Source organism: Chenopodium quinoa, unplaced genomic scaffold (genome assembly GCF_001683475.1).
Source record: "Chenopodium quinoa cultivar QQ74 unplaced genomic scaffold, ASM168347v1, whole genome shotgun sequence".
Lineage (NCBI taxonomy): Eukaryota > Viridiplantae > Streptophyta > Magnoliopsida > Caryophyllales > Amaranthaceae > Chenopodium > Chenopodium quinoa.
This window is the reverse complement of record NW_018744702.1, coordinates 1890204-1952410: the sequence shown is the minus strand read 5'-3', so window position 1 is coordinate 1952410 and position 62207 is coordinate 1890204. Positions and strand designations below refer to the sequence as shown.

Genomic DNA, 62207 nt, shown 5'->3' with positions numbered 1-62207 from the left:
TTATTTATGCTTTATTAGCATGTTGGTAATCCCACTATGCGGATTTGGTTTATTGATAAGGCCTTTGAATTTGTATGACCGGGTCTTTCCTCAAGAATAGTCTTGTAACATAAGGATACTAGCTTAGGGGTGTGAACACTTGGGAGAGGAATTGGTTTTATTATGAGGAATTAGTTTTAAAATAATTGGTATTGGTTTTATTGATTATTGATATTAGAATATTGAAAATCGGTTTTGAATCATGAGTTTGGAATTATCGGATTAATTATTGGAATTGATTTCAAAAGCATGTTTGCAAATAAATTGAGTTTAATTATCTTGCACTTATCGTACTTAGCATAGTTTGCTAACCCGTACTTCTTATTTGTGGATGCAATAATTGATGCATTGGAGTCTCGGGATTGGTTTCAACTAAATTAGGAATATTTGGTCTTGCATTTAATTTTGAGTACTCATGACATTGGTTACTATTTTTAGTCTATTATTAAATAAAAATATTTTTGAAGTTTTCGCTGCAAAGTATTGGTTTATTTGGTAAGTTTGAGTAGCCTTGCGTAATCACACGGCGGTAATACGCCTAAGTCTATCTCTATGGTATAATTATACGTATTATACTGGTATTTCGTTGAGGGAGATTTAGGGGTATTACATGCGTGCCACGCGTAACCTTGTGATTTTCCTATGGCGGCTTTGGTTTTTAACCTAGGCGCCCCTAAATCCGTCAAAATTAGGTTTTAACTCCGGATTTAGGCCTAATTATTTATTGGACTTAGTTACTTAGACTTTAGTTCATTTTCTCTCGGGTTAGGCTAGTCATTTTGTATTTTTGTGACTTAATCAACAGTCCATAAGTATTCCTCACGTTGATCAAACATGAAGATGGTTCTATTTATCGTCATAGCACATCCGATTGGGACCAAAGGCCAAAAGTAGATGTCTACAGTTAGCCCCTACTTTGTTCCAGTCTAGAATAAACGAGGATCAAAGTAGCCAAGGAAATAAATTTGAGAATCGTTCGGCAAAGTCCCTAAGAATAAGGAATCTTTCAACAGTGTTGAGGATGGCGAAACTATCCTCGATTCGCTAAGTGTACGAGACAAGTAGCTGTTAAGGCTAGAAAAAAATTCTTCTCTAGTCTAAAACGCGTGAAAGAATCTAGATTGATCCTTTGCAAGTGTAGAACGCTTTTACAAGTACAGGTTGTCCTGGATGATGTCATGTTGTAAGGAGGGTGTTCCCATTGTAGGGGATCCTTCTCCTTAGATGCCCATGATCCTTTAAAAGCCTAGGACTTTACACTTGTTAGGGTGTATTAGGATTTGAATTTCCTAACTGTTTGGGAGACCTTGAATTAGAAATGATACTCTCATCACGCTTTTTTGTGAGAAACAAGTAGGAGTCACCAATGAGTTTTAGGAAAACTCATAAACCTTGTTCATGCCTTTCTCCCAAGTAGAGTTCAAGGGATAATTAGTACGAATCGTAAGTTTATCCATGCCCAAATTGGTCTACATAAACCAGAAATGAGTTTGGGAGTGAGGGTAATAAAATAACGTTCCCTTTAGGGGCGAATCGCTATCCTAGCCCTAGTATGACCTCTACTAGTTCTTCCTTTTTTACAATTTCATCACCAAACAATATATGCAACGTGATACCTAAAACTAAGTTAGTTGATTTTATTTACACACATCAATTCACCTAGGAATTACATTACAAAGTCGTTATTCTTTATTTAATCAAATTCGTGAATAGGACAAGAAATAAACAATATTCGCCTTGGTTTAAGTGATCAACCAACAATTAGTTATTCAATTCTAATCTTATTTAACGCAAGATTCTATGTGGAATTGATTTATTAAACCTTTTAAAGTGATCAAGCAACACTAATTAATTGATTAAAGTTCTTTTAAACAAGAAAATAAAAGTGATGTATCTAAGTGCTTGGGAATTTACCACTTCTCTTTGCTAGATCTCCGTTTAGAACACCTATGGACTCCTTCTTGTTTGGGAACCTCCACCATAGTAACAAAATATCAGAGGGGTGAGTGTTTAGGACAAGAGGGGTTAGGTAGCACAAGTTCACAAGTTTTCTGCCGTTTCGGGTTAATTTCTGTGTGTTTAAGCCTCGGATTAAGCCTCTTTTTATAGGGAATGGGTAGGTTTAGGGTTTTGAACATTCTGCCGCAGCAGGTGTCACGCGCAACTGGATGAGTTGCGCGCGGCAACCCAGCGCAAGTGATTTAGTTGCACTGCTATAGGCAACGTAACTAATGTCTTGCGCGCGGCTTTATGCCAAGATTCGATTTTCCAATTTTTTTGAAATTCTAAATCTTTCACGCGCAACTGAATTAGTTGCGCACACCAGCCCAACGCAACTCCTCGAGTTGCGCGCGTTATTTTCTACGGCAGCGTTTATTTTAACCTAGGCACTTCTAAATCCGTCATTATTGGGTTTTAAGCACGGGCTTAAGCCTAATTATGATCGGATTTAGTTAATTGGACTTTTTTGGCTTTGTTTCTTAGTTTGGGTTAGTCTTTTGTGTTTTGTGGTTTAACCAGTTCCATAAGAATTCTTCACTTTGAACCAACACGAAGATGGTTTTATTTATCGTCATTGCACATCCGGTCAGGACAGGAGGCCAAAAGTAGTTGTCTACACATGTCATGAGAAGATATCAGTTTAAAAAAGAGTAAAGAGGATGATATCCTCTCAATATGGAATCGTTGATCCAAAGTCCCTCGATATGTCATTGAGACAATAGTCCATGATTTTAACAAAGTAAAAGATGATAAATTGAGAGGTATTTCGGTATTTGTAGCCTAACACGTGAATAGAGGTTTTGACACTCGCTTGCCAAAACAAAATATTTGGGGCCCATAAGATAGAAATACATGTCTCAAGACTAGAGGCATATATCCAAATCTAGTGAGAGAGGAGAAAATCGGCAACACTCTCAGCAGTTTTGTCCACAAGTAAGCACGCGTCTCAAGACTAGGGGCACATGTTTAAATAGGTGCGACTTAGTCACGTCGCTCTTTATACAAGGGGTGGACAGACACCCTAACTGACTGGTAGGCCAGTATGCTCACTGACTACCGTATTTGTTTCCAATAGAGAAGTGTCTATTCTTGATGGTTAGACGTGCCAGTCGACTCGTAAAACTAATGCCTAAAGTTTGCAAAGAATTTCTACCATTTTCGTTATGGGAAGTAGATCATGTTGTTGGGAAAAGGGTGCAATTTTACGCTGCACCTACGACATATAATTTTACGTTGTACGATAAGCCATTCTTTTTGTTGTGGACGCCAAAACAAACGAAAAACATGACATTTTGAAAGTCGGTACAGTAAAATAACAAACCAGTATATAGGAGCTTTTACGTAAAGCACCACTACGCAACGTTTTAAGCCACGCTCAGGAAAAACGTACAAAATGTATGCTTAGGGTCAGCACAAAGCACGGTGTGCATGCAAGATGATGCTAAAAGAAAACAAAGAAGAAAATAAACTACAAAATGAAAAGACATTTTAAAGGATTTTGATAATTCATGCGTCATTACGTCTTAAAACGCACAAAACCGTTAGAATTAAATCAAAATGGATCGAAATCAAAATACCGATTTTTAAAGTGACCAGTATCCGTGCGCAACTCACTGGGTTACGCTGGCTAGGCGTACACAAGGTTTTGAGATGCGCTTGGCTATCAATCGCAACAAACTCAGTTGCGCGCGAAATTTAAGTCAAAAAAAGAAGATTGAAGGGCGCGATTTTCAGTTCTCTCTCTCTCCTGTCTTTATCTTCACCATTTTCGACTTTTCTTCCTCCACAAAGCTCGGTTTTGTTGTTTTTCGAAGCCAAAGGAAGTAAATCTTGTTCTCTATATATTCGCATTTGCCAAGATCCAATGTAAGTATTTCATTGTTTTATTTCATTTTTTTGGTCAAATTTGGAGAAATTCAAACCGAAGAACCCTAGATTTCGAATTTGGGGTTTTTTTGATTCGATTTATTTTTTGTGAAATTGCTTACTCCATGTTGTTATGCTATGTTTAAGGAGTGTTTTGCAGCAAATTTCATGAAAAATGGTTAAGTATTGAACTTTGTATGAGCATGTCTTCGTTTGAGTGCGTTTTTCTTTGATTTTTAGTTCGAATTTGTTGTTTCTTGATTGCGCTATTAGTTACACTTGTTAGTTATGAAATAAATTATAGTGTTAGACCTACAAATAATTTCATTAATCATGTTTGGAGAATTTTAAATCGAAAAAATGGCGCGAAGCACATGTTTTATCTTATTTTTTCCATGTTTAAACCTCAAAATTGTATGGTAGATGATAATTATGTTTATATAATTATTATTCATCTTAAAATAGTTGATTATTTGAGATTTATAGAAATAATATCTAGAATGCCTTGGTTGAAACTAGTATAGGATGGCTTTGTGGATGTTACAAGCCCCTATTTACTGGATTAACTGCAGGTATTGTAGCCCCCAAGCGTGAGTGGGATTTGATTTTTGCGTTTTGTCCTTTCAATAGTCGTCATGCTGCCAAAATGGGTCTAGAACTCGTGTATTAGTTTTTAGGAAAGTAAACTAATCACCTAAGAAATTTATCGATTATAGTATGGACTCCCCTCCATTCGTCGATGCCGAGGAGGATCTAGGAGGATCGGTACCTAACGAGACGATTCACCCTCGAAAGAGGGTGACGCGTCCCCGTGAGGATGTCCGGGAGCGACACATCAGAGCTGATTAACGTCTCCACCAGGATGTGGTTTGGGAGGCTTCTCCCAACTGGGACCTTCAAGTCTTTAAGTGGGACCCAGACCATCATGTTTCGATACAGAGTTGGTGTGGCATAGTGAGTTCTTTGCGCCTCTATTTTCATTACTTCTCTCTTTTCCTCTTCTTCTCTTTTTTTGGGAAGGTCATAACCGTATTTTCTTTATATATATTTTAAAAACGAGCCTAGTATGCGTCTGCATGGGTCTATTGACTTAAGAGGTCATTTCAAGAGGCTTCTCTAGGTGGTAGAGGAGGTGCTGGAGCTTTCAGGGATCAGCCCTCAGCTGACGGCTCTTTGGGACTTATCAAGTCAGCTTGCGTCGTCAGCTTTCCTTCGCGGGTTGTTAGAGTTTTGGTGGGGTTCCACCAACACTTTCCACTTCCCGTGGGGGGTGATGACGGTTACCCTTTACGACTTCTCTATGATTACGGGTTTTCCTTTTGGAGGCGAGCTTGTTGTTATAGAGGCCGTTAAGGGGTCATACGAGAGACGTCATGACCTCACGGGAGACCATCTTACGGCGGCCCTTCACATGTACAGTATGCGTAGTCTTGTCCGTACTTGGTTCTTGCCGATGAGTTGTTGGCTGACGAGGTTGATCAGCCTTGTACTCTTGAGTAACTGGCTTGGATATAAATTGTCCATGTTCTTTTTGTCATTATCTGAGTGATCGGAGAGAGCGTTTTGCCATTGGATTACTTATTTGCCTCATAGATTTGGGGCAAGTAGGTAATTTGAGATGGGCGGAGGTGTCATATGCCCGTATGCTTTCGGCTATGGGCAAGGTGACCCGAGTGATGGATTCCGCGGTAGCTACTGAGCTGCCTCGGATCTCCATTTCATGGCACGATCGAATTCTCGAGGTACGTGTTTTTATTTTTCCCTTTGTTTATTTTCTTTTTATAGTTCTTTTGGCCACGTCATATTTTTTTTACGGCTTGGGGATAATAGTACTTGCCTTTCCTAGCCCCCAGGATGCTCGGGGAGGCTCGTTTTCCTATCAGTCATCGCTTGGAGACAATAAGGAAAAAGCGAGCTACTATATCCGACGACTTTTGCCAGAGGATTCTCTCGGCGACTCGTACGTCAGTGTGTATGATTTTGAGAACACATCTCTTTTTATATTATATATATTTTTTCTCAAGTGATTTTTATGTGGTTGTGTTCTCATAGATCGATCTCCTTCCTTGGAGTTTGATCATCGGGTCCTTGAGGCCGTCAGAGAAGGTGCAGTTTGCTGCCGTTTCCGGGCTCTTTATTAAGGACTCCCTATGCTTCAGTGGACGGACGCTTGATTTTTAGGCGAGTGTAAGCGTCGTTCGAAGTGCGTCTACGTTCAGCATGTGTGAATATGCTTGGTACTTATAGGAAGTGGGAACTGACATATACGATTAGGACAAGGAAAGTAGGGAGCCACCAACAATTTTTTAAGAAACTTGTAAACTGTTCACGGATCATAAAAGGCAACCACGATAAAGGGACAATGATAGGCAACAACGATTGACTCGTGAAGGTTACACCCCATTCATAATCCATGAGATTACTAACTCCATATGGTTCGGAAACACGAAATTAAAGGAGGATCGGGGATGATGGTACGAAGTGAGTCATGGAGTCACATTCGCCCGTATTGGCCTTTACTCGATTCTTATAGTGAAAAGTGATTCATGCGATCTCAAAGGCATGTAAACAAAGATTCAATTTGCTCCAAACGATTATTAGGCTAAATTAGTTGAATATTAATGTAACACATAATTATAAAATATCGTGATCACTTGATTAAACAACAAGATTAAAAAAGAACCTAAACCGGTCGTCCAAATTATCTTATTATACGCGATTTTCAATTACATATTCCGTTTAACATGCAATATGGTAATCAATAATATAACAGAATAAACATTAATACACTACTAGAAAAGGGTCATTTCCGACGGAAAATTTCTGTCGGAACCACCCCAAAATCCGTCGGAAAACCTGTTTCCGACGGAATTCCGTCGTAACCGGTTGTCGGAAAAGCTGTTGTAGGAAATTTGTCTTTTTCCGACGGAAATTCCGTCGGAAACACTTTTCCGACGGAATTTTCCGTCGAAAGAGGTTTCTCAGCACCAGGAAAATCCGTCGGAAATTTCCGACGGAATTTACAATTCGGTCGGAAATTTCCGACGGAAATTCCGTCGAAAATAGTTTTAAGAAATAAAAAAAACGCCGAGCCACCAGTACGGCACGGCGCATCAACCACCACCAACCACCAAATACCTCCCCACCACCAACCCCTAACCTGTCCCGTTACACGACCCACACCATCAAAACCCCTACCCACACAAACTAGCTAAGAAAACCACCTCACCACCCACCTAAAACCACCACTGCCGCCACCACCACCAAAACAAACTGTCACAACCCAAAAATTAAACAAAAAAAAAAATTAAAATCCCAACGCAACACCCAGAAACCCGAAAAAATCCCAACCCACCTCACCCTAAAACCGACCCACGTACCCTCCTAACCGACCCAGATCTAACAAAAAACCAAACCACCATGGCACCAAGCCACCACAACCACACCGAACACCCAACAACCGTAAAAAAATAAATAAAATAAAATAAAATAAACTACCGCCACCCCAATCAACCAAAAATAAATAGAAAAAAGAAGTACAAACCTTGAATTTCACCAACAAATCCACGAAAATGGCTCAAATTTGGGCTTTAAAGGTCAAATTCGACCATGAAAACTCTAGATCTAGAGTTTTCATGGTCGAATTTGACATGAAAAACCTTACTTTTGTTCAAAAAATTAATTAGGGCTTCACGAATTAGTGTAAATTTTGGGTTGTTGTTGCCAAAAATTAATTAGGGAGAAGAAAAGGGGGCGAAAAACCAAAAAATTAATTAGAACAAAGGAAAAAGAAAGGGGAAAAGGAGAAGAAAAAGGGGCAAAGAAGAGGAGGAAGGAGGAAGAACATGAAGGAAGAAGAAGGGGCGGAGGAAGAAGGAGGAAGAAAAAAGGGGCGGAGAAGGTGAGAGAAGGAGAACAGGGAATGAGGGAGGAGAGAGAAATTAAGGGTTAAGGGTAAAGGGGCGGTTTAAATTAGGGTTTCAGATTTTTTGATTTTGTTTTTTTTTTTATTTTAAAAAAAAACCCAAAATTCCGTCGGAAACATAAATTATTCCGTCGGAAACTTTAATTTCCGACCGAAAAATCTGTCGGAAGTTTCCTACGGAATAAAATCCGTCGGAAAACACTTAATTTCCGACGGATTTTAATTTCCGTCGTAAATTTCCGTCGGAAATTCCAAATCCGTCGGAAATTAAGTGTTTTCCGACGGATTTTCATGTCCGTCGGAACCATTCCGTCGGAATTGACCCTTTTTCTAGTAGTGATATTGGAAGCAATTCAACAATAATAAAATAATATAAAAATCGTTAGAAAAATATTAGAAATAAAAGGAACATGATTCCTTACTTTGATTTTGCTTGCTTGCAACTATAAAACAATAAATGAGTTAGTAACTTCAAAGAAATAAATAAAACAAAAATTAAAATTAAATTAAATAGAGTTGTTTTAGGGCCAAACCCTCAAACAGTCCTACCTTTCACACCTTGGTTTAAGGATGGAACCTCGGGTAAAGTACGGACTTCTTGAAGTGCTTAAAGGAAGTATGTTAGAAGAATAGGGTAGGCTAGTGTTTAGTCTAGAACAAAGAAGAGAGAAGAGAGAATTAATTGATGCCCCCAAACTACAGAATTGAAGGGGGTATATATAGGGAAAATGAGTGGAGTGAACACATGGAACCCTAAAAAGATAAAACTCTATATTTGGGTGTCGTGACACGTCAGATGGTTGCCGCGACACGACAAAATATGTTGTATTACGGGATATTGTACCGTGACGCGATAAAGTAGTTGTCCTAAAAAGATAAAACGTGTTCAGGTATTACGCGGAGAAAACACGGAACAATCCCATGTCGCAGCATGCGTGCCGTTACACGACAAAATACGCCGCGACGCGAAAAATTCCACCGTGGTGCGGCACTTGATGTCGTGACACGATGGACATTTTTCCCATTTTTACGTCCAAATTTATTTTAAACCTAATTACACTCAGCATTTTTAAGTGTCGTTTCATAATTTTGGGCTATTTATATTTATTATTAATAAAAAAAGGTTCGAGCCAAAATATAAATTGGACTATGCTTTGACAAAACATTAGGACTGATCCGTTGACTATTTTGTGAGGTGAGTTAAATTGAACATGGATTTTAAGCACTCTCGGGATTAAATACTCAACCCGACCAATAATGGAGGCGAAATATTGTTCATCATTGAGCTTTGTTTTGTGGAGACATTTTAGGTGTCTACAGCGAGCGAGTCGTCTAGCAGTTTTTGTCCAAGGAGCCTTTGGTTCTTGTGGACCCTCTGATCCGAATGCTGCGTTCGGACCTTCTGTCTACCGAGGATTGAGCTCAGGCAATCCTTGGTTATCCAGCGGAGCAGCTAGTGCTACTAGGTGCATCTTACCTGGCATTCGTTGCATCCAGGCTGACTTCTTTTCCAGCTTTCGTTCCGGTTAGTATTTTTCATTTCTTTTTATATTTTGATTGTTTTATTCGAAACTTTGACTCTTTTTTCTATTATGTACATACATATATGTATATATACACATATATATATGTATATATATTTATATTAGCGAGTCGAGTTGGGTTGTTAGGTTTCTCCTACGATAGAGGTTATGTATACCGATGCCTTTGGATGGATAAATCATGAGATTCTTCTGGCGACGGAGGATGAGGACAAACTATTTGTACCAGAGACAGTTGAGTCGATATGTTTATTCCATACATGTATATTTTTTCTTTTCATATATCTCACATTTTTATGACTATCCTTGTTTTTTTTTGAACAGGTTTCGCGGGGGACTGTGATCGGCATGGTGAGGACTATACGTGGCTTTGTCATGCCGTGATCATCGGATGGTTGCGGTAAGTGTTTTTTGTGTATTAATCTTTTTTATGGGTTTTGCAGGATGTACAGCAGCCTTTTGGGAGCCATCGAGCACCTTGAATCCCATTTCTTTATTTTTCTTATGGAAAGGTATATATATTTATACATTTTTTGTACATATGACACCTTTTTTTTGTATATATCGTACTCTATTTTTATTTCCATGAGTTTTTTATTTATATTTTTTTTGTTTATAAAATAAAGCGAGAAATAATTTCTGAGAAAAAAAATTTCAAGGGAGGGAAACGGTTCTCGACTCAACCCCCCTCCCCCCCCCCCCCCGGAAAAAAATAATAAATTAGGAGACAAAAAAAGGAAATAAAAAAGAGACAAAAAAACAAAGGGAAAGAAAAGAAAGGAAAGAAAACGCAAAAGGAAAGAAAAGGATTTTAGAAAAAAGAAAAAATTAAAACAAAGGAAAATAAAATAAAAAAGGAAAGAATAATAAAAAAAGGCAAGCGTATGGAATAGTCATAAGATCTCGTTGAAATTCTTGTTATTCTGTAGTCTTAAACACGGAAATAACCCAAAAAATCATGTCGTGACAGAATAGGTCGCACGCAACTGCAAGGGTTGCGCATGAATGTTGCGCGCAACTCATAAGATGCGCACTCCTCCTGCGTGTGAACTTTCCTTTGGGAAAAAATTGTCAAATTTTTTTCGTTTTGGTCTATTTAAGCGCGGTTTCGTATATGCTTTTGAACATCTCACATTCATTCGTCAATACAAAGAAAATTATTATTCTCTTGTTTTTCTACACTTTTTTTTAACAATGGTGAAAATTTTGGAGCAACATTTAAAATAATGGGTCACTTCCCTTTGTAATGAAGATAAACTAGCTTTTAAAATATGCCGCCTTGAACCCCTATTGAGATATATGCAAATCAATATAAATTTTGATTTTCTCTATACTAATATTGGTAAGTCCGTAGCTACGAATTTTTCCGGTAAAGTGAGTCATGTAGGAGGAGCAAACTTTTCTGCGTCAAAGTACTTATTCCCCATTGTAGAACGAAGAACAAGCTTCTCTAACAAGTTCTCTTTTATATGGATAATTCATCCATCTTTTGTTGCAAAGCCAAAGCTCCGGCATTTTTCCTCTTAGTTTTTTTCGAGTTTCTTGATTTTTCTCTCTGTGGCATCTTGAGTCTTTTCCTCTCTCAAGCAAACAATCTCTTCTTGGAGTTGTTCTATGGCGGACATCGTTGTTAGACTAGAGTGAGTGGTCGAAGGGAAATGATTTGAAAGAGGTGAATTGTTTGATGGTAAATGTAGAATGTGAGCGCCCGGGAATCTTCGTGCCTAAGCTTGGAAACCAACCCTAAAGAAGTACGAAGAGTTAAGAAACCAATAAGCTTGTTTATTTTTTAGAAAGAAGAAGAAAAGAAAAAAAAAACACAAAATACATTCGAAGGGATAACATCACCTTTAAACAACTCATTAATAATGATATTGTTTGCATGAACCAATTGTCTTTGAAAAATCAAAGTGGTCTCGTAGCAGAAGGCGTGCGTAAGAAACTAAGTTGCGCACGGATAGCATGCGCAGCCCTAGTTCTTGCGCTGGGTGTGATCGCGCAACTCAGTGAGTTGCACGTGCCACCTATTTGTGCAATTTTTTTCTTTTGTCGAACGGTTTTTTTTCTATATACATGTATATATACATATTATATATATATACATATATGTATATGTATAAATATACATATATATATATACATATGTATATGTATATATATACATATATATATATATACAAATATATATATATAGTCATGTAAGCATACCATAAAGCCATTAATCCACATGATGCCTTTCTAAGGTCGAAGATTGGGTGTCCAAAGGTACCATATCTTAAGAAACGATGCACAAATCCATCACTTAACATGTTGACTCGTGACATAGTCCTCCCAACATTTTGTTAGCGATATGGGTGGGATGATTGTTCTTAATTTTGTGATAGAAGCCCAGTGTTGGCAACCCCTAGTCAATGAGCCAATCCCCAAAGGTTATAATTTGCTATGATTATGCATAATGCAATGTTACTTGTTTGGTTTTTACTTTTGTAAAAAAGGAAGATATTATGCGTTCAAGTCTTGCTCTCTAACTAGAGATTATTCAAGTTGATTCTCGTTACAACCCATAGGCAAACTAGTGTTGGAAACCTTGGACCATAACTAAAAACTAATCTTGTAACCTCTAAGTCCCCAGTGGAGTCGCCAATGTAAGGAGGGAGTGCCCATCGTAGGGGATCCTTCTCCTTTATACCCATGACCCTTTAAAAGCCTAGGACTTTACATTTGTTAGGTTGTTTTAGGACTTTAATTCCTGACTGTTTGGGGGACCTTGAATTAGAGTTGATCCTATATATCATTACGCTTTTTTGTAAGAAATTAGTAAGGAGTCGCCAATGAGTTTTAGGAAAATTCATAAATCTCGTTCATATCTTTCTCCCAAGTAGAGTTCAAAGGATATTTAGCAAGACTCATAAGTTTACCCACGCCTAAATTGGTTTACTTGTACCAGACATGAGTTCGAGAGCGAGGGTACTAAAATAATGTTCCCTTTAGGGTGGAATCGCTATTCTAGCCCTAGTGCGGCCTCTACTAGCTCTTTCCATTTCACAATATCATCACCAAACAATATATGCAACATAATACCTAAAACTAAGTTAGTTGGTTTTATTTACAAGCATTAATCACTTAGGAATTACATACATTGCAAAGTCATTATTCTTTATTTAATTCAAATTCGTGAAAAGGAACAATAAATACACAAGATTCGCCTTGGCTTAGGTGATAAAACAACAATTAATTATTTCAATCTTAATCTTTGATTAACGCAAGAATGTTCTATGAAATAAATAAATTAAAAGTTTATTTAAAGTGATCAAACAATAGTAATTAATTGATTTAAATTATTTAAACAACAAAAAGAAAGGTGATTTATCTAAGTGCTCGGGAAACTAACCACATTTCTTTGCTAGATTTTTGTTTAGAACCCTTATGGACTCGTTCTTGTTCGGGAACCTCCACCACAAGGACAAGTAATAAGAGGGGTGAGTGCTTAGGACAACATGATTGATAGTACACAAGTTCACAAAGTTCCTGCTAGCTTTTTTGGATTAATTTCTTTGTGTTTAAGCTTCATATTAAGCCCCAATTTACAAGGAATGGATGCGTTTTGGGTTTTGAGCATTATGTCGCAACAGGTGGCGCGTGCATCACAGAGGGTCGCGCGCTTGCTGCGTGCAAGTAATTTGGATGCCCTGCCAGGGGCAACCTAACTAATGTTCATGAGCGCGGTATTATGGTAAGATTCGATTAAGTATTTTCTTGAAATTTTGAATCTCTCGTGAGCGCATCACTGGAGGTTGCGCTAGATGCCACGTGCAACCTTGTGAGTTTCGCGCGCCAGACTAGCCCAACTCGTTGAGTTGCACGCGGATTTTCCTGCGGCAGCTTTGGTTTTTAACCTAGGCGCCTCTAAATCCGTCAAAATTAGGTTTTTACTCCGGGTTTAGGCCTAATTATTGACCGAGCTTAATTAATTGGACTTTAGTTCATTTTGTCTCGTGTTAGGCTAGTCGTTTTATATTTTTATGACTTAATCAGCAGTCCATAAGTATTCCTCACGTTGATCCAACACGAAGATGGTTCTATTTATCGTCATAACACTTCTGGTCGGGAAAGGAGGCCAAAAGTAGATGTCTACACGTCTATACTTTTGAACATTTAGGAAAAAAAATTGAACACTTATATAAAAATTGAACATTTAGTATAAAAAAAAAAACATGTCACAAAAATGTACATAATCATCCAATTATATACGTTCATTTTCTATAAAGATATGTTCATTTAATATGCAGTAAATGTTCAGTTTATATTACAAAACTATTTTCACTATAAAACTATTGAATTTTTACGAGTTAGAATTGTTCATATTTTCTTATGAAATGTTTAAATTTTGCAATTGTTCATATTTTTTTACTAAATGCTCAAAAGTATTGACGTGTTTCATTGCAATTGTTCAGATTTTTTACTAAAAAAATATTCAAAAGTATAAGCGTGCACCTTATAATTTGATTACTCCATATTAATATATCGGTAATCTCAAGTTTAATGGAGTCACTAGTAGAAAAATGTAAAAGGGCACTGGTTCAAAACCCCCCTATAGCACTGGTGTTCATTTGAGGGATGGCAATAAGTGAAAATTTTTGCCACCGGTTCGGTGTAGTACCGGTGGCAATAACACAACTATTGGCACCGGTTTGGTTCAGAACCGGTGCCAAAAATGCCCCAAAAAAATAAATTTTTTTTTTTTGCATTTTTTTTGACTTAAATTGATATATAAACACTTACATATATGTAAACTTATAATTTCCATTAATATAAAGCTGTAACATGAGTACATGACAATTTTAATTCAAAAAAAAAAAATATATTACAGAATATAATAATATTACAACAGTAGCGTAGAGCAGATTAGCTGCAGCGAGAGTAGAACAGCAGTGGCGTGGAGCATAGAAGCAGCAACGTAGACCTGAACAGCTCCATTTTGAGGAGTGCACGTATGATCAGTGAACAACGTCTTGATATCAGGGTTTGGTCTGGGATTCTAACAAAGCGGATGCTACCAATTTAAGCTGAACAAATCAGAGAGTTAAAAAATCTGTAAACATTATATATACCCAATCTTATTTGATACAACAAATGCAATAATACATAACAATCAGATACGAAATAGATCAAGTCTTTTTAAGAATATACATGACAATTAGATGCGCCTATTGAATACTTCAAGCCTAGAGCAAAAAAACACGCTCTGCCCTAATTCCCTAGTGCCTAGACGCGCCTTAGGTGTGCTTTTCAAGACACTGATCCTTCTGATTTTTAATTTTCTTCTACAGTTATGTGGTTCAAGATGATTGACGTGTCATGTAAGGAAAACTAAATTAAAAATCAAAGTAACATTGTTTATTAGTATAATATGCTTTTCCAATTCACGGTTTAGGGGGGTGACTGGGTGAGTGAGAGCAACTTAGATAACACTATCACCATTTATAAGATATTGGACTTATCTGAAGTTTGAAGAGACTGAGACATAATAAGTCACTCTTGCCGTGTATAACAAAATTTATGAACATATCATGAACATAAAACCATTCAACCAACAAACAAACTAACAGCAGGGTCTTTTACCTTTGATAAAACATTTGAAATCAGGAGCAAACAAGATTTCCTGCTCCCAACTAACATGACAAGAACTAAATTATTTCCACATAAGCCAGAAACACTAATTTGCCAAATTATTACTACAGCTGTTGTGACCACTTCACTTTGGGAGTTGAGGTCTTGCACGATAGATCTCCCCGGGTGCATGCAATATTTTCTATTCCCAACTGGCATGGTACAACCGTACAAATTAAAAGGATACAAGGATCCATCCTTAAATTATTACCATCACCAGGGATCAATAGCTCGATAAACTACCGGAGAATACCCCAATATTCACTAACTAATTTTCCAAAAAGACAAAAGACACAAGTCAAGGGCACAAAAAAGTCTATCAGTTGTCCACATGTACTATATCCTATAAAGCATTAAAGACGAACGATTGTGGGGTTTGTAAAGTATACCTGAAGTTAGTTAGAGTTAAAAGCTGTGTAATTTCCTTGTAAAGCTCCCTCTTCGTTGAATGTTGAAAATACTTTCAAATCACCACACAAGTATCTCAACCGCCTTGGACTTGTCTTGCCTAACAAATTCAAACAAACACCACAATTTTAATACCAATTTCACTCCCCTCATATGCAAATATTCAACAAGTACACCAGCATACTATAACCCGATTCACATGTTCCTAAAGAGCTTTATTTCTCTGCAGCTTTCAAGCACAAGAACTAGTACAATCGCTATATATTCAGAACAAAAGAAGCATTCAACACCTGCAACTTCACTCAAGCAACACCACATTACAAGCTGCAAACATCATCATCTGTTTCATCACAAATGTACTCCCCATACACCTACCACAAATCACACAACGAGGTTCCCTCGGTTCTGCTTCTCTTTGATCTCAACATCTTACTTTCACTTCATCTATAATAATATCAATCAGATTGTGATCAAATAATCACAAAATTCATCTAAACTACTCCACAAATTACCAACAATTTAATCTTAACAGTGTTTTGGGGTCAAATTACAAGAAAATTCATTAAAATTACTCCTGGAATCACCAGAATTCATCTAATATACAGTACTCAGTTTTATGAACATTCATCTAAATTACTCTACACATTGCCAGAAATTTATCTAATTTACTCATTTTTTACGTCAAATTTCCATAATATTTGTCGAAATTACTCTACAAATTGTAATTATCAATAAACCACTGGTTTTATCAATGGAGATTAATTAAATTACAGGAAAAATTCACAAAACAGGAAAAAATGATTCTTATGAGAAACATGAATAATGCATAATAAATTGTTTACCTGAATCGTCATCATCATCATTTCTAATATTAGGGTTTGTACATTCCGATTGATGATTCGTCAAATTCATAGCTGAAAATTCGAATCAAGAGTTCTTTCACTTCCCATTCATTCGAATTCAATTCCCATAAATACAAATTACAATAATTATCAGGACAAGAGGGACAAAATCAAATTCAAAATCAAACATCACATACAAATTCAAACTCAAAAACAACGACCAAATCATAAAATCCAAAATCAAAACCCAAAAACTCAACAAAATCGAAACCCTAACCTAAATTATACAAAATTAACAAAACAAAGGAGGGTTAAACCTTGTGAGGAGCAGCGTCGCCATTAGAGATCTAGGCATCGTTCTCCCAGTTTTTTAAGGGCTTACGCCATTAGTGACGACTGCGGTGGTGGTGGCAGAAAGCTAGGAGGAAGAGAGAGGAGGGTTGCGTTAGTGGTGACTGCGGTGGGAAGCTAGGATGGAGAGAGAGGAGGGTTGCGCTGGTGGTGGCTGGGGTGGAGCAAGAAGAGAGAGGAGACGGAGAGTTCGAGAGGAGAGGAGAGAGAGCGTGTGAGTTAGAGATAGAGAGGGAAGAGTGAGGAGAGAGAAATAATTTTAGGGAATATTGGGAAAAGGCCACCGGTTAACCGGTGGCCTATTAAACCTGTTTTTTTTTTTTTTTGTGGTCTAGGCTTGCATTTTTGGCATCGATTTTTAATAATCAGTGCGCATTTGTCGGTGCCCTTTTACATTTTTCTACTAGTGAGTAGCCCAATAGCTCATGTACATGGTTTTAGAAAAAAGTAGCCCGTGTACAACATTATAACTACAAGCCCCATTCTCGTGTTAAAAGAAGCTTCAAGTAAAAGAACCCATGTTATCGGTATTGTCAAGTTTAATGAAGTAGCCTTGTGTTATGAAATATTGTATGGATATCCATTATCCTCATTTATCGTTTCGGAATGTTCTAGAACTAGGGTATATTTTTATCTAAGCAAACTCTAGTTATATTGTATGTATATATATATATCCCCACTCTATGGAATTATATAGACTGATCTATTCTCTCTATTTTCTCCTCGTTCTCTTTAATTTTATAACACGTTATCAGCACCAAAGCTCTAAACCATTGATTAAATTAGAATCCAATCTGAAGAATTTTTTTTTTCTTTAACCACATGATTGACGAAGCCTCGATGGGCTTGATCTCGTGCTAATAATGGGGGCTCGTTTACATAAATCAGCATATTATGCAATTAATACAATCTTTAGAAGCTTTTAGAATTTGCATCATCATTGATCAATTTTTGCTAGTGCCAAGTGTCGACCATAAACCCTAGTTTTGTCAGCTAATCATTAATTAAATAAAGAAGCCCACTTGCTTTGATATTGTTTTTGGTGGGATTCATATTTATTTATCCTAAGGTTTGAGAAAATTTTATTTATTTATTTGAATAAAGAACATGGTGACTGCATTTATCTCAATGAAGTAGTGTCACAATTGAATATTGAATCTGTCACCAATTATAAAGGAAAATATGTATTTCCTACTTGTATTGTACAACTAGCGTGTAATATTCTCGCGACCGATGCTTTTGTTAGCTAGCTGATTTTTGGTGGACATTGTGTCATCAAACTCGTTAAAATCTTTGTTATAGGCGCCCTACATCAATTGAGAACGAAGGCACAATGCTATGTTAAACGTGCTCAAAATTAGGGAAGTACTCCACTCAGAGTTATGTTTGGCTTTAATTCTAACTTGTCTAGTTAATTGTCTACCTAATATACTATATTTATTATTATGTGCCCCTCTACTTTGCATAATAATTTGTTATTACGAAATTTTGTCCTGCTATGTGGGCTTGGGTGAGTTAGATTTTGTGAACTAGTGAGTGTTTTGAGATGGAAAACTTTCACGACTCATTGTTTTCTAACCTAATGTGCTAGTTTAATGGTATAGTTGCATGTTTTATTACTTCGGCTAATTTGTTATCCCATCGATTCATTGTGTTTTATTATGGACTTTGTTATATGTATTATCCTTCATAGTACATATTAGGGATATTATTCTAATATTTGGAGTATGATCTAAGTTTTATCTTATTTATTTCCATATTAGTTTATAAGGGTGATTAGTTATTATTGGTGAACTTAGCCTTTTATTAAACTTGAAATGTATATACTTGTTAGAGGTGTAACATTTATTTTTCTTGATACAGATAACACCTATTATACCTCTAGTTTGATAATAGAAGTGAAAAGCTCGGTTCAATAAAATACCAGTAAGCAAGGTTATACAAAGGTAATTTTGTAATCCACATGTGATAAATAAAAAAAAAAAAAAAAAAAAAAAAAAAAAAAAGGAAGTTTGAACCTCTATTTTTTGAATACTTGTGATTATTTATATGGGGTAGTAAATCTGTTTTAGTGATTTATACATAATATATGTTATTTATCCAAGATGTTAGTTATGATTTTCTTATTCACATGTCATATACATATTATGAATATACATATTGTGATGCATAGTGTTTCTTTTAACTATGAAGAGCATAATGCATAGAAGTTATAAAACTATGATTGGTGTGTACATGCCATATATGCACTACATAAGTTTATATATGACCTTGATATAGTGAATTCTGTGAAATATCTAAGTATGTTTTTCTTTATTTTGCTGACATGGCATGTATGTTAACAACCTTATAAGTTGATATTATCATGAAATGTACTGACATGATTTCTATATTGAAAAAGTTATTGATGTGTGATTAAAATAGATTAGATTTGATATTATATGCCTATATGAATTTGGATTATGGGAATGATGTGTAAATTGAACATAGAATTCTCGGACATATGAATCTGAAGTTCCTTAAATTTATATGGGTCCTTCTAGAACAACTTAGAAATGTCTAATAGTTTTTGAAAGTATGTTGACTGGATTATTCTCCGTTCACAAAACTAATATGTTCTAATATATGTCATTTGAGATTTATTACCTCATTTTTGGAAATGAATGAGAAATTTCATGATTATTAAATAAATAACAAGTATATATGTATGTTGTTTTCTTGATCATATATAAGTAATATAACTTATGAAAAAGTTCATAAGTATTTCAGCAAAGAATAGTGTTATGAGTTCAAGAAATTAATTAAACATGCTATTTTGAGCAAATTACTTAAAGAATGTATTATGCCCATAGTTTACAAAATTTTCAACATAAAGATTAATATAATTAGGCAAGTGGAACAAGTAAGAGTTTTATAAGAATATTTTTCTTTGCTTGATACATGACATTACCAAAAGAATTTATGATTTAAGTGCAAGGGACTTCAAGGTTGTTGGATGACTTAGTTTATTTCATATCCCCACATGTAAGGATTAGGGGGAGATATTATTTATTTCGTTATTATATGTAATCCTTGCACATGAATTGTATGATATATTGATGGTCAGTAGTGCATACATTAGCATTAATATCAATGTCAATAATTTATTAAATAAAAGCGACCACATAATATTACATATTTACAAATGACACCATCCTGAAGATGGATGTAAATAAATGAATGTCATTGATCATTACTAGTTGTAAATGCTCCAATTAAAATTATAGTCCCAGAAGGACATCGGTTACTAATGAAACCTAAAGCACGGCTGAAAGCGTTGTAGTCCAATAGATTAAAAAAATAATAAATAATAATAATAATAATAATAATCATAATAATAATAAAAATAACAATAATAATAATAATAATAATAACGTTCGAAAAAAGGAATGGAGCAACTATTGACAATGACAAATTTGAGGAAATGATAAATCCCATTACATTTCTAGAATAAAATCATTTTTAGGAAAATCAATATGTCTCATGATTATATAAAAGTCTCCAAAAGAGTATGAAATATCCAACAAGATTAATTAACATGTATCAAGATTATAGTCAAATCTCTAGCAGAGTATATATAACTAATTATTGGATAAAATATTAGTTGATTTTCTTGCCAATTGTATAAAGAAACACATGTTGGTGTTCTAATATCACATCACATTCATGACCATGCATGAAATAAGTTTAATAAAGTGATCACTAGTGTGGAAAACTGAACAAAGTTCAAATCTAGAGAAGTGATTGGATATAATTAAATTAGGCCATCCGAGTTTAATAAATTCCCGTTATTTGATATGAAAGAAATAATGTGATGACGCTCTCTCATGTTAAATATACGAAATAAATTGAATGGCAAGACATAACATTGAGATTGAGCTATATTTAGACTATGATTTTTCATATATTGTGTAAAAAGAAAAGCTCAAGAGATAATATATTGGTTTTTCTGAATAATTGGTGACCAGAAGATCACTAGAATAATTATATGTTGACAAATATTAGGTAACTAGAAGCTCACCACGTACAAGTTATACATGAAAATTTTAAGTAACTAGTATTACTATCAATGTTTTCTAGTGATCCCGAAGATCACCACCTAGTGAAATTATAAGAAAGTTTATATTTGTATAACAATTCTCTTAATTGGGTCTATTGTATGTCAGCACATAAGGAATAGAATAAGAAATTAGCAAATGCTCAATTTATTACCCCTATTAATCTTGATCTCTAGAAGAGACAAAATTTCATTATTCTCCATAAGAGATAGAACTTTGTTGAATATATATGATTATCCTACGAGATGAAATTTGATGCACATGAAATTATATTCTAAGTTTGTGAAGAATTGTCCCAACATTTGAGATATTTTACCAACTTAGGGGGAAGAATTGAAGTAAGTTGACAAAATTATAATACTATAAATAGTTGATCCCTCTAATGATACTTTGTAAAGTTACATGCCAACTTTTGTATCAAAATATGTTGCACATCTATGATTTGATTTATATACCGTTATGAACCATCTAGAGGAATAGAGAGATATATTTTGATTATGGTGATAATGATATTATGTGCATACATTAAGATAGATCTTGCCAATTTACTTGAAATCACTGCACCTGAAGTGTAGTTTGTATGATCGGTTCCAATAGAAATATGTGATATACGCCAAGATAGTGCAGTTGATACTTTTAAAGTATAATAATAGTATGTTAATACCATAGTGTGAGAAATACCCTTAATATGTGGTATAGATATCTGGATTATTATAATAAATTGCCTATTATGTAAGAAAAGTTATGATGGTACCAATGAGAAATGCATTCTGATATCATAGTAAAATAGCATGCGAAATATACGTTATAGGAATTTTATGATACCGGTACACAATGGAACCGATAAATAATATGCATATGCATGATATAATGGACTAGTGAATAAGGGATCTGAAATATATTGAAATTATTGAAAACGTCAATTTAATAACATGTTATTAATCATGTAAGAAGAGTTCCTGAAGAACTTATATACGATGTATTTAAAAAACCAGCCCTACACATTTTTTAATATTACAATTATCAAACTCTTGAAAATTTTATGTGACTACATCACTGACATCTCAACCTGAAGTTTGAGTATATAAGAGTTAGTGAGATTTACTATTTGCATTCGTAGAAAAATTATCTTGTAGTTAATTATGAAACGTCTAAAGAATATCAATGGATCACTTATGCATGACAATGTTTTCTTATGGTCTAGAAGAACCATGATTAGCGTATATAATTACATGTGTTATATTATAATTCATATGAGAAGAATGATATTAATAATATCAAGTTTTTTCATCAAATTATTACTCGTATTAATGAATGTTTGATCAAATAATGATCATCAATATTAATTATAAACGACTTCCAGAAGAAGTCATAATCGCATAAGTTTAATGATTAAATCAACTATTAAACATAGATTTGAAATAATGATATTAGAGATAAACACATGTATGGTGAAATGAAGACACTTCACATGTTCACGTGAAAACTTGAATAATTGAAGATGCAACTTCAGCTTAGGAGAGTCAAAGATCAACGAATGATACTTTACTTACTACATATGAGAAGATATCCAAACATATTGGATTCATCGTTGCGGCACTAGAAGATCTCAAGTTATGTATTCATCAGGGGGAGAAAATATGTGTTGCACTCTTTTTCCCTTGACCATGGTTTTGTCCCTAATTGGGTTTTCCTGGTAAGGTTTTTGATGAGGCAGCATCTCGAGCGTATTACGAAGAATGATGTACTCTTTTTCCTTCACTATGTTTTTTCCCACATAATTTTTCGTAATAATGTTTTATTGAGGCACAGTCTTCGATAATGGACATCCAAGGGGGACTGTTATGAAATATTGTATGGATATCCATTATCCTCCTTTATCATTTTGGAATGTTCAAGAACTAGGGTATATTGTTATCTAAGCAAACCCTAGCTATATTGTTTGTAAATATATATATATATATATATATATATATATATATATATATCCCCACTCTATGGAATAATATAGACTGATCAATTCTCCTTAATTTCTCCTCTTTCTCTTTAATTTTATAACACCTTCATTATTATTTTAATTTATTTATTATTTTTTTGGCTTATATATGAAGTAGCCCTGGGTATTTTTTATTTTTATTTTTTAAGGGTAAGTTATATGCAGTCCTTTAATATACTTCTGTAGACACCCATTTGTGTCTCCCCAAAACCAAACCCAGTGATGAGTACCTTTCACGTCGAATCATAATCGAATGAAGTGAAAGTGTGGAAAGTCTAGTGTTGCGGCTAGTTTTTATTTCTTTTCTTTCTCTCTGTTTTTGAAAATCTATTTTAAGAAAACTCCCAATCCAGTTTGGTTTGGTCCATGGAAAGGGTCCAATAATAGTGTAGTTGGGTTGGGTTCGAAAAGAGCTTTCCAACGATATATTATAAGCCCAATTCCGATGAATAATGAGGAAGTTATGGCCAAATTACTAAACTGGGTCCGGCTTGATATTTATATGCGGCCCAATGATCTAGAGGAGGGCCTAATATTGATTTATCATTCCTAAATTAGAATTGATTATAGTCTTCTAGATTCTTTTAGAAGATTCTTTTGAATCCTAATTTAATTAGCATTGATAAATTGACTTTAGTTGACTTTTCAGAGTTTTAATTAGAATAAAAGAAGTGTTTTTAAGGAAAATACGATTTTGCCCTCTCGTACGGCTAAATTTTATCAAAGTAAGAAAACGCGTGGAAATTTATTTCCAGCGTCTGGCGACAGACTTGGCATTTTGGCACTGTACTCCAGTGTCTGGCGACACACGCGTGTTTGGCGCTGCGGTCGTGTTTTATTCTTTTCGAAACTATGATTCTTTTTTTATCATATCCGACTGATTTTCTCTATAAATAGCCTGCTAAAACCTTTGTTTTCAATCATAAAAAATTTCTATCATCAATTCTTTAATTCTCTCTTCTCACAAACTCTCATCAAGAAATTCTTGAGTACTCTCTCTCTCTCTCTCTCTCTCTTTTCTAAACTAGCCTTTTGCATACGAAATTCCGCATTCACAAGATCTAGACACACCTAGACAAGTTCGAAGTTGCCTTTGCCCTAGACGTGAAAGGTTTTAATTTATGAGGGTTTGGTCCCAAATATCTCTTTCAATTATTTAATTTAATTCTTTAATTTTATTATTGTCCTTGAAGTTACTAATGTGTGTATTTTGTTATTAGAAAGAGATACGAGACATCCAAGTAACTGCTTTAATTGATTTATTGATATTATGATTTAGAAATAATGTTTAGATTGTTATTATGATTCCTAATGTCATGTTAGGATGTTTTGATCTTCCTAGTATCATGTTTAGGGTAATAAATATAATTTCTAATATCAAATATGACAATTGTGATTTCTATGATGCCTTTTATTGTCTTTCCTAATATCATGTTAGTATCATGTTAGGGTTAAGCTTTGGTTTTTATTGCTTAGTGACAAGCTAGGGTTTTTATAAATCTTGTTAGTATCATGCCTAGGATCTTGCTATTATTATGCTTTAACATGATTATTATTATTATTATTATGATTATGATTATTTTAATTATGATTATTATTATGTTGCTTGATATATATTTATTGTTATTGCTTGATCACGCCTTTTATGTATGTTTAAAGGGAATTTGTACCTGTAATCACGCTTAATAAGATGATTAATAATCTTGTTTAGGGTAATATGATTATAATTAAAGTGATCGCCAATAATAGATTTATTTGTGCATTAATATTCAACCAACATAGATAAACAGGTTTAGGGTAAATCTATTGATTGCATGTTAGTAAGAAAGCGCACATGAATACGATCAGAATAAAGTAGAGGCCTATTATTAGGGCAGGTTCAATCTCTTTTAGGTTGGATTTGTACCTTCATCCCCGAACTACCAGTCATGGTTCCAGACCTATTGGAGTTGACGATGTCCTGGATCGTTAAGGGGTGTACCCTTCACCTCGTGAACGATTTACAAGTTCCTAAAACTTGTTGGCGACTCTTTTTCTCTATCTTCTTTCCTTTTGGACGCCACCGTACTTTAATGTATGATTACAATGGGGTTCAAGTTTGGAGTAATGCTTGAAATATTCCCTACAACTTCCTTTTTAGTGTTAAATTGAAAATTTACCAATAATTTACGAGTAAAGCTATGTAATAAATGTTTATTTATTGTCAAATCTTTCCATTTTAATTAAGCTTCTTATATGCAACATGTATCTTTTTCTTTTTATATAATCTTTTTGGCTTATCTATGATCACCTTATTAAATTATTATATTTGTTAATTAACTAAGACAAATGTATTACACTCATGTTTAATAAGAAAATTTCAACAACTAGTTGTGATCCCTCAATAATATTGTTGTATGTTAAATACGGGTCTGGCCCTACCCGTCACGGGAGAGTGCAAGTCCACCACTTCACAAGACCAAGGAGATTCCACCTCAAAACCATATGGAAATAAGGGGAGTAGCCCCTTAGCCTTATATTGTGGTGGTAACTCTTGAATTCTTTCAATGTGGGATTCCATTACCACTACACTCCCCCTTCTTAGTGAATTAATGTGGGACAAGAGAATGCTCACATGTGGGTTGTTCTTGTGCTCAACACTCCCCATCATATGTGAGCTGGGCATAATTTTTGGCCCAATATAGTTTAGCCATTAAGGCCCCAACCGTGAGATTGTGGGTCTGGCTCTGATACCATGTTAAACACAGGTCTGGGCTGCACCGGTCACGGGAGAGTGCAAGTCCACCACTTTACAAGACCAAGGAGTTTCCACCTCAAAACCATATGGCAATGAGGGGAGTATCCCCTTAGCCTTATATTGTGATGGTAACTCTTGAATTCTTTTAATGTGGGATTCCATTACTACTACACTCCCCCTTTTTAGTGAATTAGTGTGGGGCAAGAGAATGCTCACATGTGGGTTGTTATTGGGCTCAACATGGTATAATTAAAATAAACACTTAAATGTTAGTGGACCATCTCAACCTTAAGCTAATGATTGAGACCCAAGAATATGTTTTTATACTCTATCACGTCCCCTTACACGAGAGCATTTTAGGCTTTAAAGCGTGGATGCAGCATGGGTCTACCTCATACCATGCACTTAATATTTCACTTGAAAGTGAGGGGTGGACGGATAAGATTCGATCCTATGACCTTTGTGTCATGCTGGCTCCGATACCATGTTAGTACGTGGACAATCTCAACCAAAAAGTTAAGCTAATGGTTAAGACCCATGAATAAGTTTTTTATACTCTATCATTATATACTTCCTCCATTTTTATGGAATTTGTTATGTACATCTGGGTGTACGTACACCCAAGTGACCCAACTAACCTAAGTTTAGTTTATGTTCTTCATTTAATGATCAAATGAAAAACAATCATCAAAATAAGAACAAATACTTATGGGTATACGGTACACCCGAGTGTATAAAACAATCTCTCCATTTTTTGGATTCATCACTTTCAAAATTGCGGATTCTTAAACAAATTTTGGAGATGACAGAGATGGAAAGAAATAAATAAGTGGAGAGATAGAGATTTTATTAACTATAACTGAAGGTGATTCATTAAATTTGAGGTTTCTATTTTTAGAAAGTGATGGACTAAAAAAGGGGGGGGGGGAGGAAGTACAGTATTAGTTTTATGTGTTTTTAATGTTTATATATATATATATATATATATATATATATATATATGTTTTCATATTCTTACTAGATTAGCTCTCGTGTGATACACGGATATAATGAAAAAAAAGAGCTATAGAAAACAATATTAAAACACTAATGTTTCATTGGGTAGGTAAATGGTAGCCAAAAGGTTCGTGAAGGTTTCCACAGAAAGACCCCTCAGTTCTGGCAAACGGATCTTATTAAAAAAATTGTGAACAGTTTAATGTATAGTATTATATTTCATGGTCTCATGTTAAGCGGGAAGGGAATTTTGTAGCGCACAGCTCGTATTATTCCATATAGTGTAGAACAACTTTGGGCTAACTGTTGTCCAAGTGGCACAACTCCTTATGTACTTATGGACAATTTGTCATCTCATGAATTATATTTGCTTCCCCTGATTTTTCTCAAAAAAAAAAAAAAGGTATTTTGTAGTTGATATTTAGTTTTTCCATAAAAAAATGTGAAAGAGAATAAAAGTTTAGGCGGGAAAAAATTAAAGGATAAGCTGACATGTGTACAATGTGGATAAATTAATGATGCAGCGGTTTCTACTTTAGTATTAGTTATAGATAGATGTGTTCCTTGTATTGTTAATTTCAGAAATAACTGTTGTTATTGAATTGCAATATTGTGTCATGTTAAATCAAAGTAAAGTGATAAATGTGTAAATTGAATTGTGGACAAATTTGTAAAAAAAGGGGAAAAAAACCTTTTAAATGCTCCATTTTGTGAAAAAATAACCTTTTAAAAGTTTTATCGTAAAATAACCCGAAGTTAAAAAAATTTTTGTTTAACAAAACCTAGTATGACTAATTAACTTAATTAACCTCTAATATCTGCTAATTACTCTCTAACTCTCATTTAACTATTTAATAATTAATTTATAAATTAAAAAAAAACCACTACCACACTAACTACCAACGTAGCCACCTTCCTTTCTCTCCACTTCCCATGGGAGCTGTTCCCACCACCGATAACCCAACTCTACCGCCGCCAACCCCCTTTCCCTTTTCCCCTTACCACCTCAACAATGAAAACCACCTCCAAACAGCTTGACCCCACCTACGATCGATCCCCTCTCAAAACCCTAACCCTAGCAACCTTCCTATCCACCACCTCAGCCGCGAAAACCACCCCAGCCACACCTACTTGACCGGAATTCTTGAAATACCACCGCCCACAAACCTTGACGAGGGTTGTGTTTTCTTCCTCCCTCTTCTACTTCACTTTTCCCTCCTTCTTTAGATCAACCACCATCAACATTCAACCATTTATAGTCATTCAATTTTGAAAAAGATAAAATGAGCGAGGAAACTAAGTCATCAATAGACGCTGGAAAACATGTCGTTAAAGATCGGAAACCGACATTGACGAGGTTTATTTGCTTAATTTGTGGAATTCGTTGCTGATTTTCTCCTTTTTTGCTTTAGGTTTTGATAAGCTTAAGGTGGGCTATTAGGTTTAGGGTTTTGGAAGGGGGTTAGCCGGAGGTGGAATGCTTAAGGCGCGCGACTAAGTTGGGGGAAGGGGTTGTCGCCAGGGGAGGGGGGAAAGGAAGGAGGGTGGCTGGTGGTAAGAATGGTGTGTTTTTTATTTATTTATTTATTTATCTATTTATTTATTTATTATTATTATTATTTATAAATTAATTTAATTATTAAATAGTTAAGGGAGGGTTAGAGAGTAAATAGAAGAGATTAGAGGTTAGTTAAGTTAATTAGTGATAGATACTAGGTTTCTTTGAACAAAAAAATTTTAACTTCGATTTTTTTTTTTGTTTTTTAACGATAAAGCTTTTAAAATGTTTTTTTACACAAAATGGTGTATTTAAAGGGGTTTTTTTTTTGACAAATTTGCCTTGAATTGTGCATGCTCTTAGGACTTGTTCTCTTCAGCTTATGTTCAATTCAGTTCCAATAATTTTAGTTTAGTTCAGTTCAGTTCATAGTTTTCTTCTCTCATAAAATATTCAGTTTAGTTAAGTTAAGTTCAGTTCCAAAAGTCCAGTTCAGTTCAGGTCAGCTCAATTTAGTTCAGTCAATCAGAATAGGCCCTGTAATCTTTCTTTTAAAAAGGCTCTTATCATTTTTCATATCCGAGTCCAGATTTTTTCATTCAACCATTTCGAAGTACGTTCCATTCTTATAAATTGAGAGTAACTTTAAACCCGATACCCTTGATTTTAATGTAAATAATGATATGAATTTTGATGGATATAACCTTCAATCGCAGTTGAAAGGTTTGGAATCTTGAGTCTCGGTCAAAAAACGCTAAGCAACACGAGCTTAAAACCTAAACTAGGCCAAGAATACACAAGCACAAGCTTACGTAAAACTTTATAAATTTCAAATCAATCAATCATACTTTTCGTTAAACACCATCACGTATTTACTAGCTAAATAATTAGCCTAAAAATCGGTAAAACAAATTCTAATCTAACTAGGAAACTAACTCTAACTTGTAAAGATAATATTTTGCAAATATGATCTTTAAAGTTAAGCTTATCTTATACTAACTGAATTAAACTAACAAAAATATCCTAATAAATTCGGTCATCTAATAATAAACTAAAAATAACAATAAAAATAATTATAATAACAATATTGATGCCTTGGAACCGCATCAAATAACTAAAGTGATAAGTTTTGATAGCATTACTTATTGAATACTTATAACTAAAATGAACTTATTGGAGTTGAACTGAAATGAAATTAAGATGAAGAGAATAGACCCTTAGACTTACAATAACTTATACTAAAATAATAGTTAAATTAATCTTATACGATTAAACAACAAGACTAAACATATGTTGGCCACAATGTAAAAAGGCCACAGTCCACACCAACACAAACAGAACACAAACACTGTCACACACACTTACCTTATTCAATTTCTACAATAAAAAAATAAACACACAATTTAAAAACCAAACTTCCGAACCTAAGCACACTATATATGTAAAATACACCCACATCAAATTAAAGATAACAAACTCAAATATAATAGGAGCAAAAATAGAGAGAAAAAAAAAACACTCTTTCTCTCTCTAGTTGTTGAGAGAGAAAGAAATGGGATTATGGACGAAATGCATAATCTCTCTCCTCTTGATTGGTGGAATCATGATAGCAGAAGGAGGAAGTAGCAGCAGAAGAAATAGTAGTAAACACAATACTAGTAAAAGAAATACTATTATTAGTAACAATAATAATAATAATAGCAACAATATTAATAGAAATAGATGTGATTATTTCAAAGGAAGATGGGTGGCTGATTTCTCTTTTCCTCTTTACAATTTCTCTGCTTGCCCTTTTATTCAGAAGGAATTCAATTGCCTCAAAAATGGTAGAAGAGATCAACTTTATCTTCATTATGGTTGGAAGCCTCTTTCTTGCAATTTAGCCAGGTAATTTTTCTAATTTTTTTGGTTTTATTGATGCAATTTCTTGTTAATACTTGCTTTCGTATAGTAAAAAATGGTTTCAGCGAAAAATTCAGGTGAAAAGAACATACAGAGTGGTGTAGATTTGGATAGTATTCCAAAATTAATCTGAATATTGTTGGAAAGCCAAAGTTAGGTTGAACTTTGTTTCATTGTTGAAAGGTTCATTTTGCTAGTTTTTGAAATTCTTTCTTGATCTAGCTAATGTACAAGAAAGTAAATAGTGGGGAAAGTACTTTAATTTGTTGGAATATAAAGTTGGTGGGTGTAAGTGTAATTATCAACTTTATTAATCATGTGAACTTATATATATCAATATATCATACCAACATAAACCATTTTTTCCCAATTGGGTTACTAAAATGGGAATACATTTAACAATTAGTGGTAATGGTTTTTTGGTTTTTAGGAAAGATTAGTATACTATACTAAACTAAAACTATTAATGTGGAGTGTTATTAAGCGATAAATAATGTATGGAGTAGAATAAAGAATTAGTTAAGTGGTCAGATAATATAAACTCGAAAGACGATAATTGTGCAAAGTGACAAAGCAATTAACGTGCACTCTTAAGAACACGTATGCCAATAAGATTGGCATTGGAGATTGAAATTTTTTATTGGGGTTAATGAAGGCAAATCTATGTCGTGGTGTTTTTAGGATTCAACATCTTATGATGAAGGGAAAATTACGCATCAAAATTGAGGAATATTTGTTATTTTATTAATTTAATTTTAACAATTGATCACTTTTGGTAAATTAGAGTGCGGCGATTGGGTGAATATAGCACGGGCTTTTTGTCGGTTGCACCTATTAAAAAAGAAGTAAAACTTTACAGCTAAAATTATTTAATTTTTAATATTAGTATCAAGTGACATAGAATTTATTAAATGATGATTTATGGGCTAAGTTGACAATATGTTTTATTAAAATTGCTTAATTTTTAATATTAGTACCAAGTGACATAGAATTTATTAAATGATGATTGATTGGCTAAGTTGATAATATATAGTAGTATGTTTTAATAAAATTATTTAGTTTTTAATATTAGTACAAAGTGACATAGAATTTATTAAATGATGATTTATATGCTAAGTTGGTAAGATGTTTTAATCAAATTATTTAATTTTAATATTAGTACAAAGTGACATAGAATTTATTAAATGATGATTTATATGCTAAGTTGGTAATATGTTTTAATCAAATTATTTAATTTTAATATTAGTACAAAGTGACATAGAATTTATTGAATGATGATTTATGGGCTAAGATGATACTATAATATGGTTTAATGAAATGAAAAAAGTGATTTTAATTTGACGAGAATTAAATAAAATTGAAGTGGGCACACCAATAGACAGTTAATACCAGCATTGTTGTGCTGTGTTGTGTTGGTACCCCCCAATTGAGAAAAAGACTGGCAAATGACAATTTATTCATTCAGCCATTATGGCTTACAATTTACAACAAGCAAGACCCAACAAGAATAGACCCCAATGAATGATTTTAACCATCAATATCGTTTTCTACAAGTCTTTTTTTCGCCCCTAACTTTGGAACGAGTTCTAACCATAATGCGTTATAAGTAGAGGTGTTAAAAAATTGTTGTATTTGGATGGGCTTTGGATAGTATTGAGGTGATGAGTATGACTTGTTTGAGTCAATATAGATTCGAGTCAACCGATTTAATCATGTTTTGAAAGTGAAATTGTATGAGACAAATAAATCAATCGAATGTAATTCTGTTTGGCTTATCGTAAGTCATAACCTTAATAACAATATTGACCTAAATACATAAAAAAAATAATTTATGTAGTACTTATGATTAGCCACATTAATGAGCTCCTTAAGGCCCTGTTTGATTCACCTTAATTTTGCTGAACTGAAATTATTTTTACTAAACTGAACTGAACTTAATTTTACTGAACTGAAATTATTTTTATTGAACTGAAATTATTTTTACTGATTTTCTATTATGATTCTTCTTAAAGAAAACTGAATTTTACTTAACTGAACTTATTTTTACTGAACTGAAATTATTTTTACTAAACTGAAATTAATTTTACTGAACTGAACTTATTTTTACTGAACTGAAATTATTTTTACTTAATATTATTTTTTTAAGGTGAAGAGAACAGGGCCTAACAATGAACTAATAATTGTGATTTTTTTAATTTTTTTTGTTTACCCTTGAGAGCGAAGTGTTCCTGATAATATTCTTTTACGGTAAAAATGAAATAGAATATAGGAGCAGCTAGCATTATGACAAGTAGCAACAATTTATACGTGACAAATCAATTAGATCACACCTGTTTACTTGCCATTTTTAATTCCTACTATACTCTGCAGCTTACTCTTTATTACAGTGACTTTTTTTTAAAAAAAAGATTTTAATCATTATTTGAACATGCAACCCAATCTTGTCATTTTTACTCTTTTATTATTTGTTAGGTTATATTATAACAATAAAATTTCTGATTTTAATTTAAAGTGTTTTTTTTAGTACTAATATCACGAGTTTTCAAAAAAAAAAAAAAAAAAAAACCCTAAAATCTTAATATATTTATTGATTACGGAGTACAAAAAAAAGTCAATTGTCTTTATAATTTCAAGAGTATTATAAAGTGACATTAAGAACTTATTTACTTCACATAAATAAGCTATTCAAATTGAATTTTAAATAAGAATGAGAAGTAACTGGTAAGTTAGACGTGATTATGTGAAGGTTGAATATTTATATCCATAGCCCGCCTAACATCGGGTTGGGTTAGGCCAGGCCAAGCCAATGGTTGGGCCCATATTGATCATCTCTAAAATAAGAGGAGGATATAAATAGAAATGAAAAGCTCAAAGACAAGAAGACTGATATTGATGCCAATACTTACAAGCTACTCCAAATTGAGATAACTAAACACATAACACCCATCAAATTGTTGCACGAACATGTAGAGTGGTGTGTGCAAATGTGCAATGCGTGTTATATATATGTATCGACGTGTGTTATGCATGTACACTTAAAAAAATTCATAGATATAGTTACGTTAAGGACTCTCAATCAAGGTTATGTAGAATTTGGCGGATAACACATTCGAAGCAGGATGAAAGGTGTACAGTTAGTGATTACTCCTATACATTTTTAATATTTTTCCCTACCATTTAGCCATAGAATATGCCAATCAGTTTTCTCCATGCATTGTTTGCATTCAGAATTCCGTTCATCTAACATGTACTTTGTAGAATTAATTTTGTGTTCCTACAATTAAAGGTATACCTTTATTAATGTTAGTTGATAGTTACTCCCTCTATATATACTATTTACTCCGTATATGTTTAATAAAAAAAATTTGTTTGTAGTTCATACTTATAATCTATATATAAGAAAACCATTAATATATGAAATCTTGTTATTGTCGATAAAATATAAATTAAGGATAATATGGCCAATATATATTTAGCATATACTCCGTATTGTCAAGGTTAACTTACTCGGTAAAGTTATTATCATAAATCCTTAAATTATGAGGTTTAAATTTTGCCAAATAAAAGAGTGAGAATGAGGGTGCTTGGGGTGAAATTTCGTTATTTTTCTTCTTCATGTCAAGTTATTGAATTACTAATTTACTACATACAATTATTTATGATTAACCGTTTATATATGTCAATTCAGCCCGAGTTATTGGAAGTACACTTTAGAGTTGATTAAATTAGTAGAACATATGATATCCACCGACAGATAAAAAGTTTAACAAGGTTAGAAAATTACATGAACCACACGTTGTTGATGTTAACTGGCACATTGGGTAATGGACCATATCATACGATATAAGAGTGGATAGGACAGAGATTCTTTTATGTAATTTAGTCCACCGACGCCCCAACATAGATGTGAGCTACATTTTCACGGGCGACACACTGGGAACCGTGTTTCTATGTCTTATTTCGTGTCTCCCATTTCATTCGCCTCTTTTTTTTTTTTTTTTTTTTTTTTTTTTTTTTTTTTTTTTTTTTTGTACTTTTATGTAACACTATAATCTTCTCAATCTTTTATGTGTCATACATTAAATCCATACGACCATAGTGTTAGGTCGATTTAAAAAAAAAGGTTTTTGTTATCTTTATCTTAATTTGATTTATAATATATGGAGTAGTGTCTTTGTATTGCTTGGAGTTTTCAGAATCTTGTTTGTATAGTATGATGCACGGTGTAACCAAACTTACTTATCACGTGTAAGAATAAGTGAATATAAGATTTATGCATTACTCCGTTACTCGTATTATTAATTCTATTTCTATCTATGTCAATATGAAATTGCATCATAGAGTCCACTTCTTCCCCATACTACAAGCGAAAGAGAAAATGTAGGCATTTTTGAACCACGAAACGCTCGGTTTCCATTTTGGTGGGGACCATCCTTTTGTTGCGGCATGCTCTTAAAATTTACGGATTAGAAGGGGGCCTCAGGCCTTTGGAAAAAAATGTCAATGGTTAAAAAGTCACAAATAAGCATTTTATAAGCACAGCATTACCAAGCTTGCTTTAATCTAGTAGTTAAAGCTTCTTCTCTAACTATGACTTATTTTTAGGTTACGAAAACAGAATCAAGTTCTATTAGGGACACTTTGAGAAAGAGATATTGTGTTACGTGTCCTCTATCCTCAATGTATAGTTTAAATTTGGCCAAGACCGCATTGGCTTGTAAGGCTCACTCATCCTCGGCCTAGTTTCATTACCTGGCATGAAAAAGTGTGAAAGATATATAAGTAGTAAATCTTAATAAGATTCTTTGATGTGAAGCGTATCATTTTATTATCTAGCTTTAGCATTTAAATAGACATGAATTATTATAACGAGCTAATGTTTGCATTAAAATTAACCAATGGAACTTTAAGCTAATCAAGTTTGTGTTAAATTATTTTATGTTTCAGATTCAATGCTCGAGATTTCTTACAGAGATTTAGAGGGAAAAGCATAATGTTTGTGGGAGATTCACTAAGTCTAAATCAATGGCAATCTCTTTCATGCCTATTAGTCTCGGGTGTACCTACAGCTAGATATACTCTCACACGACAAGATATGATTTCTACATTCACTTTTACGGTAAGTCACTTATTTCCAATTCAATACGCATGCATTGAGAATTCAATTACTTTTATAACACATTTACAACAGATTTTGTTTATTTTTTGCTAAGCAAATAAAGGTGGTTTGATTTAATAAAATTATTCTTGTATCATAGGTGTTATTTCCTATACAAAGATGTTAATGTTTGTTTAGATTGTAGTTGTATAATTTTTAATATTGATACAGGATTATGGAGTTAGAGTGATGATAGACCGAAGTGTGTATTTGGTAGATGTTGTAAGGAGAAGATTTGGAAGAGTTCTAGACTTGGATTCTATTACTGGAGGTAGATTATGGAGAGGCATGGATATGCTCATCTTCAACACTTGGCATTGGTGGGGTCGTCGTGGACCCACACAACCGTTAGTCTCTCCCCTTGATCCTAACTTCTTACGTTATATTTTAAGTTCTAACGATTTTTCCAAGGCAACATTCACTGCTAATTAGATGAATCAAGGATACGAGTTTTATGGCATTTTTAAGTATGGACTCTTTTTCTTATGTGAGAAATGTTTGGGTTGTGTAGATGGGACTTTATCCGAATCGGAAATGTAACGCTTAAAGACATGAATCGCATGGTTGCCTTTGAAAGAGCACTTGGTACATGGGGTCATTGGTTAGACACCAACATCAACCCTTCAAAAACTAAAGTCTTCTTTCAAGGAATTTCTCCCTCTCATTACAAGTAAGCATTTCTATCAACCCTCTCTAAATCATTACTTTGATAAGTTTATGTGTATTTAATTATAACCTAGCACTAGATAAATCAACAAAAATCAATTCATAATATTTAGGTGAAGAAAACAATGCTCTGTATGTATTTTCCTAAATGTAAAAAGTGTAGAACACGTATATAAGCTTAAAAGATTGTCGGTTGATTTCGTATAGGTCGTACACAATTGAAATATACTACATACTTGGTATATTCATTTTATAGTTTTCCTGATTACATTCTTAACTGACCATGAATGTTGGAAAATGAACTTTATGAAAACCAGTGGGAGTGACTGGAATGAGCCAGGGGCTATAAACTGTTTAAGACAAACACAGCCAGTGATAGGGTACAACTACCCCGGACCGATGCCTGAAGCCGTGACAGTGGTGAAGCGAGCTCTAAGCAAGATCAAGACGCCGGTGACATTGCTTGATGTTACACAGCTATCATTGCTAAGAAAAGATGCACACCCTTCTATTTATGGGCTCTTTTCAATGGATTGCAGTCATTGGTGTTTGCCTGGAGTTCCTGATGTCTGGAACCAAATTCTTTACAATTACATTCTTTAACAAAAATCCCATTTATACCCAACACATTATTCTTGTTATTAGGTGAGGTGATTATCGGCCATTTGATCTATACCACTATCTTAGACTATATTTACACTCAGTTATTACATTTGTAATTTGCATTTTTTGGTTTTGATATCCAGAATATATTTACTTTTTACTTTTGTAGACATTGTAGTAGTTAAAATCATTTTGATTGAGATATATTCTAGACAATTCTATTGTCTGGATATCCAAGCAATAAATTGTAGCTCATTTTCTCTTTGCTTCTCATTTGTTATTTTAATGTTACACTATTTTTGTATTGCACATTTGTTTGACTAATTAACTAGTATTTGGTATTGAGAGTGGAGTATAGTTCAAGTGGTTAGAGCTTCACTTTCGGTTTCAAAAGATCTTGGAATCCACTCTCATTGCCCGTCCTTGTGGCTCACTAAACACCAAAAAAACAAAAACAAACTATTATTTGATATTGGGTAATAATAATTTGGGTCGAAATCAACTTCAATCAACAATTAAAAGTTTAATTTATTATCCATCTTCTCTTACTTAATTATTACTTTATTAGTTCTATAGCATTGAATACTTGTGTGTAAAATTTTATACAAAGTATTAGACTATTAGTTACCATCACAAGATAGTTTGACATTCTATGAAGCAATTCAAAAAAGTGAATAACATAATTAAAAAAAAAAAAAAAGAATAAAAATTCTAGTATGGTCACTCTCACTATGACCACGTGATAAATGAGAGAGGAAAATAGAATCGAATAGCTCATCCTTCTAATTAATGTCAATATGAATATATAATGTTTATAATCATCTCCTCTAGAATCAAAAGATATCCTAGAATAATAAGATATTAACTAAATAGCTCAAGATAATATTTAATTTGCTAAATATATCCTCACATAAATAGAAGATACGATAATATCAATCATGATATATAATATTTCATTACCATGACTATACATAATTATTATTGGCTGATTTATGTTTTTTCTTAAAATCTTGGTCAAACCTTATTTTTAGAATTTTTCATTTTTAATTCTTTTTCATTTTTCCAAAAATAATTTTTGATTTTCCAAAAATTCTTTTTTAAGTTTCAAAATTATTTAATTAAAATCAATTATTAATTAAATCAAAAATGTAAAATTAATTAAATCAAATAATTGTTCTTCAGTGTTCTTCACCGTTCTTCAAAGATCCTCAAGGTTCTTCATCCATGGATGAAATAAACCACCATTATGGTAATCTTTGTCCTGTAAATACACTTGCACATCAATGAAAATTGAAAATATGCATCGATCTACATATTATATGTGAAGTTTGAGTTCATTCGAAATTTGGATTAATGTGTGAATCTGGGATTGTTTTTAATCCTAAAATAATATATTTTAATTGGATAATTGCAAACAAAGAATGCAAAATCAGTCATTATATGTATGCAAAAATAAAATAAAATAAAATTAACAATTTTTCGAAATCTGGGTTGTGAGGCAAATTAGAGAAGACAATGATTTTTGTTTTGGAATACTTGTTTGATCCGAAAAAAAGAAGATATAGCTTTCAATTATGTTTGCATATAAGGCATTAACCAAAATTCTAATAGGACATTACCTATAAAACACACTATTATTGTTTATTTTGTATACGACCATACGTTATTTTGGACATTGCTAATTATTAGTTCATACTGCGCATGCATTGATATCATAATATTTTTCTTAATTGATAGCGAATAGGATCGTGATCCTCAATCCTCATTCACTAGCTAAGTCACAATGTATATATACCAAGTTTGATATGAATGATCACTTATATATTTGCTATTGTGGTTTGATTTCTGTATGCATATTCCTTAAATTTAAATTAAGGGTATGTTCTCATTTACTAAACTGAGCTGAACTAAACTGAACTGAACTAAATATTTTATGAGACAAGGAAATTAGGAACTGAACTGAATTAAACTGATTTGAACTAATTGGAGCTGAACTGAACTAAACTGGACTGAAAATAAGTTGAAGATAACACGCCCTAACTCTCAATCAAACCACCTTTAGAGCTATTCTAATGGCAACCTAATTGTCAAATTAGATGATTATTCTTAATTAAAATAATGAACCGTCTTTGTTTATCATTATACCTTTATAATAATTAAGGAGATTGAGACCAATTCTAAATATATAAGTAATCTCATATCCTAATATCGGACGAATCCTATATAATAACCAAATGAAAAAAAAAGTGGAAATAGAGCAATTACGTGGCAAACTCTTTTTTTTTTTTCTTTTTTTCTTTTTTTTTTTTGTTTTTTTTGAAAGAATACAATGTATAATTGTTAAATATAGTAAGTATTTTTTTTGTATTTATAAATAAGGAAAGCTAATATTTAACCCCTTATATTTAGGCTAAACTCATGCTACTATGGCCAGTTGTATTCCTTATAATTAGGACATATCATGCTTCTGTTTTGTATATACACGTAATCTAGCTATATTAATGAGAATCAAAAATATTCTTTTTTCTATTTGTCAAGATAATGTTACATGTTAAATGTGATTTCTTTGTATCTAGTATTTTACCCAATGGTTAGGTACTACGACTCTACGAGTATCGTTTTTTAATTAGTTTAGTTTTATTTTTAATTTAAATTTTATATTTTATGTGTCAAAAAAAAATAATTGATAAAAACACTATATATTGTATATCATTGATTTATTTCCTAAACAGTACGTTAGATATCATAATAGAATATTTGAAAAGATTTGGACAATAATTTATATGGATAACTTATGTATCATTTAGTAACAATATTTCCTAAAAATAAGCAATCAATAGCCATTATATAGGCAATATTCTTCAATAGATCTTAAATCAAACTCCTTCCATTGCTAATCTAAATTTCAATTTTGATTGGTTGTTTTAAATATAAGATTTTTTTACCTTGTAGAAAGCTGGTTTGAATTTCAAATTACACAAACCAAAAAACAAAAAATTATTGTCCAAACATATATAATGAGCAAATCGATTAGAGGAAGAAGACGCAATTTTAAGGTACAAAGATATGTAATGAGCAAATCGGTCAGAGGAAGAAGACGCAATTTTAAGGTACAAAGATATGTAATGAGCAAATCGATCAGAGGAAGAAGATACATTTTTTCTTAAAAAAATTTCTTCTCATAGACCTTGTTTAATCCGTACAACACAAGTGTAAATTTTTTGATCTGTTTATAGCTCAGGAATTAGCTTATGTGTACTTTTGTCATTACCTAAAAAATAAAGTTTATTGTGTTTGACGAATGACCATATGTTATTTGAATATTGTAAAAATTCCAACTTTATGATTTTTTTGACGTGGAGGCCAGGAAACCAACATTTTGATTTTATTTTACGATAAGCATGTTAAGAAAAATTTTGAACGAATCTGATCTTATTTTAGAAAAAAAAAATTAAAGTATTTCCTTAAAAAACATAGATTTAAAATCATAAACCTTGATTAAATTATGGTATTTTTCCAAATTTTATCATTTTTTGAGGGAAAGTATGTAAGTTATTATCCTAAGCTTTTGTTAATATTACCAAATTGCGTGAAAAAGTAAAAAAAATCTCAGGAAAAACTAAAATTTGAGGGAAAGTAAATCAGTTATTATCCTAAGACTCTATTAATATTCTATTTACCAAATTTTATCCTCTTTTTAAATTTGTTATACACGATTATTTATCAAACATTCCATGTTTATCTATACTAATATATTAAAAGGCATTACTAAGAACGTCTATATGCCACGTAGACCACGCCACGTCACCTATTCAATCTCTCATTATGCCACATCATCACTACTCAATGAACTTGAATCATTATGCCACGTCATCCAATATTGCTTCATATGAAAAGATGATGATAAGGGGATTCAAACACCCAACCTCTTATAAGAAGGATGGTTATTTGACCATCTAAGCCAATTATCCACTATGTTATAACATGAAAATAGATGTATTAATTGATTATCACAAGGTCTAATTAAAAAAATATATATAAATATCAAATACATATAATCACAAAGAATAATTAAAGTAGCAACCCGTTGCAACACCCAGGCTACATACTAGTTGCATTATTAAAGATAAACATTACCATGATTCTAGGCGTGATAAAAAATCAATAATTTTACAAAATCATAGGATATGTCGACAAAATCAATACAAAAAATCAAATAACAAAATTAAGTATATAATAAATTCGGATATAACCAATAATATAATAGGTTATTACCTACAATTTTTATTGATTACATTCATCTGAATTTAAAGTAACAAAGAATTGATCTAAGTAAGTTTAATAGCTAGAGATTGAGTTCAATTCAAAGTAGATCAATACGAAAGTTAAACCACAAAAGTATATTCTACTATATCTGCATTTTGTTTTGGCCATGACTTGTTTTGGCCAGAAAAAAAATTCAATGGTCGGAATCCGTCCAAAGGACCCTCTCCACAACCTAAGTGTGATAAAAGACCTTTTGTGCCACCTTTTTTTTTAAAGGACCTTTACAATAAAAAGACCTACTTAAGGACCTTTCTGAAAAATTTTCCATATATATATATGTATGGTTTGACAATGAGCTTCCATTATTTACTTTTTCAAACATATACTAATATAAGTGGCGAAAACCATTCATATTTTTGTATCTGGTAACTAAATTTGGATATAACCAATAATAATAACAGGATATTACCTAATTATATATTAAATCAATTACAAACATTTTAACTTAAAGTAATTGAGGTTCATTTTAATAGCAAACAACTAGTGGGGCGCATAGTAGATAAAAATATACCGAGCTATAAATCTTATGGGTCATATACATCTAATCTAGCAAATAATATAAAAATTTGATGAAGTTTAATCAGTGGCGGAACTAGAAATTCTACATTAGGGTGGCCAAGATCAAATATGTTTATAAACATAAAAATATGTATCTCAAAATGATAAAAAAAAAAAATAGAGTAGCAAGAGTCGAACTCATAATCTCAGGTGAGAAATCCCTTAAAAATCTCATATTAAGCCAACTTAGCTGTGAATATTTGTTTGACAACATTTACAAAATTAAATTTTAAACATCATCAAGGGGGTGGCCATGGCCTACCCCAGCCACCCCCTAATTCCGCCCCTGAGTTTAATAGAGATTTTCATTTAATTTCAAATAAAATTAATATGAAAATCCTAGCACATATATACAACAAATAAGTAATGGCCTGGATTTTTGTGTTTAATCCTATTGACTTTAATTACTTTTAAGGAAATAAAGAAAAAGAAATGCAACATAATCTAAAAGTTGAAATTTTGGCAATGTCCAAAATTATATATAGCTGTTTGCAAAAAACAATAAACTCCGGTCTATAAAAAATGACCAAAGTATATATAGGTGAATGCCTAAAACACAAACAGTAGATTACGAAAATCACAATGTAGCACTCCCTCTGTCCCATAAATACAGGCAAATATACTATTTTGGGTGTCTCAAAATGTTCCTCCTATTACTAAAAATAACACCTTATCATTACTTACTTTTTATCTTTTCCATACTAATTACACACATACTTAAAAAATCATTACTTACTTTTTCTCTTTTTCATACAAAATACACACATACCCAAAAACTCATTACTTACTTTTTAACTTTTCCATACAATATTCTCTACTTTTTATTATCCCCATACAACATTCTTCACTTTATATCTTTTTCATACAATATTCCTCTACTTTTTCCATACTCCTTAAAAACTGTACTTTTTAAAGTTATTTGCCTGTAATTATAGGGATGGAGGGAGTATTATGGATCAAACGAACTGGTCTGCAAAAAAAAAAAAAAATTGCAACATCTTTCTTTCCTCCTTGTTCATTACACCTTGTTCGTTCAGAAAATCAATCGAGGGAGGTTTTGGATCATCGTAATAAGCGAAATCAAGGCTACATAGTTTCGGCCGTACTATTGACTACAAACAACAAAAACGTTAAATTTTCTCAACTATCATAATTTTTCGAACCCCAAGGTCGAAAATTCAGTACGAACGAATCCGAGAAGAAATTTGATCAACCCAATTCATAATAGATGTTGTGGACAAATTATTGGTCAATTTCATGAACAAATTAGAGAAAAGTATGATAATGGGTGATTATTAAGATCCAAGGATGAAGAGTAATGAAGAACATGTTTTTCGAACCCTAATTTTTGTCTCCATTGATGTGCGATTGAATTTAAGGGACATAGAACATAAATTAGTGGTTAATTTCATTATTTGATGAACAGATTTAAAAAACTTTGAAGAACGGTGAAGAACATTGATGAACAATGAAGAACAAATTAAATTTTTTAATTTTGCATTTTTATAAAAAATAGATTTTAATAAAATAATTTCGAAATTAAAACAATTTCAAAAAATCAATAATTTATTTTTTGAAATAAGAAAGTGAATTAAAAATAGAAAATTCTAAAAATAAGGTTTGACCAAGGTTTAAAAATAAATCAAAAATCAGCCAATCTTAATTAAGTATGCTCATAGTCATAATAAAAAAGGCCATAGTAGAAACATCCTAAAAATAAATCAAATTTATTATTTTTTTTCCTACTAATTGTATTTCTACCATGCTACTAGAACACCATGAGCATGGTACTTCAAGAGCCAAAACGACATCACTTAGCCTTGGTACTTCACTCAAAGTTGTTTAATCGATTATGTGATTAAGCGTAATTAAAATAGCTAAAATAAATAATGAAGCTCCCACTAAATTCCACATTTAACTAAATTAATCCGATTAATTAAGCCTGTAAACCAAAAATTTTGCCTAATTAAAATTTTGCAAGTGCCGCTCAAACCCAAAGCCTAGCCTCTAATATTTAATTAAAATAAATAAACATAAATAAAATAATTAAACCGGTAAAAACCGCAAAAGTACATAGCCCATCGCTTTCGTGTTCCTAGCACCAAGCAACAAGGCTGGTCTTCAAGGCACCAAGCCTCGGTAGAGTGCAAGGTTGCTGCTCGCACTGGCCTTACTGATGTATAGGCCACGCGAGGCTCGTGCTCCCTAGCAGCCTCAGCCCGCACAGCCCTCGCGCACCCCCGCCTACGCGCATCAAGCAACGTACCACACATCGCGCCATGGCTGCAGCTGCTGTGCTGCGCCATAGGTACTACGCACATGGCTCTCCTTACTAAGCAAGCGCACCAGCTCTCTTGCACACCATCGCAGCACTGCACGCACCCAAGCGCACAACATGCATCCTCGGCAGCCACATGCGGGCTGCGCGAGCAGCCGAGCTGTCCGAGTGATGATTGTGGCTATTGTGCCTCGGTTTGCATGCAAGTGCCTCAGGATTATTTCTCGATTTTTCGCGTGACATTTTTAATCAATTCTAAATTAATTTTATAATCAATATTATGAGCTAAAATGAAAATCAAAACAAGTCCAAGAACCATTCTTTAAATAAAATTTGGTTCAACTTGATGCAACAAAATGAAGGGCTACTCTCACTATTAATTTAACTAACATAAATTAATCATGAGATTTGACAAAATTAAAGAAGTTGGAATAATGAACATAAATATTCAATGAATAATTCCAACTTTAACTTGTGAATCTTTGAAAAATTAAATCTTCCAATATGAAAATTAATTAAATTTCAATCACAAGTTTGAAACTTTATGACTTTAATCGACTTAAAATGATTAAATCAAGAAAGTTCAATAAACATTCATGGAATTTTGTAACACAAAGTTCCAACCGACTAAAGTAATTAAAGGTTAGATCTTTAGTAGTTAAGAGCCTCAAAATCACAAACTTTTCACACTTAAAAGAATTGATTTGCAATTTTGTGAAAGTTAAGCCAACCATTTAAGCACCAATTATTACAAAGTAATCATGCTCAAAAGTTCTAAAATTACATAAGCATAAAGGAAAGAACCAAACACATAAACACAATTAATATGCGATTAAGATTAATATGCCAGCTGGTTGGGCCTGAGAGGGGAGCTTGGGGAGCAGGGCATTGGTCCCCCCCCCCCCCCTTGTGATCCTCACCTACTATCTCCTTCTTTGCTTGACACTTGTTGATTAATTGATTTTTACCGTCTCATCGCCTTATTAATTCGACTCGACTTTCGACGCTCGATCTCGATGCTCTAGCTCGATATCCGACGTCTATGCTCATAATACTCGAGTGACTCATGAATTCCTTTTTGATTAATTCGTAGTGATGGATCGTTTAAGTTTCTTGGGTGTGACCCGAAGGGTTCAGTCAAGATTAAGCTGTAATATTAATCAAATTAATATTACTGATTAGAAGCGGCCTTCAACTAGGCATTCCGATCACTTGACCTCACTGAATAATTAGCTTTCTAATAATTCTGAACCCTCTATCGGAGTAATACACTTGTTCGAAGGACACCATTCCTACCAAATATATATCATAGCAACTAAATAGATATCATATCCTAAATTGCAGCATTAAATGATTGAGGACTAATCAATTACAATCCTTAGTATACATAGTATTTTAATTCATCTTATAATGTGTAGCCTAATTTTTATTTGTAATTTTCTATTTTAGGTATGTAGTAAGTTGATTTGTCCTATAATGATGATACCTTGAGACTTGTATATATTTTCACTACCAAGAAATAATACACAGTAAACATTTCTCTATTCTTTAACTTTTAAAACTTATTACTCATGTTATAACATAAAAATAATTATCATCAAAAGCACATGTTATCACCGTGATATGAGAATGGAAAAACTCAAAACATCGAGATCATACGACGACGATAATATATCAAGTACGCAAAACCACCAGCAGCAAGGACACAAGAATATGATGTTCCTGTCATCAAACATTGACACACCGTTAATGGCCAGATTATCGGACTTTTATCCAAAGGAAGTTTCTTTGACCATGTTGCGACAATAACGACATTCGGTGTAAGAACTATCATTAGGTCATATTGAGATTTTAGAATTTTTAATTATCTAATAGTGTGCAAATTGTATACATGAGCTCATCCGAAAGTTAATACCATAATGATATATTTGTATGGAGATATGGGATCTCGGAAGGAAAAGTCAGAAACAAAATATCACAAAATTTACTTGTTGACATTCTCACATAAACATTATTATTACTTCAATACTTAAATCAAATAAAATGTCAATAAATAATATTAATACTTTTTTTTACGGAAATATTAATACTTTCTTCAACAACATAATGATACTAATAATGTCAAATATATATATATATATATATTACTCAACATTATCCAAATTTTTGTTTTCATTTCCCATAAACGTCTACTATCCTAAAAAATATCTTATTATTTAGAATCTTAGACGTTTTAAAATCTTTCAAAAGAGGTTTGATTTGCTTCTGTAAACACTCAATCAATTCATCTTGTTATCCTCCTCTCCAAACAATAAATAAATAATCATCTTTAATAATATCTCTTAAAACAGTTTCTGTTCGAAAACATAAATATTTATGGTCAATTTCATGTAATTTGTTAATTTAATAATTTTCACGTAATTTTAATCGTAAATAAAGAAATTTTAATAATATATGTATCATACATCTTTTTTTCCTATAAATCTTAGGAAAATATATTTTGGTTCAAGAATTGATATTTACCTAAATAAATTACTATCATACTTGACAACAATATATAATCATATTTAATATAATACTCTTATTTAAACCAATAATATTACACACTAAAACAATTTGAAGTACGAAGTTGTAAAAATTTATTTAGTGATTATAAATAAAAAAAAATATTACTACATTATTAATATAATAAATTTTTTGGTGTTACTTATATTTTAAATGATTTTTTTGTGGTTATCTCTTTTTTAATATAATGCCTCTAAGAAATTAATAGAAGTTGATAATTATCTAATGCATTAGTTCAAGATTAAGAAAAAAAAACATTATTAAAACATAAATAACATATTTATCATTTTAAATCTCAATTCAATACTAACAAATTTCAAAGAGAAAATACTTACCTTACCAAGAATTGGATCGGTATTTTCATTACACATGTAATAGAGATACTAGGTTGTGCTAGAACGGGTATGGAATCGAGTACGGACACAAAACGGGTACGTAATACGGTTGCTTAAAAAATAGAAGATACGAGTACGACTAATTAAGTATGTATTATATATTCTGTAAAATAATATTTTATAAAATCTTCAATAGTATTTGATAAAATTTTCTTTATATGATGTATATTTTAAGAGGACTAAAAAATCATTCAAAAATTCATCCTATTTAAAGCAAAGTTTTGACAGGAATGGTGTCCTTCAAACGAGTGTATTATTCTGATAGCGGGTTCTAAATTATTAGAAAACTAATATATTCAGTAAGATCAAGTGATCGGAATGACTGGGTTGAGGCCGCTTCCGATCATTAATATTAATATAATTAATATTACAGCTTAATCTTAACTGAACCCTTCAGGTCACACCCAAGCAAATATACGAACCGACTCGACGAATTAATCCAGAAAAAATTAATTCGTCGCCCGAGTATTAAATATTTAGACGTCGTAAATTCGAGCTTGGAGCGTCGAAACCGAGCGTCGGAGAATCTCAAATGTCGAGCCAAAATTTAGGATTTGGCGAGACGGGAAAATGCTTCAAGTAACAAGTAAAATCCTAACCACGAAAAAGACTAGGAAAGCGTGCCCAATAGGAACGTGCCACGTGGCAGCGCACGTGGCAAAATGATGTCGAGCCAAAATGTAGGATTTGGCGAGACGGGAAAATGCTTCAAGTAACAAGTAAAATCCTAGCCACGAAAAAGGCTAGGAAAGCGTGCCCAATAGGAACGTGCCACGTGGCAGCCACCAAGTGGCAGCGTGCCACGTGGCAGCGCGCCTTAGTGGTGGTGTGCCACAGTGGCGACACATGTGGCAAGGGGCCGTGGACCCGGGGTGAAGGGTCATGGTCACGTGCCAAAATAAAATGGCCCAACCGAACCCAACTTGGGGCTCAAGGTTGGGTAACACATGGTTAGTTCACATTGCATGTGAAATGCCTTGGGGACCAAGTGAGAAAGTGGTCCACTCCTAACCATGTCACACTTGTTACTTGTTCCTTGATTTATTTAACTAAGGGTTGAATTCACCAATCTTTCCATGTGGGATCTTTTTGTGAAAAAGTCCCACATTGAAAGATGAGTGGAATTCACAAGGCATCATTCCTTATAAATAGCCATAGGATGTCTTGAGAATTCTTTGCTTGAGTGGGAGTTAGAAAGAGCATTGCATTTAGGAAAAAACTCTTAAACTCCATTAACACTTGGGTTTTGGTCGGACCTTGCTAACTCCAAGGTAACGGACCTAAAAAGTCGTGTTCGTCCTTTGTGGGTAGATACCGTTGGAGGTTCGACATTTGCGGATCTAGAGCTTTCAAGTAAGAGCCCGTGTGTGAGGGAGAAGCACGCGTCAAAGGTAAATTCCGGTTTTACCCTTTTTATGTTTTGTTATGCTTTATGGTTTTATTAATTGCGATTGGTTCTTGGGTCGGGGTTTTTTCCGCGGTAAGTCGGACTCACCAAACTCGAACAAGTTTTAACCAAATTATTTTAAAAGGTACCCATGAAAAATGAAATACTACGGGTACGGGGTTGTGTATCGACACGAAACAGGTATGTAATATAGTTGCTTGGAAAATAGAAGATACGAGTATAGCTAATTAAGTATAGTAAAATATTTTCTTTAAGAAAATTTTCCAAAAAATAATACAACCTTTGGCTGATTTTTGTTTAATGATACAACCTTTAGATTATTTTATAATTATATAACCTTTGGGGGGGTCAATTTTAAACAAGAAAAAAAACTTGTAACCTTTAAAACCGGTTACCCATGACATGTGTCATCAAGTAATTGGTCTAAATATTAATTTTTTTTTATTTATCTGATTAATTTTAGATTTAAAAAGAAAAAAGAAAAAAAACCCCTTTTAACCCCCGACAACCATCAGTCCACCACGACAGCCCGCCTTTCCCCAGCGAACAAACTCTACCCACCCCCCTGCGGCGCTCGATCAGCCTTTACGGTCGAGCTTCTCTTCCCCCGACACGCAAGCCTCACCATGACACGAACAACACACCGATGTAGGGAGGTTGTTATTGGTGTCTGGTAAAGGGAAAGGGTGAGTTTAGTGGTGTTTTGGTGGGTTGTATGGTGGCTGCGTGGATTCGGGTGTTTTTTTGGTGGTTCGGAAAGAAAGGGGTTTAGGGTTTGGCCTGCTAGATGTGGCGACGGGGGAAAGGAGGTCGATAGGAGGAAAGAGGAGGTTGGGGTTAGGGGGAAAGTGGGTCGGCCGACGGTGGAGAAGTTGGTCGCCGGCCGTATTGTTGCTTTCATGGGTGCTGCGTGTGGGGGAGGGGAGAGGAGTTGGCTGGGTTGTGGAAGCTGGGTGGTTGGATGTTTTTTTTGTTTTTACATTTCTTTAAATATAATAATAATTAATTAAATTAACAAAACTAGTAGGTTGTCGTGCACTGTCAAAGATAAATTCCTAACAAAACCAACTAACAATGTAGTAGGGTAAGTAGGGTCGAATCCACAGAGAGATATTTATTCAATCTACGACTATTTCACCAAATGCCATTAAGCACTTTAATAATTCACCAAATGCCATCAGAGTTTTCAAAATTCACCAAATGCCATCAGAGTTTTCAAAATTCACCAAATGCAACTCAATTTTTAAAAAGTTCACCACATGTCATTAACGACTAACGACTGTTAACTGCATTATTCATAAAGGTTTAATCATGACATGTCATTATATGATTGGTTCATTTTTAATCATTTATTTTAATTAATAAAAATAATATTTTTACCTCCACTTTCATGACAAAAATTGTTTGAGTAAAGTTTTGGGGGGTTATTTTGAACATTTATGGGTTCAAACTAAGCTCGGAATCGGCAAAAAAATAACGTAAATGCTCCGTTTTGTGTGTTAAAAAATACCTCGATTAGCGAGTTATTATTTTTTAACCTTGAAAATTCATCGTGTAAGATTTTGGAGGTCACTTTGTCCCTTTTTAGGTTCAAATTAAGCTTAGAATTGGCAAATAAATAAATAAATGCCCCATTTTTGTGCGTTAAGAAATATCTCAATTAGCGTGTCATTGTTTTTAACCATCAAAATGATCGGCTAAGGATGATCCTTGGTGCACGAACTGTGAAGATCATGAAGAAACCTCTCTACATGTCTTTAGAGATTGCAAGGCTGCTAGAGAAGTTTTGAAGACAAGTGTGAGGTCCGGCTTTAGGGAAGCTTGCAACAATGGATAATCCGAAACATAAAGGTACAACATCGAAATGAACTTTCACTTAAAATATGGCCTACTACTTTGCTATTGTTCTTTGGTGGTTGTGGAAATGGAGGAATAATGTTGTGTTTGATAGTACACAACAAATTCCCATAGATGTCAAAACCATCTTATTAGCTAGGTTTGAGGAAGTTAAGTGTGTTTTTGGCACGGGTGTGTTAGAAATAAATAAGAATGCAGGACCGAGAAAGGAAGCTCACATTAGGTGGTTTGCTCCACCCTATATGGATGGCTGGCCTTGAATACAAGTGGAGCGGCAAAGGGGGCACCTAGACTAGCTGGAGGAGGAGGTTTAATTCGAGTCTTTCTAGTAAAATGATTTCGGGTTTTTTCTCAAACTAGGAGCTTGCTCTGCTTTCGTGGCATAATTGCGTGCAATTGAATATGGGTTAGAATTGGTTGGGAGAATGGATGCTGCATTGTTGTAAGTTCAAATTGACAACCAGGAAGTGGTGAGGGCTCTTAACAGCAAGGATGACACTCACGTTGGAGAAGGAGTTCACATTATTTCAAGATGCAAGCGCATGCTAGAAGACACTAAATGGAAAGTAGAGGTTCATCACATTTAACGAAAGGCAAATCGAGCTGCAGATTGGCTAGCCAATCAAGTTGTTATTCAAAACAACAAATCAGAGTTGATTCTCCATTATCTTTAGGTCGTATTTTGCATGATGATGTAGTAGGGGAGGCTTTGCCACGTTTGGCGTTTTTTATTGTTTTTTCTTGGGGCCTAGCCCCTCATTTGCACTAAAAAAATGGTCGGCTAAGGTTTAGGGGGTCATTTTGATCCTTTAAGAGTTTAATTCAAGCTCATATTTGGAAAAAAATTAGCATAAATGCCCCATTTTGCAAATTTTAGGTAAAAATATTATGATCTTAACACGCAAAAAAGCGCATTTACATTATTTATTTGCCAATTTCGAGCTTATTTTGGATTCATAAAGGGCTCAAATGACCATCAAAACCTTACATGGACAATTTACATAGTTAAAAAAAAACCGGCACACAAATTGAGATAATTCTTGCCACACAAAATGGGGCATTTACGTTTTTTTTTTTGTTGTTGCCAATTTCGAGCTTAATTTGATCCATAAAGAGTTAAAATGACCTCCAGAACCTTATCCGATTAATTTTCATGGTTAAAATTTAAATACTCGCTAATCGAGATATTTTTCGACACACAAAACGAGGCATTTACGTTATCTTTTTGCCCATTCCAAGCTTAATTTGAGGCATAAGGGGTCAAAATAACCCCCAAAACTTTACCCGAACAATTTTCGTCACGTAAATCAAGGAAAAATATTATTTTTGTTAATTAAAATAAATGATTAAAATGAACCAATCATATCATAACATGTGTCATGATTAAAACCTAATGACTAACGGAGTTAACAGCCGTTAAAGTCATCAATGACACTTGGTGAATTTTTTAAAAATTGGGTGGCATTTGGTGAATTTTGAAAACCTTGATGGCATTTGGTGAATTATTAAAGTGCACAATGATATTTGGTGAAATAGCCGTTCAATCTAGCTTTTAAGGTATGAAGAAATTAAACTATGTCATGAAATTGGGATAAAAATATAGTCTAAAATAAAGTTGGGATAAAACAATTAATAAAAAGACATAGGGTTATGGTTCACCATGCTTATAATTCTAAATCTATCAAACATCAATAACAATTCAATCCAATCAATTATCTAGAGTAATTTCTAAGCCTATGGTCGGGTCTTAATGCTCTGAATTCAACATATGTAGTTAGGTCACTAACATAAAGAATTGCTCATTGTAGGTAAGCCTCTAGAATTAAGATCTTTCGATTTAAACTCTTATTAACAATAATTAATCAAACAATTGATCAGGTTGCAAGATTAACAATGAAACACTATCAATTAGAGAAATCAATAATCAAAATATCAATAATATCAATCAAGATTTATTATATAAACATGGATTCCCAAGCCCTAGAAATAAAACTACTCAAACATGGAAGAAAAAAATTAAACCTAGATATAAGGAATAAAACATATAACAAAAAACAAGAAATAGAAATAAAATACCTCAATGTATTGAAATAATAAACCCAAGAATTATCCATAGAAGAATCCATGGAGATGCCATGAGAAACTAGTGTTCAAGAGAAAATTAAAAGGAATGTAAAAAGCGACGTAAGGGAAAAATAATAATCCCTTGAATTATATAAAGACTTCCTAAATTCTAATCTAAAGAAATAAAGAAAAAGAAATAAGAAAATAAAAATTAGGAAATTTTGTCAAAAACTACCAATTAAAGTGCGTGTTTTGAAAAAAACTACCTATTTAAAAAAAAAATTAAAAGAACTACCACAAAGTTGTAAAAAGTTTAAGTACCACTACCACTTTAATAATTCCAAATAGAATATTCGGCATGTAGGTTCTACTTTTTACCTTTACCTCATAAAATCATCATCTAAATCAACTAAATTACCCTTCATAAAGGTAAAAAGTGATAAAAAGTGAGACCCAAATACCGGAGATTTTAGCCAAAATTGTTAAAGTGGTAGTGCTAGTTAAACTTTTTATATCTTTGTGGTAGTTCTTTTAAAAAAAAAAAAATTTAATAGGTAGTTGTTTTTAAAACACGTGCTTTAATTGGTAGTTACTGAAAAAATTTCCTAAAAATTACATAAGTTGAATTATTATTGGACGATAGAAAATGATGACGTCGCATAAAACCGTAAGCGAGTTCAAAGGACACGATATACTCGTGAGCTGCTTTGGATGCTCGTCAGAACCGGCGGGCGCAGGATGGTGGCCGTGGCCTAGCAGTAGGTGCGCCTCTAGTGGGCGCGGGACAGACCCGCAACAATATCCCGCGGGTGTCTGACTGCATTGCTTGCATTCAAACGTCTATAACTTCCGTTCTAGGAAGCATTTTGGGTCGTGTGACCTATCATTGGAAAGCTCTTCAAGTCTATTTTCCAACGCAATTTGAATCGATTCAATCCAATCTGTATAACTTGAGTTATGATCAAACAAATAATCATGGGTCAGTTTTGACACTTTGCAAACCATCGTTTTTCTTCGCTTTTAACTCCGATTTGATTCCGAAAGGTGCTTAGAGACCCTTATGGTTGCTAATATCTTTCCTCATGCATATAAATCTCAACATAAGATTTCAGAAACACATATCTTTCATTGAGTGATATCGATTCATCGACTTTTTATACTTTTATTGTCCAATTCATCTAAAACCACTCCAAAAGCGTCCAAATAGCAAGCGTAATAGAACACAAAACGGACAACTTATGCATTTGAAACCTTAAAAAAGACCTAAAAAACTATAAAACTAGCATAAATGTGCCTATTAAACCTATATAATTGTGATTCATAATAAAAAACCAACAAAACAATGACACGTGTCACGGTAACCTATATTTACAGGTTACCAACCGGTAATGTCTTGTTTAAAATTGACACTCCCAAAGGTTGTATTATTACAAAATAATCCAAAGGTTGTATTATTACAAAATAATCCAAAGGTTGTATTATTAAAAAATAGAAAATTTGTAAACTGCAGCCATTTAAAGTTCATATTTTGCAAATTGCAGCCATTTAAAAAAAATTGCAAATTGCAGCCCAAAAGTTCGTATAAATTGTAAATTGCCACCTGATTTAACTTTTCATCAGTTTAGATGTTGAAAAATCATCGGTAAAGGTTTTAGGGGTCATTTTAGTTCTTAGAGGACCGAATTGAGCTCGGAATTAGCAAAAAAAATAACATTAATGCCTCGTTTTGTGTAACAAAAATGTATCGATTTATGAAAAACTGTAAAAATGAGACACTTAGGTTATTTTGTTGCTAATTCCGAGCTCTATTCGTATCCCTGAGGGCTAAAGTGGCCCCTAAAACCTTTATCGAAGATTTTCATGTAAACCGATGAAAAAGTTGAATCGGGCTGTAATTTACAATTTATACAAACTTTTGGGCTGCAATTTGCAATTTTTTTTTAAATGGCTGCAATTTGCAAAATACAAACTTTAATTGCCTGCAATTTGCAAATTTTCCTAAATGGGTCAAAGGTTGTATCATTCCAGGTCCAAGTACAACTGAGGTCTTCATAAAGAAGGTCTTGATTCCTTTACACCATAATGCCGGACCTCTTATCGGACGTGCATTAAGGCAGGAAAACCCTCGGGATATAATCTCGTACTGGCAAGATGACTCTGGAAGAGATTTTGCTTACTTGAAGGGTTGTTTTCCCCATTAGGTGTTTTTTTGGCTTGAATTGTTTGCTGTTGTGGAGATTCCAAGGACAGAAAATCATATACATCATTTCAGGTGGTTATCACCGGGACCAGAAACCGATGAATGCTTCTGTAGTCTTTTTTAATTTGCATTGGGATTGGGTTTGGGAAAATATAGACAAGTCACTAACAGTAACCATTATCCAAATTTTTGTTTCCATTCCCATAAACGTCTATTATCCTAAAAAATATCTTATTATATACAATCTTAGACGTTTTAAAGTCTTTAAAAATAGGTTTGATTTGCTTCTGTAAACACTCAATCAATTCATTTTGTTATCTTCCTCTCCAAACAATAAATAAATAATCATCTTTAATAATATCTCTTAAATTAGTTTATGTTTGAAAACATAAATATTTATGGTCAATTTCATGCAATTTGTTAATTTAGTAATTTTCACGTAATTTTAATCGTAAATAAAGAAATTTTAATAGTATAGGTATCATACATCTTTTTTTCCTATAAATCTTAGGAAAATATATTTTGGTTCAAGAATTGATATTTACCTAAATAAATTACTTTCATACTTGACAACAATATATAATCATATTTAATATAATATACTTATTTAAACTAATAATATTACACACTAAAACAATTTGAAGTACGAAATTGTTAAAATTTATTTGCCCATTATGTAATCATTTAAAATTTCTAAGTGATTATAAATAAAAAAATATTATTACATTATTAAGATAGTAAATTTTTTGGTGTTATTTATATTTTAAATGATTTTTGTGGCTATCTTTTTACAACTAGTGCTCTGTTCTTTTTATCATATATTTACTATGTATTTAACTATTATTATATCTATCTATCTATTCACTATCTATTATTATATTGAAATAGAGAGTAAGCAAGCTACACGTAGATACGTGTCACTATGTGATTAAAAATTTTCCACTTATGTTTTTACCCATAAATGTATCAATTAATTTATATCCTATTTATTTTAGGTAAGGTTATATTACATTTTAGTAAAAGATATTATTGATTGTATATTAAATGTAGGCCATCACTATATATGACTAAAAAAATATAATTAAGAATATTAGTCAACTAAAATTTTCTACGCTTAATTTTCCGCCCATATATATATGTCAACAAAATCAAATATTATATGTAATGAGATAATATAAATATATTTTATACTCACTCTGTCCCTTATTACAATGTCTCTTTTGATCATTTATTCCTCACATAATAAAGAGAAAGACGTATTGTATTAAGGGACTGAGGGAGTACTTTTTTATAATTTACCAAATACATAGGGTGAAATTTAATACATAGAATATGTAAGTAATACTACTTTGATACAAGTCATAGTAAGTGAATCCTTTTTCATCTTATCAAATAAAAAAAAAATTTAAAAAGTGAATCTTTTGACATTTTTTGTTTCAATTTTTTTTTTTTAAAAAATATAATGCCTCTAAGAAATAATAGAAGTTGATAATTATCTAATGCATTAGTTCAAGATTAAGAAAAAAACATGATTAAAACATAAATAACATATTCATCAATTTAAAATCTCAATTCAATACTAAGAAATTTCAAAGAGAAAATACTTACCTTACCAAGAATTGGATCGGTATTTTCATTACACATGTAATAGAGATACTAGGTTGTACTAGAACGGGTATGGGATCGAGTACGGACACAAAACGGGTACGTAATACGGTTGCTTAAAAAATAGAGGATACGAGTACGACTAATTAAGTATGTATTATATATTCTGTAAAATAATATTTTATAAAATCTTCAATAGTATTTGATAAAATTTTCTTTATATGATGTATATTTTAAGAGGACTAAAAAATCATTCAAAAATTCATCCTATTTAAAGCAAAGTTTTGACAGGAATGGTGTCCTTCAAACGAGTGTATTATTCTGATAGCGGGTTCTAAATTATTAGAAAACTAATATATTCAGTAAGATCAAGTGATCGGAATGACTGGGTTGAGGCCGCTTCCGATCATTAATATTAATATAATTAATATTACAGCTTAATCTTAACTGAACCCTTCAGGTCACACCCAAGCAAATATACGAACCGACTCGACGAATTAATCCAGAAAAAATTAATTCGTCGCCCGAGTATTAAATATTTAGACGTCGTAAATTCGAGCTTGGAGCGTCGAAACCGAGCGTCAGAGAATCTCAAAGGTCGAGCTAAAATTTAGGCTTTGGCGAGACGGGAAAATGCTTCAAGTAACAAGTAAAATCCTAGCCACGAAAAGGCTAGGAAAGCGTGCCCAATAGGAACGTGTCACGTGGCAGCGCACGTGGCAAAACGCCATGTGGCAGCACACGTGGCAGCCGCCATGTTGGCAGCGTGCCACGCGGCAGCACGCCATGGTAGCGGTGTGCCAAGGTGGCGACACATGTGGCAAGGGGCCGTGGACCCGGGGTAAAGGGTCATGGTCACGGGCCAAAATAAAATGGCCCAACCGAACCCAACTTGGGGCTCAAGGTTGGGTGATACATGGTTAGTTCACATTGCATGTGAAATGCCTTGGGGACCAAGTGAGAAAGTGGTCCACTCCTAACCATGTCACACTTGTTACTTGTTCCTTGATTTATTTAACTAAGGGTTGAATTCACCAATCTTTCTATGTGGGATCTTTTTGTGAAAAAGTCCCACATTGAAAGATGAGTGGAATTCACAAGGCATCATTCCTTATAAATAGCCATAGCATGTCTTGAGAATTCTTTGCTTGAGTGGGAGTTAGAAAGAGCATTGCATTTAGGCAAAAACTCTTAAACTCCATTAACACTTGGGTTTTGGTCGGACCTTGCTAACTCCAAGGTAACGGATCTAAAAAGTCGTGTTCGTGTTTTGTGGGTGGATACCGTTGGAGGCTCGGCATTTGCGGAGCTAAGAGCTTTCAAGTAAGAGCCCGTGTGTGAGGGCGTAGCACGCGTCAAAGGTAAATTCCGGTTTTACCCTTTTTATATTTTGTTATGCTTTATGGTTTTATTAATTGCGATTGGTTCTTGGGTTAGGGTTTTTTCCGCGGTAAGTCGGACTCACCAAACCCGAACAAGTTTTAACCAAATTATTTTAAAAGGTACCCATGAAAAATGAAATACTACGGATACGGGGTCGTGTATAGACACAAAACAGGTATGTAATACAGTTGCTTGGAAAATAGAAGATACGAGTATAGCTAATTAAGAATAGTAAAATATATTCTTTAAGAAAATTTTCCGAAAATAATACAACCTTTGGCCGATTTTTGTTTAATAGTACAACCTTTGGATTAATTTTTAATTATATAACCTTTGGGGGGGGGGGTCAATTTTAAGCAAGAAAAAAAACTTGGAACCTTTAAAACCGGTTACCCATGACATGTGTCATCAAGTAATTGGTCTAAATATTAATTTTTTTTATTTATCTGATTAATTTTAGATTTAAAAAGAAAAAAGAAAAAAAAAACCCCTTTTAACCCCCGACAACCATCAATCCACCACGACAGCCCGCCCTTCCCCAGCGAACAAACTCTACCCACCCCCCTGCGGTGCTCGACCAGCCTTTACGACCGAGCTTCCCTTCCCGCGACACGCAAGCCTCACCATGACACGAACAACACGCCGATGTAGGGAGGTTGTTATCGGTGTCTGGTAAAGGGAAAGGGTGAGTTTAGTGGTGTTTTGGTGGGTTGTATGGTGGCTGCGTGGATTCGGGTGTTTTTTTGGTGGTTCGGAAAGAAAGGGGGTTAGGGTTTGGCCCGCTAGATGTGGCGACGGGGGAAAGGGAGGTCGATAGGAGGAAAGAGGAGGTTGGGGTTAGGGGGAAAGTGGGTCGGCCGACGGTGGGGAAGTTGGCCGCCGACCGTATTGTTCCTTTCATGGGTGCTGCGTGTGGGGGAGGGGAGAGGAGTTGGCTGGGTGGTGGAAGCTGGGTGGTTGGATGTTTTTTTTGTTTTTACATTTCTTTAAATATAATAATAATTAATTAAATTAACAAAATTGGTAGGTTGTGGTACACTGTCAAAGATAAATTCCTAACAAAACCAACTAACAATGTAGTAGGGCAAGTAGGGTCAAATCCATAGAGAGATATTTATTCAATCTACGGTTATTTCACCAAATGCCACTGAGCGCTTTAATAATTCACCAAATGCCATTAGAGTTTTCAAAATTTACCAAATGCCATCAGAGTTTTCAAAATTCACCAAATACCACTCAATTTTTAAAAAGTTCACCACATGTCATTATCGACTAACGACCATTAACTCAGTTAGTCATAAAGGTTTAATCATGACATGTCATTATATGAATTGTTCATTTTTAATCATTTATTTTAATTAATAAAAATAATATTTTTACCTCCATTTTCGTGACAAAAATTGTTTGAGTAAAGTTTTGGGGGGTTATTTTGATCATTTATGGGTTCAAACTAAGCTCAGAATCAGCAAAAAAAATAACGTAAATGCTCCGTTTTGTGTGTTGAAAAATACCTCGATTAGCGAGTTATTATTTTTTGACCTTGAAAATTGACCGGGTAAGATTTCGGAGGTCACTTTGTCCCTTTTTAGGTTCAAATTAAGCTTAGAATTGGAAAGTAAATAAATAAATAAATAAATGCCCCGTTTTTGTGTGTTAAGAAATATCTCAATTTGCGTGTCATTGTTTTTAACCATCAAAATGATCGGCTAAGGATGATCCTTGGTGCACGAACTGTGAAGATCATGAAGAAACCTCTCTACATGTCTTTAGAGATTGCATGGCTGCTGTAGGGAATAATTTCAAGCCTTTAAAAATCCCACTAGCTTGAACCCCACTGTGATCATACACTAAAGTACGGTGGCGTCCAAAAGGGAAGAAGATAGAGCAAAAGCGTCGCTAAAAAGTTTTTAAGGAACTTGTAAACCGTTCATAGGATGAAGGTTACACCCCTTAACAATCCAAGAGATCGTCAACTCCATAAGGTCATGAACCAAATAAGGGTTCGGGGATGATGGTACAAATCCAACCTAAAAGAGATTGAACCTGCCCTAATAATAGGCCTCTACTTTATTCTACTCGTATTCATGTGCGCTTCCTGACTAACATACAATAAATAGGATTAAGCCTAAACCTGTTTAATCTATGTTGGTTGAATTTAATGCACGAATAAACTATTATTGGCGATCACTTGAATTTATAATCACAATTAACCCTAAACAAGATTATTAATATCTTATTAAGCGTGGTTGCAAATACCAATTCCCTTTAACATGCAATAAAAGGTGATCAAGCAATAACAATATAAAATATGATACATATCAAGCAACATAATAAATAATAATAATCAATCATAATCATAATCATAAATATTAGGAGGAACATAAGAAGCATCATACTTTTAATCATACTTAATATTAAAGATACCCTAGACATGATACTAGGAATCATAAATAACAATCTAAGCATGATATCTACATCATGAAATCAATTAAACCATTAAAGTACTTACTTGGATGCCTCGTACCTCTTTCTAATTACAAAATACACGCGTTAGTAACTTCAAGGAAAAATAATAATCAAAACAATTAAATTAAATAATTGAAAGAAAAATTTGTACCAAACCCTCAGAAATTAAAACCTTTCACGTCTAGGGCGAAGGCAACTTCGAATATGGCTAGGTGTTTCTAGATCTTGTGAATACAGAATTTTGTGTTAAAAAGTAAAGTTTAGAACAGAATGGTAAAAGATTAATGTTATTGAAAATTGATGAATGAATGATGTAGAGAGTTGAAGAGAGTTGATGAATAATTTTGTGAATGAAGAGAGTTGATTATTGGAAATTCATGAACTGATTGTTGATGAATGAAACCGGAGTTTTTGATACGATATTTATAGAGAAAATCATCCAAAAAAGATAATTAATCAAAACAGAGTCTGAAGACCACAAAACTAACTTGGCGCCAGCCCTGGCTCATTGGCGCCAGGACCAGTGGCTAGCGCCAAGCGCCAATGGCTGGCATCTGGCGCCAATCCTGATTCCAGGCGCCAAGGTCTGGGGTTGGACGCCAAATTGGATTTCAACGCGTTTTCGAAAATCTGATAAATTTCCCGTACTGAAAGATAAAATAATATAATTTTAGTCGAAAATGCTATTTGATCTTGATTAAAACTCTGAAGAATCCTAATTGAATTAAGAATGATAAGACCTTCTAGAATGTTCTAGAAGACCAAAACCATTCCTAATTACATTAGGAATGATAAATCATATTAGGCCCTCCCCTAGATCATTGGGCCGTACTTAAAGCTCAAACCGGGCCCAGTTTAGTAATTGGCCATAAATTTCTCAATATTCATCGGAATTGGGCTTATAATATATCGTTGGAAAGGTCTTTGCAAATCCCATCCAACTACACAACTATTGGACCCATATCATGGACCAAACAAACTGGATTGACTGTTTTCTTAAAATAAAGCTTTCAAAAACAGAGAGAAGAGAAAAGAAAAGAAATAAAACTTTCCGCAACACTAGACCTTTCCACACTTTCGTTTCATTCGATTATGATTCAACGTGAAAGGCACTCATCACTGGGTTTGGTTTTGGGGAGACACAAATGGGTGTCTACAACTGCTAGAGAAGTTTGAAGACAAGTGTGGGGTCCAGCTTTAGGGAAGCTTGCAAGAATGGATAATCCGAAACATAAAGGTACAACATTGAAATGAACTTTCACTTGAAATATGGCCTACTACTTTGCTATTGTTCTTTGGTGGTTGTGGACATGGAGGAATAATGTTGTGTTTTATAGTACGCAACAAATTCCCATAGATGTCAAAACCATCTTATTTGCTAGGTTTGAGGAAGTTTGGTGTGTTTTAGGCACGGATGTATTAGATATAAATAAGAATGCAGGACCGAGAAAGGAAGCTCACATTAGGTGGTTTGCTCCACCCTATATGAATGGCTGGCCTTGAATACAAATGGAGCGACAAAGGGGGCACCTGGACTAGCTGGAGGGGGAGGTTTAATTCGAGATTTTCTAGTAAAATGATTTCGGGTTTTTCACTCAAACTAGGAGCTTGCTCTGCTTTCATGGCTTAGAATTGGTTAGGAGAATGGATGCTGCATTGTTGTAAGTTCAAATTGACAACCAGGCAGTGGTGAGGGCTCTTAACAGCAAGGATGACACTCATGTTGGAGAAGGAGTTCACATTATTTCAAGATGCAAGCGCATGCTAGAAGACACTAAATGAGAAGTAGAGGTTCATCACATTTAACGGGAGGCAAATCGAGTTGCAGATTGGCTAGCCAATCAAGTTGTTATTCAGAACAACAATTCAGAGTTGATTCTCCGTTATCTTTATGTCGTATTTTGCATGATGATGTAGTAGGGGAGGCTTTGCAATGTTTTGGCGTTTTTTATTGTTTTCGCTAGGGGCCTAGCCCTTCGTTTGCACTAAAAAAATGGTCGGCTAAGGTTTAGGGGGTTATTTTGATCCTTTAAGAGTCTAATTTAAGCTCATATTTGGCAAAAAATTAGCATAAATGCCCCATTTTGCAAATTTTACGGTAAAAATATTATGATCTTAACACACAAAAAAGCACATTTACATTATTTATTTGCCAATTTCGAGCTTATTTTGGATTCATAAAGGGCTCAAATGACCATCAAAACCTTACATGGACAATTTACGTAGTTAAAAAAACCGGCACACAAATTGAGATAATTCTTACACCACAAAACGGGGCATTTACGTTTTTTTTTGTTGTTGTCGCCAATTTAGAGCTTTATTTGATCCATAAAGAGTTAAAATGACCTCTAGAACCTTATCCGATTAATTTTCATGGTTAAAATTTAAATACTTGCTAATCGAGATATTTTTCGACACACAAAACGAGGCATTTACGTTATCTTTTTGCCAATTCCAAGCTTAATTTGAGGCATAAGGGGTCAAAATAATCCCCAAAACTTTACCCGAACAATTTTCGTCACGTAAATCTAGGAAAAATATTATTTTTGTTAATTAAAATAAATGATTAAAATGAACCAATCATATCATGACATGTGTCATGATTAAACCCTAATGACTAACGGAGTTAACGGCTGTTAAAGTCATTAATGACACTTGGTGAATTTTTTTTTAAAATTGGGTGGTGTAGACACCTAAAAATGTCTCCCCAAAACCAAACCTGTTGATGAACACCTTTCACCGCCATTATTGGTCGAGTTGAGTATTTAATCTTTGGAGTGCTTAAATTCATGTTCTATCCACTATT

The 62207-nt window shown here is 33.5% G+C and overlaps 1 protein-coding gene and 1 long non-coding RNA gene across 2 annotated transcripts; one reads left to right on the top strand and one right to left on the bottom strand.

The window, feature by feature from the left end:
- Positions 1 to 14157: 14157 nt before the first annotated feature.
- On the bottom strand, positions 14158 to 17100 carry LOC110702787. Its single transcript, XR_002507587.1, has 4 exons — positions 16610 to 17100; positions 16293 to 16364; positions 15432 to 15550; positions 14158 to 14438 (listed from the first exon to the last, which is right to left on the bottom strand). It is a non-coding gene; the product is annotated as an uncharacterized LOC110702787 (long non-coding RNA).
- Positions 17101 to 29301: 12201 nt separating this feature from the next.
- On the top strand, positions 29302 to 36558 carry LOC110702786 (protein trichome birefringence-like 41). Its single transcript, XM_021880533.1, has 5 exons — positions 29302 to 29854; positions 34817 to 34988; positions 35199 to 35374; positions 35539 to 35697; positions 36011 to 36558. Exons 1-5 carry the CDS (start codon positions 29520 to 29522, stop codon positions 36294 to 36296), a joined length of 1128 nt encoding a protein of 375 aa, XP_021736225.1. The 5' UTR covers positions 29302 to 29519; the 3' UTR covers positions 36297 to 36558.
- Positions 36559 to 62207: the final 25649 nt, after the last annotated feature.

Coding starts and splice junctions, on each gene's coding strand:
- LOC110702786 (XM_021880533.1), top strand. CDS start 29,520: ATGGGATTATGGACGAAATGCATAATCTCTCTCCTCTTGATTGGTGGA. Junction 29,855..34,816: donor CTTTCTTGCAATTTAGCCAG/GTAATTTTTCTA, acceptor TTTATGTTTCAG/ATTCAATGCTCGAGATTTCT. Junction 34,989..35,198: donor TTTCTACATTCACTTTTACG/GTAAGTCACTTA, acceptor ATATTGATACAG/GATTATGGAGTTAGAGTGAT.